A 72,089-nucleotide genomic window follows, 5' to 3' on the forward strand; every position below is an offset into this window, starting at 1 on the left:
TGATAGATATTTGAAGTTTTATAGGTCAAAACTGATATTTCGGTTTAGTTTTACTCTGCACGTATCTTAACATGAGAGAACTTGAACACTTTATGTATTTAAGGATCATTTCTAGATCCTTATATATGAAATGTAAATTCATATATTTTGCCTATTGTTCTGTTTGTTGGCATTTTTTTAAGAAATTCTTTACAAGTTAGAGCTATTATTCTTTGTGATGTGAGTTGTAAATACTTTACCTTAGTATCTCATTTGCTTTTTTTACTTTTCTCATTTATCACGCATTTAAAACGTTAATTTTATGTAGTTAACATTATCAATCTTTATCATATTCATGGATTATAAAGAGATTAACTTGTGTTTTCTTTTAATATTCATGTAGTTTTTTTTTTTTTTAAGATTTATGCTTGAATTCATTTAGAAATTGTCCTGGCATATGGCATGAGGAATAGATCCAGTATATCTTTTCCTAACTTTCTATCCAGTTATTCCACCATAACATTAATAGATCCTTCCTAGGGCTGGCCCCATGGTGTAGCGGTTAGGTTCAGCATGCTCCACTTGTTGACCCAGGTTCACAGGTTCGGATCGCAGGCACAGACCTACACCACTCATCAGCCATGCTGTTCCGGTTACTCACATACAAGATAGAGAAAGATTGGCACAGATGCTTGCTCAGGGCAAATCTTCCTAAAGCAAGAAGAGGAAGATTGGCAATGAATGTTATCTCAGGGCAAATCTTCCTCTACAATAACAACAAAAAAAGTAAATCCTTCCTTTCTCCACTCATTTGAGATACTGTCACTATCACACACTAATTTACTTGTGTGTTTTTAATCTACTTATGGAGTTTCTGTTCTCTTCTTTTTTCTGGGATAGTTGTAAATTTTACCCTCTCGTTATTTGACTCTACTTATCTATTAATTCAAGCCACTCTTTGAAAAACTACATTTTTTCTTTACTTAGAATATGTTAGCCTGGTTCAGTGATTCTTGCTGGACAGAGGAGCTACTTATCAGAATCACTTGTCAAGTTTTTTTTCAACCTGTATTTCCCTTTACTTCTATCTTGAATTTTTGGCATGTTTTCCTAGGATGGTAGAGTGTACGTGCATGAGTACATGCTTGTACATAAATATATTCACTTTCATTTATAACTACTATGCCCCAAATGAGCATCTGTTAAGAATGGAATGTGTCGTATCCCTTAAGTATATTGGGATAAAATAAAGCTTGAGCACTTATGGCTTGCTGATATACTGGATTTATATACTAATGATAATAGTGCTTTATGTTTATTCTGGCCTGAAAATACACCACAATATATGCTATTTATCAAATTTATATTTATTGTCTCATTATCCCTCATAATAACCATATGTATAAGAATTATTTTCCTTTTGCACATGTGGAAACTGAAGCTTAGGAAAGTTAAGCAATGAGCCAAAAGTCATGAGTATTAAATGGTTAGTAGAGTTGAACCCATCTATTTTTTACTTTTAAAGGCTATGGTCTTAACAGCCAACCATGGGAAATGACATGGATGAATCCAAATGACGCACTTTGTGAAAACATTTTGAGAGACTTGGATCTCTCTAAATAATTGTTACAGCTTATGAGCTGTTGTCATATACCACAGGATGTCAAGTGCCTACAAGGCAAATTTCATGTTGGCAGACTCACTCTTCCTGTCACTCTTGATAGTGCACTGATGGATTATGGGTTGTTATAGTGATAGGAGATGACCTATAAATTGTTACAAGAGGAGGTTTTTCTTTAAACCTCTTAAAAGTTGACTTACCTATATTCTTATCACTAAGCATATTTTTTGTATGAGGTGTATAGCAGTTGCTTCTTTGATGTTTTTAGGGAAAATGAGCCAAATAAAAATTTTTTAAATTTATAAGCCAGGTTAGTTTTTATCCTTCTCTCTATTACTCTCAGGACCACTCAGGAAGGCACAAGAAGGTACAAATACTAACATACATATGCCTTTCACTTTTCTGTGAATTAGTGAGACAACATTTTCAAAGCTGGATATTAACTTTGCAGCTGTATCCAAAAATATAATGTACAAGATTTTTGAAAGATTAATTGAGTCAGTGTATGTGAGAGTTCTTTGACAATTACTAAGGGCTATTGAAATGGAAGGTACAAATTTCATGAGCAATTTACCAATTTTATTATATTACTATGCCACTATATCAGATTAATCTTACAATTATAAGAGATTTAAGAGTTTACCCTAAAATTCACATTACAGTTTCTCAGACATTTCACTGCAGTCTTCGTGTCTTTGTTCCTCAATGTGTATATAATTCGGTTCAAGAGATGAGTGACCACAGAATAAAACATAGCAAAGAATTTATCTAATGACTTGATGGGGAATGGCCAGGCGTAAATGAAGATACATGGTCCAACGAAGAAAAAAACTACTGTGATGTGAGCAGTCAAAGCGGACAGAGCCTTGGAAGACCTGTCTGAAGGGCGATGCTGTATGGTCACTAGGATGATGGTGTAAGAGACGATTAGGAGAATAAAAGAACAGACCACCACTGTTAGCAATGACCATGATATCCAACCTATGGGAGTCTGTACAGGTGAGTCTGGTGACCCTAGGAAGGTCACAGTAAAAGCTAACAACCTTATTGGGACCACAGAAAGGTAAGTTCTCTGCAAACGCCAATTGGGTCACTGCGTGGAGGAAGCCAGTTCCCCATGCTGAAGCGACAATGCCAACACACACATTGCCACACATAATTGCAGGGTAGTGAAGGCGTTTACAGATTGCTACATATCTGTCAAAGGCTATGGCTATAAGGATCACCAACTCACTCCCACCGAAGAAGTGAAAGAGAAACATCTGAGCAAGGCAGCACTTGAAAGAGATGACTTTGCATTTACTGAAAAAGTGAGCAATCATCTTGGGGGCTGTGACTGAAGACAGACACAGATCAATGAGCGAGAGGCTGACCAGCAGGAAATACATGGGGGAGTGAAAGTGGGAGTCACAAGCCACAGTTATGACAATAAGAAGGTTTCCAAACACAATTCCTACATAGAATACAAAAAAGCACACAAATAGGAAAATCTGGAGTTCCTGAGAATTGGAAAGTCCCAGAAAAATGAACTCAGTCACCATGGAGTAATTTGTTTCACTTATTGATTCATTCCAGGAACTAGCCTCTGTAGTAACCTTGGAGAAGAGAGCAAGAAGGAAGTCAGAATTATCATATTCAAATTCAAAGCCTCATTTTGTTTCATTCTGCTCACTCATCTGACTTTCTATGGCTTATTACATAAAGGCTTTCAAATTGCACACGATCTAAACTCACCATTTCATTCCACACTCCTCCCCTAGCTGTGCCTTATAGTCCAGTTGTCCAAGTCTTCTCAGTGTTTCCACTTATGCTAGGCTTATTGCTAATAAAATACCTTTATTCATGCTATCCTCTCTGCCAGATTAAGTCTGCACCATCATCCTACATTTATCTCCTTTTCCCCTGAACTCCAAAACAGTTTATATTCTGTAGCGCATATCTTAACTCTTAAATACATACAAAATTGTATGATCTTCATATTATAAAGTCCTTTTCTGACATAAATATTTTGAAGACAGTATTCTTAGTAGCCTGGTAGTCCATCACAATAATTTTGTGTACAGTTGTTGGAAACCTTCTCTCTATCAAACTAAAACAAATCCTCATTCATACTTTTCCTATGTGAGGAGTATGGGTTTTGTATGTAGTTTGTAGACTTTGAACACATCCTCTTTAGGACTTATTTCACCATATTTGTAAATGTGAATACTAATTATATTCATTTCTTATGGTGATTATGAATTTCAAATGAAGTAATAAATGTAGTAGATGTTTTATGCAGTTTTTGTATTTACTAAGTACTCAATAGATTTAGATATTTATTGGTAGTAAGATTTACCACACTCTGATTCACAGAGAAACCCTGGTTCCCCCATAATCATTTAAAAAAATTGTACTTGTGTTCTAGAAATAACAATCATAACTATATAATTGAATATCAGTTCCTTGTATTCTTTTGTTTTCCCACCTTTAGAATGAGTGCATTGGATCAAAATTTCTCAAAATTACCACTATTCTAATACTTTATGGGAAGGGGAGAGAGATGCAATTCCAAAATAGTTTTCATAGTCTCTCTCAGAAGTTTGTTTAGAAACATATAAGTTAAGACAGCTGTAGAGATTCAGCCTTAGGGGAGTTTTAAATTTATGAGGATTCTAGTAGAGAAGCTAGAAGTTTTAAGGCCTTATAGAGGATGGAATTTGTACTTATCATTCGGTGATATCAAAATGCTTATAAGAAAAAGAGGTAAGCAAAAATATAATTAAAAATGAAAAACAGAAGAAGAATAAGAGAAATAACAGAAAAATAAGATTTAAAAATGAGAAAGAGGATTAAAGAAAGGGAACTCTGAAGTAGAATTAAAAAACATCAGAAAAATGCAAAACAAATTCCATGAGAGAAAATGTGAAGACGTTTAACAGAAGACACAATTCAAAAAGGATTCTGTAATGCTTACGAAGGAATTTGTGTTTAATTATGAAGAACCATCCAAGAATTATGAGCAATTGTTTAATATATTTCTAACAAATAGTAAGTAGTCAATACATAATAGCCATTGTTAAGGTAGTAACAACAGGATATTTGTCAACAGAATATAGGAGATGGAAAAAGATGATGCCAACGTTTTTATTCTGAGTAATTGTGAGCATTGTCATGGCTTTAATTCTGAAAATAATTATAATAAGCACTAGCATAGCAACATATAATATTCAGATCAATTTTAGGAGCAGGAACAAATTCGGAAGGAGGTAAAGGATAATGACGGTTGTCTAGAAATGTAGAAGTATTGATGCGGCTTCCTTGTAAGTTGCTACCTGCTAGGTAAGAGCTGGAAAAGTGAGTTGCACATAAGTTGAGAAAGCCATTTCACTTGTGCATTGGGGAGAAAAATAAGTACTCTTTCAAGAAGATTTTCAGTAAGTGAAGTAGGAAATGAAATAGTAGCCTGAAAGAGAAGCAAGACCATGAATACTTTCAGGATGAGGTGTAGGAGTTAGGCAAATAAGACATAAAAGAGAGGAGTGGAAAATGATGGGTCCCAGGGGTGACATGAAGTGATAGAAGGTTACTCATCAAATTTCTTGTGGGAGTAGTAATATTTGTTTTCTCTATTTCCTTAATCACAGTTATTCCATTGCCCTCGAGTATTACACTTTTATCTTCATTATCCTGAATCCCTTTCCTCAGCTATGTTCACTAAAGCTCCACATTACTGTGTTCAAAGTCCTATAAAAATTTAGTAGTTCTAATTTTTTCCAAGTATAAATAGAAGTCTAACAGTAAAACAAGTCATAAACACTCATTTTAGCTCTCTTTTGCTTAGCATAGTAATAAATATAATAATACATCACTGACAATAAACAGGATAGGATGCCCATTGTGAGATCATTTCTGACATAAGTGATTGGTTGAGATGTTTCTTTAGAATCAAAGTGTGCAATTTAGAGCTGATCTTAGATATTTACTGATGTGAAACCATTTAATTTCACTGACAGAGGGCAAGCTTGATAGTCATATCTCCATAGGAAACATACCAAGAATGATGATTGACCAAACTGCTTTCATTTGCATCAAAAAGATTTTCTATCATGGTAACAAGTAAGAATTCAGACATACTATTCTTCAGCAAAAGGAATTTTTTGCTAAGTGAGTTAGGACATCTCATTTCGTGAGTATATGCTGCTGAGAAGCGATAATATGGGATCCTCAGTTACAGGAAACTCTTCACCACTATAATTCTTAAAAGCCCATCTCTTACTCTTCAAAAATTATTCAAGAAGTTTTAGAAGAATTATATCGATTCTAAGTTAAACATTAAGTTTAGGTTTATGGAAGAAGTTCTCTAAAATCTTACACATTGGTTGTAGCAACCATTAAGAGCCACTTACAATTGAACAAGAGAATCCTTCTCCATGCACTAGACTAAGCTTAAAATTCAGCCATTAGACTGTTATATGTTTATTTTAAACTTCTTTGACCCTCTTTACAGAAAAACATCTTAAGTCTTTATAAGTTTCACTGAGTTTGAAGTCAGGAGACTTGGGTTGTAGCACAAATTTATTGTATGAACTTGGATATGTCATTCAAATTATCTGGGCCTTTGTTTTCCTGTTTCTAAAATGAGTTCACTGTATCAAAAGCTCTCCAAAAAATTCCTCAAAACTCTGAGTATGATTTGCACCTTTATGTGAAAGAAATGTCCAAGATTTCATTGGGGTTACAGGAAGGAGAGAAAGAAGCAGATAAGAACACTGGCTTTGAGGAGTTATGGAAAAAGGACTATCAAATAGAAGGGAAAGAATAGATTAGCCTGGAAGATTTGGAATAAGAACTCAACATTTTTAACACTTACATAACACTTACCACATTGTATAACACTTACAACAAGGACTATCCTTGCTAATATTATTCATATAACTCTTCTAAGTATTTAAGCCAACCTCACAGGATGCTTCCATTTTTCCTGAAGTTTTACACGTTATTGAATTGTAATGAATGGATTCTTACGAATAGAAGCATCTCATTGTCAGTAAAATGCTACAATTTGGTGAGTCCTGCTAATATATTTCCCTTTCATCATTTTACCTTCCTCCTTCTTAACTGGAAGAGACTACAGCAATTTTCAGAGCAAAGAAGAGTACAGATTTTCCTTGTATTTCACTTTCTCTTGAAGTATAAAATTTCCAAAGAGAATAAAATCTATGTGAATTTTCCTCCTTAATAAAACCACTTGGCTAATTAAGAGCCACTTATGAAAGTGGCTTGAGGCAGGTGAAGAGATCTGGAAAGAGCCAACCTGAACTTTGAGTACTAAGACTAACTCTTATAATCTCACAAGTTTTCCCTCGAGGAAATATAGAATCTTCTTGAATTAAGGGCTATTGTCATAATTTCTTGGTTCAGTGATGTATTTTTACTACCTCACTTAGTTTAAAGGTGATTGTTTTTAAGAATCATAGTAAAACAATTAAATAAGATAAAGTGATGAAATTAAAATACAGATGGGTCATCAAGACAATAAAAAATAATCCTTTAGATTTTATAAAAAAGGGGATAGCTTCTGACGTTGATGACAAGTTTTGGAGAAAATATAGAAAAATTACCTTGACTAATAATAAGAAAGTCTTATTTCTTATCATTTATAATTTTATTAGGCAGCTTTAATTACCATGCAGAAGTTAAAACTCAACTGAGTGACCACAATTAATATTCCTTAAATCAGTTATAGAAATACAGCCAAGTATTCTCAGTTGTGCTGTTGACCACCAGATTTTCCAGGCTTCACCTGAAAGATATCAATCATCTTCTTTGTCCTAAGCACACTAGCTTAAGAACAGGCACATTAAATAAGATGAGATCTGAGTGGGATATCTTCCTCTAGTCAATAAGTACCTTCAAACACATTTAGAATTGTAGATACTTTTTATAAAGTGGATCAAGAAGTGTTTTGAGGAAGATTGCTAGCCAACAGAAATTTTCTCTTGAAAAAAATGGAACATAGGCAAATTTAACATAACACAAAGTACTAGAGTCTATTTCTAAAATAGCATTATACAAAATACATTAACAATCAACTACTGAAAATTGTTCTTAAGAATTGTAACACAGTGTTGCCTTCTTCTTAAAGTACAATTAGGATGAGTATTGTTTCTTCCTCGATTTTAACATCTACAGACTTATATAAACTCCTATTTTATCCATTGGATCCACATACTTTCCATAAGAAATATTAATTGATTTCCAGTGATGTTTACTATCAGTATGAAGATACTGATAAAGTGAAATCATATATATATATATACATGTATGCATTTATATAGAGACATAAAACAACCACATGAAAATTGAATGTAGTCATTGATGGTAATTATAATTTAGGTTTGTAGGTTAGATAGCAATATATAACACTTTATTTTTTATAATTAACAAAAATTGCTGCAACTATCGGAAAATGAAATTCTTTGATTCAATACTTCTTTTTCTGTAGTCTTCTCAGTTTTTTAAAGGCAATGATGAAATTGTGTACATTCCATAGCATTCATGGTGGTCATGAGGCTCCTGATAGTCTATGACATTCATCTAGTGCTCTTATCAATGAAATCTGTTATGCCATCTCCCTAGAGCTTACACCTTGTCTACTCAGCCTTCTCATTGCCACTTGCATATCTCTGTTCCTTAAAGTATAGATGGCAGGATTTAAGACAGGAGTGACAACAAAGTCCACAATGGCAAAAAATGTATCCAATGACTTGGTAGGGAAAGGCCACAAATAGAGAAACAAGCATGGAGTGAAAAACAAAACCACTACAGTGATGTGAGCTGACAAAGTGAAGAATGCTTTGGATAAATCCTTTGAGGAATGTTGTCTGACAGTGACCAGAATAAAGATGTATGATGCAATTAAGAAAAAGAAGGTACCCATAGATATGAATCCACTGTTGGCAATGACCACAAATTCTAGTCTGTAAGTGTCCGCGCATGCAAGTTTAATAACCCTAGGAAAATCACAATAAAAGCTTCCCACATTATTAGGGCCACAGAAAGGTAGATTTATGACAAAAAGAAACTGAGACACAGCATGAATCATCCCAATGATCCAAGCAGCCGCTATCAAAAGCATGCACATTTTGAGATTCATAACAGTTAGATAGTGGAGAGGCTTGCAGACTGCTGTGTACCTGTCATATGCCATGGCTGCGAGCAGCACCATCTCAACTCCTCCCATGACATGAATAAAGAACATCTGTATCATGCAACTGTGAAAGGAAATGATTTTACAGTCACTGAAAAGATCAGATATCATCCTAGGAACTGTGGTAGATGAAAGGCCCAGGTCAACGAGTGACAGGTTGGCAAGCAGAATATACATAGGGGAGTGTAAGTGATAATCAAAAATCACTGTGAACATAATGAAGATGTTTGCCAGGATAATTCCCACATAGAATAGAGAGAAGAAAAGGAAAAGGAAAAACTGCATTCCCAAGGATTGTGCAAGTTCCAGTAACACAAATTCAATTACCACAGAGCCATTTCCTTGGTCCATTGAATCATAAAGATGAGAAGACTCTGAAATGACCTGAAAGAAAAGAAAGAAGGAATCAACTTTGAGACACTGAAAATAGTGTGTTAAATGTTGATAATCTAAAATTGGTTGTTAACTAATCTTTTATTTAATTGATGGTAAACTATTTTCAAAATAATGAGAACTCAGGGTATAAAACATTAATGTGGTATGACCAAAGCTGCACTCAGAGGCAATATATTGCTTTAAAAGCTTTCATTTATTCAAATACATGAACTAATCTGACAACTTAAGAGCTGAGAAATACACAAAATAAACTCAAGGAATTCCAGTGAAATAATTTAATAAAAATTAAAAACAAAAATAAATAAATATTGAATCCCAGAAAATTGGAAGTGTGTATATGAGTATATAAAAATGAGTTTAAAAAATAAAAATAGACAAGCTTTAAAAAATATAATCAAGAATAATAAAATTATATAAATTTAGAAATGAGTATAGAAATGCATAATAACAGTTAAGAGACGTCTGAAAGCTGTTTCCTATATGTGCTTAAAAACAATCTCCCCAAACCAACACATAAATCATACTTGAATTTGAAATGCTGCACAGAGAAAAAAGGTTGATATCTTCATAATATAAAAGAGAGGTCAAACCATACAATAAAACCTCCAAGACCTAATAGATAAATAGACAAGTGATATGAAACAGAATTCAGGAATGTAAACTGCATATGTGTGTGTGTGTGTGTATATTTCTTCCTTAGAAATATATGTATATCTCCTAAGAAAAAAGATACAATGTAATTCTATTATTTTTCTATAAAATTAGAAAAAAGATTTACAATTATTATTACCCAAACTGGGAAAGTCTCAGTGAAATAGGCACCTTCATACATCGCTGGAGGAAATATAGACTGATTCAAACATTAAAGAAAACATTTTGAAATCATATGTCAAGAATCTTGAATCCATACCATTTGGGAAAATAATACTCCTTATAAAATTCTATTTGTACAGAAAAAGTTTTTGGCACAAAAATATTCACCACACTTTAGCAAGATAAAATTTAAACAATTTAAATGCCAAATATTAGACTTAAATGTAAAACATGTACATGATGGAAAGTAATATAGTTATTAAAATAAAAGGAAGAGTTTATCATAGCATTAGGAAGATTTTTCTTCATAATATTAAGTGCAATAAAAGTGAATAAATTGCATAGTCTAAAATTTTAAATAAGGTAGATGATTTTGATTTTTTTAGAGTTAAAAATCTTTCAGAGTTTGAAATATCTTTCGGTACACACATTATATACTTATTAGATTTTTTTTTGATAAAAACATAAAAGGGCATGGATGGTTGAAGGAATGGTTTACTAAGAACATTTGAAAACAAGGATTGACTCATAATTATTAGAAGACAAACCAACTGAGGAAGTAAAGGACTCTAATTCTTCTGTCATCTAATCAGCCATTTTCACGAACTGCCAGTAATTGGTTCCTAGATGAGATTATTAAGAGGGGGGATATAGCTAAATAAGTAAAGGGTCCTGATTAAACTTCTTGGACTTCGTATAAAACGATCATGAAGTTGAAACTTTTTGGGGCATTGCATCCAGGTAATTGACAAAGAATCTCCCCTGCTTCACTTTGACCAGGGTTGCCCATTGGGAATGAATTCTGGTAGCCATGAAATAACTATGAGGAAAATAGAGGTTCTGGTGGTTTTATCCAGTTCAGAGTGAGCAAAATTAGTAATGTTGCAGTGGGAAATATTAAGAGAGACACAATAAATAGTCAAATAAAGAGAGACAATAAAGTGCAATGGGATAGAAGAGATAATACTTTGGGAAGAATACAGCAGATGGAGACAAGTGGGTTTGATTCTTTTCTTATTTCCACAACATGCAATTATTTTTGTTGCCTCTAGATCAATTTTTACATTGTTTTCTACCTTCTCTCACCTAGATGTTCTCCTACATAATCTTTCTAGCATTTTCTCTGAAAAATATGTTTTACCATTTTCAATTCATTCATACTACTATCCCTGGACTTCTCATTCATATTTAAATCATCCATTTCACAGGGAGATAAGTATAAAGGATTTGTGGAGGGGAATTGAATCTGGGGAACACCATAGAGTTTACAATGTCAAACCCTGGAAGATTTCACGGCAATACACTCTACTCTGCTGAGCAGAAAGTGTTTGGTGACTTCTTAAGCTCACCATCCAATTCAGTGTCTTTGGAGAGATAAAGTTGTAGCTGGAGAATCAAGTTGACTGCTTAAGATCAAATGTTTTACCCTATTAAACTAATATGGAACATATAAACTCAATAGTTCAGGACTCTCATCAGGAAAGTAGGTGTTTCATCTTATAAAAGGAATTAAAGTCTCTAAATTAATCTGTCAGATTTGGAAATTCCCATTACTATTAGATTAGTACTGCTGAAATGGTGTTTCTCTTGGAGTTTGAGTGATAATTCGGTTTTCTAAAGAGGAAAATCCCACACTACATGAACCTATTAGCCTAAAGACTCAAAACTTCCATTTATGACATACAATTTAATCTATTTATGATCTTTAATCATTCTAAAATGGGACAATCACAATACAAAATGTGGCACTATGAGTGTAATCAATGTGATGAAGTCAGAGTTAGTAGCATGTCAAAGGAACAGACAGGAAAGAAAACCTAAAGAAAAAGGAAGAATGAAGACGAATCAGAAAGAGAATAGGAGAAAAAAAGGTGGGATAGGAGAAGGAATAAGAAGAATCCTATAGGAGAAATAGGAGGACACAATGATCATCAAAAGAGGCATTGGTGGAACATTTTACATCTTTGCTTAAATTGCCTGTCATGATTTAAGCCAACACACATTGTTACATTATGAACATCTAACAGTGTGAACTTTACATGAGTTATCATTCACTGTTCAGGTATATTTTGACTGGAATGATGGGAAGTAATAGTAAAGCTGTAGGAAAAACTCTCTCTGATATAAAGAAAAGTTAAGACTTTAAGCATATGAATAATGGATGTGGCAGTAGGATTTGGTAGAACGAAACCAGTGGTTGGACATGGTGGTTTAGCTCATTGACAGATGAATCTCTTCTAAAAAATTAGGAAGTAACTGATCAAAAACATCCCTTTAGCTTCCAGGCAGTATTTTACTTACCCCACTTCTAAATACTTATATCTTATCATAAATGCGAAATTAAAGTTTATGATGTAGGGACCCTTTCTGCTTTGTCCAACACTGTATCACCTGCCTAGAACAGTGGCTGCCACATAGAAAAAGCTCAAGAAATATTTGATGAATACATTTTCTAGAAATAGGTACTAAATTCTTCATATAAGAAACAAAATAGTAGCCCTCACAAATACATAGAGAAATTAAATTTAGTAATACCTTCTCCACGAGCTTGTACTTCCTGACGATAACCCAGTTATATCTATAAAAAAGTGAGTATTTAGATAAGTGAAGAAAGTCCCACCCTTTCTGTTACAAACATCTGGAATTAGTACATATCGTTGTTGAAGAAATCCTGATGACTTGAGAGAGCTTGTTTGGAGAAAAAGGCCACGCACTTGGTTTCTCTGCCTTCTTAGAAACACTGGTGAATTTGTGAAGTTCCCAGGAGTTCTTCAGAAGCCCAGTCCCCACAGAGTTTGCCATCTCTCCTATGGGAGATTTAAAATTTATCAGTCATTCAGGGTCTGGGGAGAAATATCTTTAGAGAGGAAATGTAGACACACATTAAACAAAACATTATCAGAATTATGTGTTTGTATAGAAGTGGGAAAGCATTTTGAGATTACCTTGTCCAGTTACTTCACTCTACAGGTAGAGAAACAACCCAGTGGGGTGAAATGGCTAGCCAGTGTGTTTACAGCAATACATTCACAGAGCCAGAACTAGAAGTCAGCTTAACTTCCAGTCCATAGTCTTCCTCAATAATGCTCTACATCTGCTTAATAAAAAAACGTCATGAAAAAAGCTAGAATTATTCATATTTGAGAGAATCACTCTAACCTAATTGGAAAGGCCCAATTCATCCCTGACTTCTTGTTTCATTTAAAATAAAATTAACCTTCCCCTCCTAAAAACTATTTCCTTTTTCACTGGATATTGCTTTTCCCAAACCCTTTTCTTATTTCTTCAAACAACCTAGTCGGTCCTTGAACAGATCTATTTCAATAATTTTATTTCAGAATTTACAGCCACCAGCTCCTCTGTACCACCTCCTGGCATGGGGCCAGATCTTTTTAACTCTGAACGTAGCCTCTCAGACTAGGCATTGGCTGGAGCCTTCAAATGTGGAGGAAAGCGATCCTGAGGGAGAGGAAATCACATCAGAGTCCTGGAGATAGAGGATAGAGATTTACCTCCTCTGGTTTAAAACAGAATTTGGTTCTCAAACAAGGTAGAAATAGCTGAGGCCACATGTCTGTTTTACAGAGTGGAAAGTGAAGTTTACAATGAGTTGGTACAAAAGTCAGAAGCATATGAATCTTGAAAAATCTTCACATTAAGGAGATAAATTGAAAATATCAAAGGGAGTGTGTGTGAGTTTGTGTGTGTGGAAGTAATTTTAAAAAGCTATGCAATTCAATAGTTGAAATTTGAGAATAGGAGAAAGATGGTGTAGAATAAAATGACAAAAATATTTCAGAAAAGACAAAATTTCTGACACAAATACTTTACAGAAGAGCAGAAATTGAAGGGGAGTTAAGCCGGTTAGAGAGAGGGAAGCAACCATGACAGGGACAGACTTGTGATATAAAAGCGTCTTTTCTACCTGCCTGTTTAGTCACAGGATGTGCATTTTTAGGAGAAGAGAAATTCAGAGAGCGTAGTCTTCATTTCTGTAAATAGTCACTGGCCCCTCCCCCCACAAAGAAAAAGCTATATATAAGATTCTTCATAATGGGAAAGAAGCTAATTAGCTGCACAGGAGAGTGACCTACTGCTGCCACAGAAAAGACCAATACCCAGCCCTTTATTAGTTTCTCTTCAGGACTAAATCTCAGTTACATTGGTTTCCCCAAGAGAGACATATTAAAATAATTGCCTGGTGATGAAACAGAGGGGAAGAGGGAAGGTTTTGTGGCAATATGTTGGTTAATATAAAATAATCCCTATTTAAGGTGGATGAGCTAGGGCATATGAACTACTTGGAATAACTGATATAAGGGTGTGAAGATATGTCCTGAGTGTACAGACACACATCCATGCATTGCACCATGAATGAACCTTGAAGAAATAAATCTAAAATCCCTGATAGGTAAAAATAACTCCTATAATTGATAGTAGGGGAATAAAGTGATCATTTTCCTGTTATCAGTTATAGCAAAGGTTTATCTGTGAATGTCTACCTGTGCTCCCAAACTTTGGAGTGTTGGGGATGAAGATCTTCTTGCATGTTTTTGATCTTTATCCTTCCCGAGTTGACTGGATACGATAACATTTGTATTTTACTGGATCAATTTCTTAAGACATCACGGGAAAACATACAAACCAAAAACAAAATGATATATAGGGATTTGTTTTGAGTTGTCTGTTACAGGAGCATGTTTACCTTAGAGAAAGATAATCATTCAAGGGTCCCAAGACAAGCCATGGAGACAAGCCTAGCGTTATCTATCTGGAGAAGCCTGGCTTTATCTTTGATGTGTAGAAACAATGAATCTGATCTCCAGGTTCTCGTGGAGGCCTCAAAGTGTCAAGGCCCTCTCTTGGTTTAGAGGTATATTTGTTTAGAGTTGTATTTCATTTTCTCTTGTTCAGAAATAAGGGAAAATTATATTCTCTAGAATAGCTGCAGAATTATGGTCTCAAATTAATTTTTGAAAAATACTGATGTTCCAAAAATTTATAAGCAAGGGTAAAAACTGGAGAATAATGTAAGCAGAAATATTTAAAAAAATAAATAGACATACATGGTCAGTTACATGAATCATAGCTTATATAAGATGACGTAAAACAATTTAGTTGCTTAGAGGAAGCACAACTGCTCTCAGATTAAAGGAAAATTTCCCCCGTTGCCCCCCAAGAAGGCTCTTCTACAACATAATATGGAGCCCCATAAATCATTCTACCTTGTTGTTCCACCACATGACGAGCTGGGTGAGCAGTGCAAGATAAGTTGCTGAGCAATCACAGAAGAGACCCAGAGACAGTGAAAGAGACATACAGGTTTATTGGGGAGTTACTTAAAGGCAAGCTCCAGTGGTGGCCTACTGGACAGAAATATGTACCTGCTACTGCCCCCTTGAGAGAAGCTTGCTTAAGTAGGCAGAGGAACAAAAGCTGCATGCTTGCCAAGGAGAACTGTCCCTGTATGACTTGCATTCCAAGGATCAGAGGTCCCCTTGCCCCCAGAGGGCCTCCGTGTTACCTCAGACCACCAGAGTCTCTGTGCTAACTCGCCCACAGGAAAACAGCTGGGTTGGCCAACCCCAGGACCATTATCATCATGAGTGCTGGCCCGTAGCCTAGATAAGGAGCTGCAAGGACACATGGTTTAAAGGGGATGTAGGCTAGTGCCCCTACACGTGTCAATATGCTCCTGTCCTGATATGCCTTTGTTCTAAGTGGGAGACTGGGGTACCAGGCAGAACAACATATTAGGATAAATGAGGGAGAATAAGAATTTATGTGTATAATTAATGTTAGGAAAGTAGTAATAGAAAGTGCTATAATAATATACAGTGGAAAGAACTCTCCAGAAGCCAGCTTCTGGGAAATCTTCCCTGGTAAAATGACGTTGAAACTGAGATTTGAAGAATGAATAGATGTTAACTGGCAAAGCAGAAAGGACAAATGTTTCAGACAGAATGATTAGCCAGTGCAAAGCCTCAGAGATGAAAGAGTTTGAAGTTTTCAGGCAAGTAAAAGAAAAACAGACTGGCTTTGGAATTGCAGAGAGGGAGCAGGTTATCCTCTGAGATTGGAGAGGGGGATGAGACTCAGTTCTTGCATGACCTGATAAACTTTGAAAAGGAGTTAGTATTTTAATCTAAGGGCAGTGGCAAGTGTGTGAAGGGTCTTAAGCAATATGATTACATGCTTAGATTTATATTTTTAAAAGTCTCTCTTACTGAAGTGTAGGTATTAAGAATTAAAGCAAATAAGATTTGAAATCGGAAGACCACATAGGTGACTTCACATTTTATTCCAAAAATAATGTGTGAAGCCAGAGAGAAGAATGGTGATGTTGTATAAAAAATAAGGGGACATATTTAAGAGGTTTTTAGAAGGTGGAATTAATAGGATTTGCTGATGTATTAAATATTGAGGATCACTGGTAAGGAGGAGTTCATTATTACTCCCAGATTTTGGGTTGAGCAACTGGGTAAATATTGGTGCCATTTATTGTGACTGGAGACCCTGAAAGAAGAGCAGATTTGAGGAGGAGATGATTAGTTTTAGATTTGTTGAGTGGGAGATGTTTTTGATGTATCACATAAGTAGGCAGTTAGATTTGTGGATTAGGAACTCAAGAATTCGTATCCTAGCTTTGAGAGGCCCTAGCTAAAAGCGAGAGATGGTAATTAAAGCCATGGGAATGGATGCCACCTAGGGACAGAATATAGAGTGAGAACAGGCCAAAGATGCAATTCTGAGAAACATTAAGTTTGATGGTTGAGCAGATGAGGGAAACTCAGCAAACTGATATTGGGAAGGAAATCTCCAAGAGGTAGGAGGAAAACCAGGAGACCGTAATGTTTCAGAAGTCCAGTGGAGTATTTGAAGGAGGGAGTGGTTAGCAATGAAGTAAAGAAGAAATTCCCATCCAGATGCATAACAAAACATGAAAGAAGTATCATTGATTTATTTACACAGAGGAAGCCAGAGATGTTATTGGAAAGGTTTCTGGGGAAACACAGGAAAAAATTAAAATAAAAAACATATGTGTTAGTTTCTTTTAATTGAGCAGATTTTATTTACAGAGTAGTATAAACAAATACATGAAAAAGTTATGTGTAATTTCAGTGAATTTTTTATTCCAAAGATAAAAATCCTCAATTAAATTGAATATGCCTCATCATTTTTGACTTTACATTAATCCAAGACTATAAAACACAGATATATAAACTCTTGAGGGATCTTTTGCCTGACCAGGAAACCATATTCAAGGCAACCAGGACCTCTAAACACATGTCATTGAGTGATTATTCTCCTGTGAAACAACTACCATTTCTATGCAATTTTTTGGAGAATAAACCTGGATGATTGAATATTGGAAGGTCTTCATTTTTAAAATAATAGAGAGGAAGAAAAAAGTGAAAAAAGCTCTGGTTTGTATTTATGTAAAATATTGATAGCATTAAAGAAATTTTCTCTCTGCCTGCAATCACTCATATCTGAACACAAAACTAAAATAGCATCCTAAACTGTGAAAACTCAAGATAAAGTCAGGTGTGAGTCCAGGGCTTAACACAAGTAATAAATCATTGATTTTCTTCCTAATCTAAGTTAAACTAAACTTAAAATAGAGATTAAAGGGGCCAGCCCTGTGGTGTAGTGGTTAAGTGCACATGCTCTGCTGCTGGTGGCCTAGCTACGGATCCTGGGTATGCACCGAGGCCCTGCTTGTCAGGCTATGCTGCGACGGCGTCCCATACAAAGAGGGGGAAGATAGGCACAGATGTTAGGCCAGGGCCAGTCTTCCTCAGCAAAAAGAGGAGGATTGGCATGGATGTTAGCTCAGGGCTGATCTTCCTCGCAAAAAAAAAAAAATAGAAATTAAAAATCATACTTTATTGATTTATGATTTACCCAAGATCGCATTTAATGTGTTGAATCCATAAGCTTACTATGAGATATATTTATCAATTTTTTAGATATTTACTTATAATTCAGAGTAAATACAATTAGCAATACCCAGAAAATATCACCCAGAAAATGGTATGTGAATACTATTAAGTTTATTCTTGGAAATCAGTTTAGTATTTTATTTTCATCTCTCTTCTCAATGGAAGTACATGAATGAAGTAAATTAATTCTCTGTGGTTGGCAAAATAAAGTAACCTCTAACTTGAGAACCAATTTCTATAGGTGCACCTTTGTTAAAGTATCTCCCCAAATAGTAGTTTTTACCATAGTAATGATGACAGTCACGTGACTCTCTGCTCTTGGTGATCCTGAAGCATCTTGTATTCTAGATCTGTTTCATTCATTATGAGATCCCACTAGAGCCCACAATCCGTTTGCCTAGTCTTCTCATGGCCACTCTCATGTCTTTGTTTTTTAATGTATAGATGGCAGGATTCAAGACAGGGGTGATAGCAAAGTCGACAATGAACAAATGCTTGTCCAGTGATGTTGTAGGGAAAGGCCACACATAGAGAAATATGCATGGCAGAAAAAACAAAATCACCACAGTGATGTGAGCTGACAATGTGACAAATGCTTTGGATAAGTTCCCTGAAGAACGTTTCCAGATAGTGATCAAAATGAAGATATAGGAGATAATCAAAGAGAAGTATGTAACCATAGATATAAATCCACTGTTAGTAATGATTACAAACTCTAGTTTGTAAGTGTCTACACAAGCAAGTTTCATGACCCGAGGAAAATCACAGTAAAAACTATCTACTTTATTAGGGCCACAAAAAGGCAAATTTATGACAAAAACAAACTGAAATACAGCATGGATTATCCCCACTATCCAGGCAGCTACTACAAGGGAAACACACATTTTGGGGCTCATGATGGTCAGGTAATGGAGAGGCTTGCAGATTGCAGTGTACCTGTCATATGCCATGGCTATGAGCAGCACCATCTCAGCTCCACCCATGACATGAATGAAAAATATCTGCATCATGCATTTTGGAAAAGAAATGATGCTGCGATCAGTGAAAAGATCAGAGATCATTTTGGGCACTGTGGTAGAGGAAAGACTTAGATCAAAAAAAGAGAGGTTGGCCAATAGGAAGTACATGGGGGAGTGTAAATGAGAGTCAATAATTACCGTGAACACGATGAGGAGGTTTCCCAGGATAATCCCCACATAGACTGCAGAGAAGAACCAAAAGAGAAAAAGATGCATCTCCCACGAATTTGAAAGTCCAATCAATATAAATTCAGATACAACAGAGTCATTTGCTCCATCCATTGACTCAATCAGTAGAGGAGAAGATGAAGTATTCTGAAGGTAGAAAATAAGGAAGAATTGAGAAATTGGATATTAAACATTAATGTGTTGTTTGCCCATCAATGATTTTGTGGAAAAAAATGTTGCAAGTGCCAAAATGTGAAGTTAGAAAACATACAGAGAGAACATGTGAAAGAAAGATAAATGAATAGGATAAATGAGATAATAAAAAGTTAGCCCAGAGAGACAAAGACAGAAATCATGTGGCAACATGGGAGGTAAGGTGGAGGAATTAGGACCAAAAAGTAACATTCTCCTAACACAGAGCTTCTTTACCATGCTTATCGTGCAATAATTCTGGCTTCTTCCATCTTGTCCATATAGTTTCAACAAAATATCTTCCATGTCATGAATAGTCAGCCATTTTTGGAATGTTCAAACTCTTAATCACATTTGTCTATATATACTCTAGGAGAATGTACTCTCTGATTGTTCTTTTACTTCACACCTGAGGAATCTTCAGTATTAATCACATGTAGAATAGTGACCAGCCAATGAGGGAAGCAGTGTTGAATCTAAGTGGATAGTAGCAAAAATGAAAAGGCTTACTCCTTTGATGGACTTGTGATTGCAACCAGTCACTTGGAGAATTAACATACACTTTAAAATGAAACCCAAAACTCCAAAGAAGAGTGTCAGAAGACTCTGAAAGAGCGTTTTCAATGCTTTGCTAAGGTTCAGAGAGATTTTGTGCCTTGGAGAGCTCTGTTCTAAGATTAATGACTGGCAATTCAAACATGAAACTGAGCAATAATGGTATCTTCACTGAAACAAAACATTTAATCATGATACACTAAGAGCATGGAAAATGTTTAGGGCCCCAGAGAGTCATAAAGATAAAGGTCATGATAGCTTGTCTTCAAGTATTTGAAGCTTAGTTCTGCTAAAATGCTATTTTAAGGTGAGTAAAATTGCTAACAACAACTTTTTCAGAGAAAATATCTGCTATTATCATTACAAATAAGTAGAAAATTTGAAGATGTCCATTTATAACATACATTTAGATTGATTCATTATCTAATCTAAAGGGAAAAAATAGAAGTTCATTTAAAAAAGATAATAAGATATAAAAATATATGCAAAAAGGACAAATTGATGATTCATACCAAAATGAATGTGGCCATTATAAATGATGCAAATTTAGATCGACATGTCACCTATGTTATTAAATGACAACAATTGGTTACAAAGGAGTATGTCTTATGTGATGTGCTCTTTATACATATACACTGCAAAAATATGTAAGTATATACATCAACATCTCAAGAAGATCATTTTTGATAATGACATTTTAGATAGTTTTAATATTAAAAAGATAGACCATCTATATTTTGTGTATTTTTCTATATTGGCCATGTATTTGTGATAAAAATTATGAAAAGGAAATGAAAGGACAGTGAAAGGAGAGAAAAAGGGACATGAAAACAAAAAAGTAGAATACCGTGGGATTTACGGAGGTAGTGGAGTATGCGTATATGTGATAGAAGCAGATAATTATTATGATTTTTGGAGGCAGTAGTTTCATAGTTTTAATAGCCCTGGTTACACTAGTATTTCTTGGTCAGTGAATGACAATTACTAGATGTACTGTGAAGAAAACCTGGGTGATTTATGCCAAATTTTAACCAAAACTGTACATTTCCTTGTTTAGAGAAAAATGAATATATGTGAATGAGTTTTGAGTCAAGGAATGTAAATAATTGGTAACTGGGTGGCATTTTATAGAACCTGCTGTGTCTGTCATTTGGAAGAGGCAAGTCATACACTGAAAACCATGGAAAAAGACTAATATAAGCCATCCTTTTAGCTTGCCAGCTGAATTTTATTCTTCCAAATATTCCCTTATATTTTCTAAACCAGAAAGGACTGACTGAAGAAATCTGTCTAAAGAGAAAAACTAAAAATATGTAGTGAAACCAGACTTACTAGCAACTCTGAATACTACTGTGTTGTGATGACTACTCTGTTTAAAGAGGAACCCATCTTTGGTTTAAGACTCATTAGGAATTGGTTCTAATATTTAATTAGTTAATCCTGAAATACTGAGCTTATGCCTGGAGGGTGAAGGAAAAGTGTATTCAAACCAGTTAAAAAATAGTTATTTTGCTTTCTTAGAAAACATTAAAGAATCAGAAATTCTCTGGAGGCAGAGTCCCATAAGAGTTGGTTGCTATCCCTGTTGGATATTTTGGCTTTAACACTCAGAACATGAGGACCTTTTCAGGTAGGTAATGCAGAAAATCAAATTTCAGATCTTCTGACTTTACTGATTGAAAATTTCCCCTCCTCTTAGTGGCCAAAAACAATTGTGACTGTCCTAAGATTTAAAACACCTAAGATTAGAACAACCAAAGCTGTTCAAAACTCATTTTGCCAATGTCCTATTTACTGATGTACCATATTCACTAATTTTTCTTTTAATCTCTACTCTTAACCACCTTAACTCAGTTATAATAGAGGCCCTTTACAGCACTGATGGACACCAGTTCTATTAAGCCATGTTCTGTCTTATCATTCTTCCTTTAATTCTTGACCCAGTCATTGGCTGATGTCATCAAATACTTTATCAAATATGCCAAGTGAGGGGAACTGACTGACCTTAGAATTCCCTATATGAGAGCAGAGAATCATTTCCATTGGTGTAATCTGTTAGGAGCACGGGTGGGAATGGAAATCTCAAGACATGGACATATTCGGTCACCACATTGGGAAATGTGAAGTCTCATATAAGGTGATGAAGAAAGTGGTGAGAGATACAAGATCCTTGAGATACCAACTCACCAAAGAGAGACATCATAAATGTCTGTTCTTTCGGAAATATCTCTTTCTTGAGGCATAATATAATTTAGTCATTAAAATAGTAAGAATAGTGTCCAAAGGATTAGAGTAACTGGAGACAGAAGGAAAGCAGACAAGTGGAAAAGAAAGACATAAAGTGGGAAGAAATATAAAAAGAGAGAGAGTGTTGTGGTATTGCTCAACATTAGGAGCATTTTTCTGACCTACCTGTTCTGTTCTAGGGTGTGAAGCAGAATTTGTAGCAACACAATAATTTTGATTTTTGCTTTGTAGTATAATCACCTCCAACACGAAAATACATGTTTTTTTTTACCAGTGAGAATACAGTTAATTGGTAGCACTAACTAACTAAGGTGTTAGTGACCCCTTGATGCTTCTGAGGTCCCTGATAACCAACCTTCTATTGATTTCTCCTGGGAACTAGGTCTACGAGTCATGTTAATTTTCCCAAGAGAAAAAATATCAGAAAAGTTACTTGGTTATGAGAGATAAGGAAAGAAGGAATATGTAAGAATCTTTCCTGTATACTGAGTGAGATAATGTGCTGGCTGGCTGGAAAACAAATATCATTTAAGACAGGAAATGTGGAACCATGAGCCTACTTAGATTTACTGAGTTGGGGAAGAGTGAGAAGTCATCTACAAGTGTTGCAGATGCCCTCATTCATGGAATGGGAGAGAACAAGCCACATGTATCAATATTTTTTCCAGAAACAAGCAAGAGGCTTTATGCAAGGGGGCTAGTCCCATAAGCATTCTTAAGGTGTTCCTATTCAACACTTTTTTTTTCTATTAACTATTCCAAAATTTATCACATAACACTGAAATGTGTTGAATGAATGAATGAATGAATGTCTTTGTGTAACTATTCTCTCCTTAAAACATATTGAATTCTAACTGGATATAAGGGGTAAGGGACCATGCTAAATTCCTGAACAAAAGAGATAAAATGATATTACTGTAGATCAAGAGTTGGCAAATTATGACCCATGGACCAAATTTGGACCTCTATCTCTGTATCAAATAAAGTTTTATTGGAACACAGCCACAATCATTTGTTTATGTATTGTCTATGGCTGCTTTGTGCTACCACAAGCAGAGTTCAGTAGTTGCAACAGATACCATATGGCCCACGAAGTCTAAAATATTTGCTCTTTGGCTTGTTATTCTTGATCTTTGCTCTTCTTGTTTATAAGGACTTTGATGATCCTACCGTAGATCAAACAAGTTAGGCAGAAGAAGAGGATATGGTAGAAGCATAATCCACATCCATCTTCATCATCTTCACATATCCTTAGGAGCAAAGATGCAGATGAAGGTTGAGAAGTAAGTTTGTTGAAGTCCTGTAGAAGATGCCTCCAGATACAGTGCCTATACTCAGGACTGACTACATAATTGTGGGGTCCAATGCAAAGTGAATATGTAGGAACTTTTGTTAAAAAATATATATATATTAAATGAGGATATCATTCCTTCTCAAACTCTTCCAAAAATTCAAAGAGGAAAGAACATTCCTTAGCTTATTCTATGAGGCCAACATTATCCTAATACCAAAGCCAGATAAGGACACTACTTGAAAAGAAAACTACAGGTCAATAATCCTTATGAATATAGATGCAAAAATTCTCAACAAAATACTAACAAATTGAATTCAGTAGCACATTAAAAAGATCATTTGTCATGATCAAATGAGATTTATAGCCGGGATTTAAGGATATTTCAACGTACACAAATCAATCAATGTGATACATCACATCACAAGAATGAAGGAAAACAATCATATGATATTCTCAATAGATGCAGAAAAAGCATTTGACAAAATTGAGCATCTGTTCCTGACAAAAAACACTTAATTTAGGCATAGAAGGAACATATCTCAACATAATAAAGGCCATGTATGATAAGCCCACAGCTAACATCATACACAGAGGTGAAAGGTTGAAAGCTTTTCCTCTTAGAACAGCAACAAGACAAGGGTGCCCACTCTCACCACTCCTATTCAGCACAATACTGGAAGTCCTAGCTGGAACAATCAGGTAAGAAACAGAAATAAGAGGCATCATAATTAGAAAGGAAGAAGTAAAGTTGTGTCTATTTGCAGATGACATAATTTTATATATAGAAAATCCTAAAGATTCAACCAAAAAATGATCAAAACTAATCAACGAATTCAATAAAGTTGCAGGATACAAAACTAGCATGCAAAAATCAGTAGCATTTCTATATACTAACAACAAATTTTATAAAAAAGAAATAATGAAATTTATCTCATTTGCAAAAACATCAAAGACAATAAAATACTTAGGAATAAATTTAACCAAGGAGGTGAAAGATCTCCATTTTGAAAACTACAAGGTGTGGATGAAAGAAAAAGAGGATACAAATAAATCAAAGATATCCCTTGTTCATGGATTGGAAGAACTAATATTGTTAAAATGTCAATACTATCAAAATCCATCTATAGATTCAATGCAGTCCATATCAAAGTTATATGGCATTTTTTACAGAAATAGAAAAAAAACCCTCCTAAAATTTGTGTGGAACCACAAAAGACCCACGATAGCCAAAGAAATACTGAGAAAGAAGAACAAAACAGGACGCATCACACTTCCTGACTTCAAACTGTGCTATAAAGCTAGAGTAATTAAAACAGTATAGTACTGGCATAAAAGCAAGCAAATAGACCAATGGAACAGAATTGAGAGCCCAGGAATAAAGCCAAGCATATATATTTTTAGTATGTCATAGTATTGGACAAGAGAGCCAAGAATACTCAACGGAAAAAAGACAGTTTCCTCCATGAATGGTGCTGGAAAATTGAATATTCCCATGTATAAAAATGAAACTAGACCCCTACCACTCACAAAAATTAACTCAAAATGGATTAACAACTTAAATGCAAGACCTGAAACCATGAAACTTCTAGAAGAAAATGTAGGATAAAACCTCCCTGACAGTGGTCTTGGATGAATTTTTTGGAAATCACACTTAAACCATAAGCAACAAAATAAAAAAAGAAGTGGGACTATATCAAACTAAAAAGTTTCTGCACTGCAAAAGAAACCATCAGCAAAATGAAAAGACAGCCTATGAAATGGGAAAAAATATTTGTAATTCATATATCTGATAAGGGGTTAATATACAAAATATATAAAGAAGTCATGCAACTCAATAGTAAAAAAACAAATATTCCAATAAAAAACAGGCAAAGGACTTGAGTAGACATTTTCCCAAAGAAGAGATGCAAATGGCCAATAGGTACACGAAAGATATTTAACATCACTAGTCACTAAGGAAAGGAAAATGAAAACCACAACGAGATATCACCTCACACCTGTTAGAATGGCCATCATCAAAAAGACAGGAGATAACAAATGCTGGTGTTGATGTGGAGAAAAGGGAACCCTTGCGCACTGTTGGTGGGTTGTAAATTGGTACAGCCACTTTGGAAAAAAGTATGCAAGTTCCTCAAAAAAATAAAAATAGAACTGTCATATGATCCAGCAATTGCACTTCTGCATTTTGAATATATTCAAAGGAAACAAAAATACTAACTGAAAAAGATATCTGTGCCCCCATGTTTATAGCAGCATTATTTACGATAGCCAAGACTTGGAAACAACCTAAGTGTCCATCAACTGAAGAGTGAATAAAGAAAATGTGGTATATATATGTATAAATATATACATATATACACACACACGCATATATACACACAATGGAATATTATTCAGCCATAAAAAATGAAGAAACCCTACCATTAGTGACAACATTAATAGACCTTGCAGGCATTATGCTAAGGGAAATAAGTCAGACAGAGAAAGACAAATATTGTATGAGCTCACTTATAGGTGGAATCTAAAAAAGAAAAAAAAAAAACCACCAACCAAACTTATAGAAAAAGAGATCAGATTTACAGTTACCAGAGGTGGGGGGGTGTGAGGAGGGGGAACTGGAGGAAAAGGTAAAACTTCAATTATAAGAGAAATAAGTACTAGGGATGTAATGCACAGCATTATGACTATAGTTAACACTGCTGTATGGTACACACGAAAGTTGTTGATAGTAAATCCTAAGAGTTCTCATGGCAAGGAAAATTCTTTTTGTCTTCTTTTTATTGTATCTATATAAGATGATGGATATTAACTAAACCTATTGTGGTAATCATTTAACAGTATATGTAAATCAAACCATCATGCTGCATAACTTAAATTTATACAGTGATCTATGTCAATTATTTCTCAATAAAACTAGGGAAAAAGAAGTTGCTGTTTTGTTGATCTTTTCTGTCGTTTTTCTGGTCTCTATTTTATTATTTCTGATTTGATCTCAGTAATTTTCTTCCTTCTGCTAACTTTGGACTTAGTTTGTTCTTCTTATAGTTCTTCGGGGTATAAAGTTACGTTGTTTATTTGAGATCTTTCTTTTTCCATAATGGAGGCATATAGATACAATAAAGAATTGACCCCTTTATCATTATATAATCCACTCTGACAATATTTATCTTTTAATTGGTACATTTATTTAGACTATTGACATTCAAAGTAATTATTAATATAGTGGATTAATACCTACCATATTCATTACTTTTTTCTATTTTGTGTCCTCTTTCTTTGTTCTTACATTAGTCTTCCACTCTTTTTCTGCCTTCTGTGGTTTTAATTGAGCATTTTATATGATTCCATTTTCTCTTCTTTCTTAATATATCATTTCTTCTTCATTTTTTACTTTTTCAATTGGTATCCTAGATTTTGCAATATATTTACAACTAATCCAAATCCACTTTAAAACAACTCTATAGCACCTCAAAAGCAGTGTGAGTACATATAATAACAAAATAAGCCTAATTCCTTCCTCCCATGCATTGTATAATTACTTTCATTCATTTCACTTACCCGTAAGCATACATAAACATATATATGTATATATATATGCATACGATATAAACATAAGCATACATAATTAATGCTTGCTGCTATTTTATGTTAAACAAAGTTTTATCTGTTAGATCAATTAAGAATAAAGGTTTTTATTTTACCGTCACTTATTCTGTCTTCTATGCTCTTCCTTTCTTTATGTATATCAGAAAGTCTGACATATTTTTTTCCTTCTCTTTCAAAGAATTTTTTTTTCACATTTCTCTCAAGGCAGCTCTACCGGCAACAAATTCCCTCAATTTTTGTTTGTCTGAGAAAGTATATTTCTTTTTCACTTTTGAAGGATAATTTTGCAAGGTACAGAATTCTAGGTGTTTTTTTTTTTTTTCCTCAGTACTTTAAATATTTCACTCTACTCTCTTCTTGTCTGCATGGTTTCTGAGGAAAAATTGGATATAATTCTTATCTTCATTTCTCTATAAATATGATGTTTTTTTTTCCTATGACTTCTTTCAGGATTTTTTTCCTTATCTTTGGTTTTCTGTAATTTGAAAATGATATGCTTTTGGCATTTATCCTGCTTGGTGTTTTCTGAGCTTCTGGACCTGTGGTTTGGTGTTTGACATTAATTTGTGGAAGTCATTATTGTTTCAAGTATTTCTTCTGTTCCTTTCTCTCTTCCTTCTCCTTCTGATATTCCCATTACATATATGTTACACGTTTTTTAGTTGTCCCACAGTCCTTAAATATTCAGTTCTGCTTTTTTTTTTTTCCTTCTTTGTTCTTTTTGCGTTTTGGATTTTGAGGATTCTATTAATATATCTTCTAGTTCAGAGAGACTTTCCTCATCTGTGTCCAATCTACTGAAAAGCCCATCAAAGGCACTCTTCATTTCTGTTACAGTGTTTTTAATCTCTAGCATTTCTTTTTCATTCCTTCTTAGGATTTCCAGCTCTCTGCTTGTATTGTCCATCTGTTCTTGAATGCTGTCTACTTCATCCGTTAGAGCCCTTAGCATATTAATCATAATTGTTTTAAATTGCCAGACTGATAATTCCAACATCCTGCCATGTCTAGTTCTGATGCTTGCTTTGTCTCTTCAAGTTGTGTTTTTTGCCTTTGGTATGCTTTGTAATTTTTTCTTGATAGCTATATATGATGCATTGGCTAAAAGGAACTGCTGTAAATAGACCTTTGGTAATGTGGTGGTGAGGTGTGGGCAGAGGAGAACTGTCCTGTAGTCTTATGATTAAGTCTCAGTATTATGGTAAGCCTATGACTCTAGATTGTGAACTTCACAAGTGTTTCTCAGTTTTTTTCTCCCCTCCCTTAGGTGGGACAGGATGGCTAGAGTGGGCTGGAGTTGGGTATTTCCCTTCCCCAGGTCCGTTACTCTCTGATAATACCTCAGTAGTTTAGGTTCTGGTTAACTAGTTTCCCCTGAGGGCACGGCTTTTGAGGAAGAACAGAGTGCTTTGGTATATTGCAAAACGGTTGCTTTTCCCCTGCTTCTGCTGGAAGCCCAAGGGGATTTTTCTCAGAGATTTACTGTGGGAATCTGGTGAACTCCTGGAAATAAATTTCATGATATTGTTGGGACCTCCTATGGCTGGGTCCCCCTAGACAGTTTTTTAACTCTCAGAGTTGTCCACACAGAGCCTCTGGCAATCATCAATTTGGGTTCAGGTTTTCCTACCCCAGCACTGGTTCCTGTGGCAGTTTCTATTGTTTGTCTTTGCTCCAATAAGCCCTGATGACTTGTAATTGCCCATCTGTCTCTCTAATCTTGGGGGCAGCAGTTTGCCCTGTGTCTTCGCCTCTCTTATGGATCCGAGGAGAGCTGCTGAGTTTTCAGTCTGTTCCACTTTCTAACTTGTTGTTAGGATGGAGTATTGACTTCTGAGCTCCTTATATGCAGAACTAGAAACTGAAAGTCTTTATTTTTGTTTTTGACAAATTTAAAGTCAGTGTAGTATAATACAGTCTTTTCTTATTTTATGTTTTCTATTTGTGTTGCCTTCCTTACACTTGCACATTTTATGCCACAATTATATAAATTTCACCTGCATTTTTAAAAGTTGCTTTATGATGTAATTTTAAAATATTTTGATGCAACTAATTTACCCTGGAATATATGTGTCTAATTTTTTGTGTCTGTGAAAAACACAACTTTTTTGTTTGTTCAAATGCTTGATTATTTGTAATTATATGGATTTATTCACCTCTGTTGTGAGACTCCACATTTATTATAGGATAAAACTTAGATCTCTTCTGTGCTTTCTTTACCGTTGCAATCATTGATTCTCTATTATTATGAGTGTACATTCAACAGCACAGATTTCCTACCTCAACTCTGTCCTAATTGCTAATTTATTAGTTTCTAGAGATGATATTTCATTTATTTCCTCCCTTTCATACCGTATGGGTTAACCTTTCTATTTTCTGTGTTTAAGGAAAGCAAAAATAGAAATAAATCTAGCACTTTATTGGGAATTGTCAAATGACTCTAGTCTATGATATTTGTCCTCACAATGGCTCAGTATTATAACTTCTGCATAACTGTGGGATTGTCACTTAAAATGGATAGTGATTAATTATACATGAGCCATGTTGAGATGTGACAAAATGCTCTGTTAGCCAGAATAAAGCAGGAAGAAGGACATGTATACTTCATATTTATGTTTTATATCTTACTGTAGTATACTGGAGTATCTTCTTACTCCAAGAATAGTGTTAAATAGTAGAGTTGATAACCTGGCCCAGCCACTCCAGTGCTTGCACAATGGGCCCATGAATGAAGTTGTAAATGGCAGGATGAATACTTTCCATGGGTTCTTTCTTGTACAGTGGGCCCAGGAATGAACTAGTTATGAATGGCAAGGATGAAGCCTTTCCACAGGTTCTTTTAGCATGGTCTCTTCTCATTAAGGCAGTTCTAGCTACAGTCACTGTTGAACATTTGACCTTTCAGAAGTATATGTGGATGCTCAACTCTTGACATAGTTTCATCTTTTGAGGCATTTAATCAGCAACTTGAATGCAAGTTGTTTACATTGTATCTCTTCCATGCTTGAAGGACAGCTAATTGTTCTTACTGGGATAAACGTGTTTTCCAGGTATGGCTTTGACTATCTTTACAGCAGTACACTAGACATTAAATGATCCAAAGATACATAGAATGCCTAATGTCCTTCATAACTTTGCTTAGGACAAAGGAATATCTTCATGGCAGAGAAAGTACAACATTGGGCACACTACCAAGTGATCCACTTATGCTGCTTTATACTGTATCAAACAGACTCTGTCAGTCTGATAGAACACGGGAATAGCCTTTTAAAGGTGCAAGTAAAAGTGGAATTAATTGCCAGTTTGGGAATGACACTTTGTGTTTTAACATGTGATATATAGTTTGAAACAATGGACATTATAAAGTATTGTATCCAAAATGCATAGATCTGGAAACCAAAGACAAATAGTGAGAGGGGCTCCATTCACCATCAATTCTTTGGAGAATTTGAGGTTCCTGCACCCAAAACTTTGATCTCTTCTAGGGATAGAGTAAGCATTTCAATAAACCTGAAGTTTTAGTGACCCCCTGGTAGTTTTGGTTTCCTTGTGTTTGTAGATTAGCAGACAAAAAAAGAAGTTACTATGATGTCATGGATAATTAATCTTCATCGTCATGAAAAAAATAGAATTGCTGCTACACTTGCATCAACCATGATTGATGATAACTGTAAATGGGTGGTTGCAGCAATTACAACCTGACAGCAGCATGGTAATCATGGAGTTTGACTGCTCAAGTAGGTGGATGTGGATCTGTGCAAGTGATCTAGATCAGCAGAAGTATTGGATAGATGTGAAGAGAATCTAGAATGGGTTGTAGAGGAGGAATATTATGAATGTCATCCTGGGAATATATGCAATGGCAGGACCCATTAACACTTGTTCCCTTAATGCATGAGAGCTACACCAATATAGAAATATATAGCTTCCTTGCCTCTCAAGTGGGGCAACTGTAAATCACAGAATCTATACAATCTCTTAGAGGGCCACAGCAGGACTGCACCCCAGTTGTCCACAGTAGTTGGATACCAATTAATATACCCTCTGTTGGCATTCTTACCTTCCCTGTCTCACATCCAAACATCTGAACCACAGTCTTCTAGGAGTCTCTTCCAAATAAACTACTTGTACTTAGATATTGTCTCTGCGTCTTTTTTTAAATAATAAGTAAAGCCCTTGGATCTACTTACATAACCATACAATGTGATGATTCTTGACATTGATCACAAACAATTTACAGGTTATTTTTAGACTTTATGAATAGCAGAAATGATGTTATTACATCATTTGTTTGCAAAATAACCAACAATTCAAAATGTAAATGTTCTTTGTCGGACCATGCCATTATCTGTAAGAATATCAATTCTTAGTATGATGGATTTACATTTCCCATAATGGTAATGGTTATGGACTTATACTCCACATGAAGCAGTAGCAGGCTTAGGACAGCAGACAATGACTTTGCTCTGGAAGTGTTAAATTTGAGGTTCCTAAGTGGAGATGGACCAGCATGCAATTGGGTATACAGTTTTTAAGCTCCAAAATAAGATGTAGTCAACAAAATCTAGAATAAGATATCTTTTTGTGCGATCTTTTTATTGATACCTATATGTCTTTGTTCCTTAATGTATAGATGGCAGGATTCAAGACAGAGATGATAGCAAAATCAAGCAGATTTTTATCCAGTGATGGTGGGGAGAAGGCCAGACATAGACAAACATACATGGAATAAAAAAAAACCACAGTCATGTGAGATGACAAAGTAACAAATGCCTTGGATAAATCTCCTGAGGAACGTTTCCAGACGGTGACCAAAACGAAGACATAGGAAAGGATTAGCAGGATGAAGGTGCCCATGCTCATAAAGCCACTACTGGCAATAACAATAAACTCAAGCTTGGCTCCATTTGTGCATGCAAGTTTTATGATCTTAGGCAAATCACAATAAAAGCTGTCTACTTTATTAGGCCCACAAAAAGGCAAGTTTATAACAAATAAAGACTGAGACATAGCATGGATCAGTCCAGTTACCCATCCAGTAATTACAAATGAAACACAGATTTTAGGGTTCATAATGTTCAAGTAGTGAAGAGGCTTACAAATTGCCGTGTACCTGTCAAATGCCATGGCTGTGAGTAACACCATCTCCACTCCTCCTGTGATGTGGATGAAGCATATCTGTGTCATACAACTTTGGAAAGAAATTACTTTGTATTCATATAAATGGTCTGTGATTATCTTGGGGACTGTGGTAGAGGAAAGGCCCATGTCAATGAGGGACAGATTGGCCAGCAGGAAGTACATAGGAGAATGTAAGTGAGAATCAAAAATTACCAAAAACAAAATAAAAAGGTTTCCCAAGATGACCCCTAAATAGAGCAAAAAACATATCAAAATGAGAAAAAGTTTCTTCTCCCAAGGACAAGGCAGGGCCAGTAACACAAACTCAGTGATCACAGAGTCATTTAGTGCACCCATTCACTGGGACAGAAGAGCTGATTTTCAAGTGACCTGAGGATGAAAATTAAAAAGAATAAGTATCACTGGCACAAACATAGATTCCTTATTTGCCTTGCTAATTAAGTTAGATATAACTGAATGACAGGAGAAAAAACGAAGATTTTGGAAAAAATAAGGTTAGTAACAAATTTATTATATAAAAGGAATATCTTAGGGAAAATGTGACTGTAAATTTTGCAGATAAAGTCAAAAGGGGATACTTTAATTTTTATCCCATAGTTAAACCTCTTTTGAATTTTTCTCAAAAATTTCTGGATCATTTTCCTGACCATTAACATAAATGTTCTCACATTGAATGAATGTTATCTCTTCTGTCATACCACTATTACTTACACACAAATTCTACATTATCTTACCCGTATCTTTCTTAGCCATTAATATTCTCTTACATCATTGGGCTTATAGAGATCATCAGGACAAAAGTACTTGAAGATATCCATCATGCTTACCTTGGGCTTTTAGAATTTAAATGGAACTCAGGTGTACAGGACTTAATAATTATAATACGTGGTTCATGACATGATATCATCTTTGGTCCATGACCACTTTTAATAAATATATTAATTAATGACACATTAAGTAAAATATTAAATATCTGAGAGTAAAGATTAGTAATTACAAAAGTGAAATTAATAATCAATTATAATGATCATAGATAACATTTAAGTGAGCATCTCCTACATTCAGGACATTGTGTTAAGTACATGATCTCTTTCAAACCTCCTAATGACTCCATAAGATAGGTTCAGTTTTATCTCTATTTCACAAAGAAACTGAGCCTCAGAAAGGTGAAGTGGCAAAGCCAGAACTTGTATCAAGAGCTGTAGGACTTCAGAATGATGCTCCTAACCTCTGCTCTATGCTCTTCAAGGCCAGCACCTCCAAGTATACTCTAGATTTCCCCAAGAATCTAGAAGCATCTATCAGCTTTTTTCCTTCATCTCAACCTTTCACTTGCCTTGATCTGTTACACGTAGAATCTCTCCTTCAAAAATCAAATCTGTCGAGGATAGGATAGGGGGATTCCTTCTGATTTTCCCTTTCTTTCTCAAACACTTTACAGGTAAATTTATTTTAACTTACACATTTCATTTATTAAGCAAGCCAAAACAAGCTAGCTTTAACTCCAAAAAATCCTTTTAGAGAAATTGCCAGGGATTCAGTACACAATCGTCTACATACAAAATATCACATAGAATAATCACCTTTCAGTCTTTATCTTACTTACACTCCAAATTTGATACTATTTATCATCCATTGTTTTTGAAATTTGTTCTGTCATTGGCTGCTATACATGTTGCCTATCCCAAAGCCTTTCCCAGCCCCATCTCCCCCTAACAGAATATCTATCTGTTTAGGAATTTAGTAGAGACCTCTCAGTTTTGCGAGAGGGTAGGTCCTTATCCTGGTCCCCTAATGAAACATGATAATCCAATGTCACTTGGCCATGGATTGGTTTAAGAGGGGCATGTAACCTAGATTTTGATTAATGAGATATAGAACAATGTGGAAGGTTTTCTTGCCCAGATTAAAACACAAAGCTTAATGTAGAAAACACTCTTTTCCTGGTTCTTTTATTCCTGAATTCAATATTAATATGATGCCTAAAGGTGCAGCAAGCTTTGGAGGTCCACATGTTAAAGATGATAATATGAGCAGAGAGAAAAAGAACCTGGTCTAAAAAGTCTTTAACTGATGTCAGCAAAGGTCTACCTTGTGACATCTTGTAATGTGAAAAAAATAAAACCTAGTTTGTTTAAGAGAGTGTAAATAAGGCATTATTACTTGAAGCTGAATGCATTCCTAATATTTGTATAACAGAGCTCTATTATTTTTTTTCTATATTTCTAACTTTTTTTGTGTGTCTCTCACTGATACATGGATTTTTTTCCATGCATATCTTTATTGACATGACTAAGGAGTCTATCCTAAAATATTTTTTCTTTCCAAACATGCTTCATTGATTTGACTATTCCTCACTTATTGAAGATTTCTGTATCTATAGTTCTAGCCCCGGCCTCCAGCATAATATATCCAAGACTACGCTGTAGTACATAAACAGGCACCCTTCAAGCACGTCCAAGTTAAAATGCCCAAGGCTGAACTCCTGGTTTTTTCATCTTTTAAATACCTTAAGAAATATCATGACCATTCTCTCAGGTGCCCAATCCAGGAATCTATGTGGCACCGTGTTTCCTCTTTCATCTTACATCCCAGATGGAAAACGATACCTCCTGAATACTTCTCAGATTTGTTTCTCCTCTTCTTGTCCACTGTCGATTATTATTTCAGGTCTAAATATTTTCTCATCTTAGCGACTAAAAAGCCTTCAGAATGATCTCGCTGCCTCCAATCTTACCTAAGTTTACCTTTCTATATTCTGCTTTCAGATCTGCCTATCTAAAGATCAAATATGTTCATGTTACTCTCCTATTTAAACATTTGGTTCTATCATTAAGAATATTTCAAATTTGATAGCATATCACATAAGACCTTTTACGAACTGAGCACTTTACTATATTTTTTCACATTTCTCTGCCTTTGCATATGCTTTCGTCTATGTTATTCCTGGTCATTACGAAGTGGAACCATCTTTGGCTCTAAGGCCTGATAGATTGTGGTTGCCATCCCAAACTTGCCACTTATGAGCTATATAATCTAGCGCAGGTTACCAAATGATGCTGATGATATTTATTTGCCCATAAAATGAGAGTTATAACTTGCTTCTCCTAATGTTACGAGGATTTGAGATGATATGGGTAAATCATCTGGCACAAATATTACTTTCCTTTTTCCTTTATCCTTTAAGACATAGATATCAAATGCCATCTACTCTAAAGTATTCATTGAAGACCCTAAGCAAAGTAAATAGCTTCATTCTATGAACTATTATTATGTCTTGTACATTATTTATGATAATTAAAGTATATTATTTTTTTGCATATTAGTTCTTCATTTTCAACTATAATCACTTTGAGAAAAGGAGCTTTTAGCCAACTTTGTATGCCCTAATACTTAGCTCAATTGCTGGCACAATGTAGGTACTATTAAATGATAGCCTTCACTAACATTCATAGTAGAAAGTTCAAAAAGATATGGTAAGCAAAATCAGAGGCCTAGAAGCCCCTGTGGGGGATGTAGTGAAGAGTAAATCTCCACCAAGTGACTTTGGGAATTGAACTCACTGACACCTGCACCCTGATGGGAGAATGGAAACCCATCTGGAAGCCAGAGACTTGCCTGTCATGCGACTGTCCTCCCAGAGTAACCTCAACACCCCATATTTCCAACTAGATCCTAAATCTAATACAATAAAACTAGAAAAAGTACAAACTTTTCCCTTTCTTACTCGCCTCAAACAAAGTGTATATAGGCACCACAGAGTATCTAGCAATTTTCTCAAATTGCAGTGGAGTATTAACATAAAGCATACTATAGAAATATTGAAGAACAGAAAAACATCACCAGATATTTGGAAAAATTCAGTAATTCAAAAGAATCATACAGTTTTCATAATCAAAGCCACTATGAAAAGCAATTTGCTGTGTGAATAAGGAAGAAAACTTTTAAATATACTTGAATTTATGTTCATAAGATTTTTTGATGCACATGAAATAAATTAGAAGTTCAAATAAACTAACCTGAAAAACATAATTTGTCATTAACTTAACAAAAAGATTATAAAACACAAATCACTACATGTAATGAATATATATATAGATGTGGAAATATTTACACTTTATGCCACAATGTGGGATTTTAGGTCATTTTATATTTTCCTAAATATTAACTCTTGTTTTCTATGTTTCTATAGGTAATATGTACCAATTTTATAATTTCTAAAGAAAATTTGAAATTAGTGGAGGGAATAGGAAAAAGGATATAAAAGCAATTTCATAACTAGCGGTATAATGCAGTAACTAAGAGCACGGATTCTGGGGCCATACAGCCTGGTTCGAATGTCCATCCCCTTGTTTTATGAGCTTTGTGTCCTTGGGTGAGTTGCTTCTCTTCTCTGTCCCTCAATTTCCTCATCTGTATAATAGGGATGATAGTAGTACTTATCTTAGAGCGCTATTGTGAGGATTAAAATGCATTAACACATGGAAAAGACCAGAGCATGCTCCATACATAATAAATACTCAAAAAATTTTTATTTTACAATTATAATGATTTTTAAGACTCCATCATTCAAGTCTTTCCAAACATAGACATTGTTTGTTCTGCCAGATTGTGCTTAGTTGGAATGAAAGAGTCAAAACATAACTTTTTATTTCCACAAATCTGACTTCAGAGAGAAAAGTGATGGAAAATTGAAGTCCCTTTACATGTCAACCTAATAAAGATAAGTACTTTTTGAGAGAAATTCACCTCATAATACAATTGAAATTATGAAAATGAGACCAGAAGGATATAAAACAATGTGAGTGAAAATCGTTCAAATAAAGAACATGAGCAAAAGGAGAGAGGAGATAAAAAGAGGAAAGAAGATTTGGGAACAAAAAGGATAAAGGGGGAGGGAGCAATGTAACGAGTTGCTAGGGAATTGGAGAGCAGGTGTGCCATGTACCTGTTACCTGTTCAGGCGCAGGTTTCACTCAGCAGTAGCTTCAAGAGATTGAGACACACAGAAAGTTAACACACTTTTTAAATCATCACCATTTCTTAAGACAGAGAGTTATAAATAGTTCATACCATGAGGAAGAAAGTAAATCCGCAGGACGGGAGAGTAGGACTGAATATGGTCCATAATTACTTCTAATGGAAAAGAGGTCTTCTGCGGTTTTCCCACGGGTAAATTATCACAATTTGCAAAAAGGAGTTGCAGGGAAATTGAGCAGTTCAGTATGATGATCAGTGATTTTGTGTTCTGATAATGTATTCTTTTTTTTTCAAAATTAGAGAATTTTAGGTTCACTTTAGATGTTTACTAAGTTATTGCAAGTTATGTGAGCCATCAATATGTTTGGCATCAATATTAAGTTTAAGAAAACCACCACTTAACACCCTTACCTGATTGTCTCACTTGGAATTTTCAGAAATAATGAATTGATACTTGAACAAATCAGGGGAGTTTCAAAGGTAGTGCCAAACTAGACTGGGACATCTCACTTGGTATTTTTTAACAGCTTTATGGAGGTTTAATATGTATACTGTAAAACTTATCCATTTAAATGCACAATTCAATGATTTTTAGTAAATTTATAGAATTGTATAACGAACATCACAATTGAGGGTTAGAACATTTCTATCACCCCAAAAAGATTTTTTGTACCTATTTGTAGTTAATCCTCACTCCCTCTCCCAGACCCAGGCAACAAGTAATTTGTTTCCTGTGTCTATAGATTTTCCTTTTCTGGATACATCATATAAATGGAGTCATACAGTACGTAGTCTTTTGTGACAGGTTTCTTTCACTTATACTATTTTTGGCATTGATCTATGTTTTAGCATGTACCAGCAGTTTATTTCTTTGTTTTACGGATCATGCTTTTGGTGTCTTATCTAAGAACTCTGCCTAACCCATAGTCAAAAAGCTTTTCTCCCATGTGTTCTTCGAAAAGTTTTAGATGATAGCTCTTATATTTAGATATTTGATCTATTTTGTGTTAACTTTTATTCACGATATTGAGTAATGGTCTAAATTCATATTTGTGTTTATCCTACTTGGAATTCATTGAGCTTCTTGACTTTCGGATCTGAAGATTTATATTTTTCATCCAATTTGAAAGTTTTTGGATATTAATTGTTTAAATAATTTTTTCTGCCTCTTTCTCTCTCTCCTTTCCTTCTGGGACTCCTATTACATATATTGGTGTGCTTGATGGTGTTGCACAAGTCTCTGAGGCTCTATTTATTTATATATTTAAATTCTTTTTTTCTTTCTGTTGTTCAGATTAATAATTTCTGTTAATCTATCTTCAAATTGCTGATCCTTTATTCTGCCATCTCATAGTTGTATTTGAGCCCTTCTAGTGAGTTAAAAAATGTAGTTATTACATCTTTTGATTCCTCAAATTTTTTTGTGTGTGTGTGAGGAAGATCAGCACTGAGCTAACATCCATGCCGATCCTCCTCTTTTTGCTGAGGAAGACTGGCCCCGAGCTAACATCTGGCCAATCTTCCTCCACTTTATGTGGGACACCGCCACAGCATGGCTTGACAAGTGGTGTGATGGCGCGTGCCCGGGATCTGAACCCAGGCCGCCAGCAGCAGAGCACGTGCACTTAACTGCTATGAAATGGGGCCGGCCCCTGATTCCCAAATTTAAATTCAGTTATTTTTATCATTTTTATCTCTGTATTGATATCCTATATTTGCTGAATTGTTGCTTTCATATTTCTTGTGATAGCTTAAACTTGGCTTACTTTAGTTTTTTGTACATGTTAATAATTGATGATTTGAAGTTTTTGTCTGCTAAGTTTAAAATCTGAGCCCCTTCAGAGACAGTTTCTATGGTCTCTTTTCTGAGTGCGGATCTTATTTACTCTTTCTCTGCTTGTCAAATGAATTATTTGTTGAAAAACTAGGCATTTTAGGTAACATGTTGTAGTAACTATGGATCCCAATTCTTATCCATACCTAGGGGTTGTTTTTTGGCTGTTTATTTTATTATATTTCATTATTATTATTTTAGTGCCTTGCCAGAGTTACTACTGCAGGTTCTCTCTCCTCTGCAATACGCCACCACTGTAGTCTCTACTCAGCATTTTTTAAATTATTGTTTTTATTTTTTGAAGTCTGGCATCCTACCGGTCACTCCTCTTTTAGCATGGTGTAATGTTCAGCCAATTATAGGTCAGAGGTTGTACTCAAACTCCTTGAGCCATAGGGCTTCCACCCTTTGCCAGTGGATCTTTATGCCATTGGGAAACATATTTAGAGTTCAGGCAGTTTACAAGTGTGCCCTGACTTTTACTTTTTGCAGAGTTCCTTCTGTCCTTCGTGTTTGTGCAAGACATTGGGTTTAGGAAGGAATGTGTAAAAAGCTGGGGTCATCTCTTGTCTCTCCTGACTATGTGTACAGCCTTGTACGTGTACCGCTTTTAGATCAGTGGGTGTGGTAGGTAGAGTAATGGCCCCAAAGATATACCCACGTCCTAATCTGTGAACCTTGCAAATATGTTACCTCACATAGGAAAAGAGACTTTGTCGATGTGTTTAATTTATGGATTTCAAGGTGAGGCGGTTATCCCAGATTATCTGGGTAAACCCAATGTAATCATGAGGATGCTTATAAGAGAGAGGCAGGAGGGTCAGAGTAAGAGAAGTGACTATGGAAACAGAGGTCAGAGTGGTATTGAGCCATAAGCTAAGGTGTATAGACAGCCTCCAGTAGTGGGAAAAGGAAGGGAAATGGACTATCTCCCGGAGCCTCTGAAAGAAACACAGCCCTGCTGACCCATTTTTGACTTCTGATTTCCAAAAGAGTAAGATAAAATAAATGTGTTGTTTTAAGACACTGAGTTTGTGGTAATTCATTACACCACCAATAAGAGTCTAATACACCAGATATATACTAGAGTGTATCAAAGGTCACTATGGATGTCTCATTCTCTGAATCTCTCCATTAATTTCTGGCTCATCTAAAAGTTGGTTTTTGCTCCTACCAGGATCACAGCCTCTGGCTAGCTACAGTGTTGGCATTCTACATTTGTTTGCCACAAGGATTACTACTATTTCTGGTCACCACCAGAGAGATGTTTTTTTCCACAGTCCAAATCAAGTCAGCCCTCTCTGGTAGTCACAGTGAAACTTCTGATTCTCATGGTTAGTCCTATCTTGGTAGAAGTACCTTGAGGTTGGTGCTGCGGGGGGACAAAGAAAACAGCCCACGGCAAACCTTCGTGACTCCTACTGCTTTCATCTGAAGTTCAGTAGTTGTTCTTGAATAAAAAGTCATCAATTTGCTGTATACCTTTAGTTAATATTCAGAGTCCTGAAATGCTTGTTTTATCAAATTGTCCAGTTTTACTATTGCTAAGAGAGAGGATTTGATGAGCTCCTTACTCGCTATTCTGACTCACTTGGGATTTTAATACCACAAATGGTTCCATATTAAATTAGTTATAGATAAAGTAATTTTTCAAAAAAAATCCAGAGTCTATTTGTTGGTTAAAAGGTTTGATGTGGTATTTGTCAGCCACCACAAACCAGTGAATAAACAGAGTGAACAACCGAGGTCTTCAGTATAGGTTTGCATTGAATTCCATCAGTGTGGCTAAATGCTTTTTGACTTGTTAGTATAAAAAAACCACTCAATTTCTATCTGAGAGAAAGAGAAACTATTTATTAAATATTATTGGAATTAACTATTAGCTTCTAGCTCTCAGTCCTGGGCTTTTAAATGGTAAATATATTAACCAATTCGCTACAATAGTTTATGAATATGAGAAAAAAGATTAGAAAACAATGCAATACATGATGTATACATTACATGGGAGAGAATAATGTATTCAAGAAAACAGAGCAGAAAAAAATGTAAGGAATTAGTAAGACTTTCTTTGCAAAATCAAATCTAAAAATACATATTGTACCCAGCAGATTAAACATGGATAGAGAGAGAATACTTAATAAGTTTTACTCACTCATTCAGCACATATCTATTAATCACCACTATATACCAGGCACTGAGCCTTCTTTGCCAGTAGAAACAGCCCTTCCATCGCTGTCTGATGAAATTAGTCTCTTGCCTGGAGAATATGTAATGGCCTCCCTTGAGGTGGTTGCCTTGCAAAGGATTGCTGATCATCTTCAGGACCCACTTCCATCACGTCTCATTGCTTAGACCAATAACCAGGGATTCAAGTGCAAAGATACTACATAGGGTGATACACAGTATGACCCTTAAGGAAGTGCAATAACGCCAAAATAATTGCATTTTTTCCTTTTTTGACAATCAATATCAACCAGAATCTGGGGAATGTGTGGGACTGAATTCTAAGGATGTGGGTTGAGGATGGAAGCAATATAAAATTACAAGTCAATAATTTTACATCAATTCATTAGGCAGAGACTCTTGAATCAATGTGTTACCTCAAGCGACTGGGGTCAGCTGTAATGATGTGCCTGATTGATTTACTGAAACCTGTTCCCAAAGGCAAGCTACACAAAATTAAGTTGTCATTTTATAATTTCCTTATTATACTGTTGAGGAAGGTGTTGAAATGTTATAAAGATTCTGGAATGGATTTATCATATAAGACACTTACCATTTGTCATGTAAGAACTGTGCAAGCACCCTGAGAGGTCCACGGAACACTCTCTTCATCAAACTTTGAGAAATAGATTCTTGAAGAAGCCCTGATATCCTTGAATAGCTGTGTGATGGCTATTCCCTTTAGGCCAGAAAGACGGTGGGGACCGCTGCCATTGCACTGAGCTCTTTGAATCTGAAAGGATTCCTGGGTGGCAAGTGCCAAATGGTGGCACTTAATTGCAAAGACAAGATAGGTATGGTTATTCAAGTGAGCACTAGAGCCAAAGCAGTAAGTAGAGTGGTCTGAGCCAATGAGATCTTGGCATTGGTTGCATAATCACAGTGTTTCAGGACTGAAAGATGAGCCTATTACTAAAGTCTCACTTGATTTGTATAAGCAGAAATGCTTTATGTGTGGTGAACAGAAATCTTACTTGAATAGCTACCATAGAGAATTGTGGCCCCTCAAACAATTCTTACACTTGATCTACTTTATCAACCTAAAAAGCTCCTTGAGTGAAAGGAAGGCTGGATCCGTTTGAGGAAGGAACCTTCTACACAGCCACTATTTTATAATATAAATATTTTTCCTATCCCTCTCCAAAGAGACTCTAAAATAATCAGAATTTTGGAAAGTTAAATAGACAGTGATTCTAAATTGTCACTAATTTCTGGAGAACCAAAACGCTACTCTGGACCACCATTTGGAAACAGAGGTTCATGGAGGTCAGATGGTCAGTGAAATTTTGACTGTGTTTATCTCACAGTGAGCTCTGTGGTTCTACAAATCCATATTTTGGTTATGTCCATAGTTTGAGGTACAAATTGGCATAGATACACTATCAAATAGGTGGAATTTCCAGATTGATAATCTGAGCCACGGAGTGAAAGCTATTATGGTGGGAAAGGCCAAGTGAAAGCAAATAAGACCTAACCAACCAACCAAAATATTAAACCAAAGCACTGAATTTCGGGACAAATTGTAGAGATTAGTACTAGCCTCAAGGACTTCAAAGACGCAGACTTTTTGAAAATTGTGGTAAAAACACTTACCATGAGATCTACTCTCCTAACAGATTTTTAAGTGTACAATACAATATTGTTAACCATTGCTGCAAGGTTGTTCAGTAGATCTCTAGAACTCATTCATCTTGTGTAACTGAAACTTTATATCTTTTAAACAACAACTCTCCATTTCTTCCTCCTCCCCGGTTAATAAATAGCTAACATATGACCTGAGTTCCATCAGCATGAACTGAGTGAAAATCCATAATGACCCCTTAAAACAGTGATTCTCAACTCAAGATGATTTTGTCCCTCAGGGGACATCTGGCAATGTCTGGAGATATTTTTGGTTGTCACAATGTGGAGGGTGGGCTTTTCTGCCACTGGCATTTGCTGGCAAAATGCCAGGGATACTGCCAAAAATCTCACAAAGTATAGAACAGCTCTCCACATCAGAGGCTTAGACTGCCCAAAATGTCAATGGTGCTGAGGTTGAGATACGCTTCCTTATACCAGTTGGTTCCCTTTCTAGTGTTTTGCAAATCATATAACACTTTTCAATTCAAAACCGTGAGAGTGCTGTATATTCCCTTTCTGTTATATAGTAGATTTCAGCTGGTTTCAAGACTTGTAGTCTGTTTTTTTGAAAATCTTGTGATTTTAGTGCTGCTTTGATAGAAGCTCAGTTTTCTTTGCGTATATCTCTTTGCTTTTAAAACATTATGGATAATAACAACAATAAACAAACACATAGAGACAGAGATGGGATTGGTGGTTACCAGAGGGGAAGGAGGGAGGGAGGAGGGCGAAAAGGATGATTTGACACATGTGTGTGGTGATGGGTTGTAATTAGTATTTGGGTAGTGAACATGATGTAATCTATGCAGAAATACAAGTATAATGATGTACACCTGAAATTTATACAATGTTATATACTAATGTTACTGCAATAAACAGAAACAAAAAAAACTACTAAAAAATAAAAAATAAATAAATAAAAGGGTGAATTACAACAATAAAAAGAAAACATTATGGAAACTACTTTTATACTTTGTTGTATTCCCCAGCAATTCCTGCACTCATGTATTTTACCATCTGTTGAAAGAAACAGAAATGAAACAGACAATAGCATACCAAGTACTATTTTGAAGAGGTAGGATATGTTATAGGAGTCAGTGGGAAAGACAACTAACAAGTATATGATGATGTTGTCTATGAAGAATATCAGTTTTATTTATAACTTTCAATATTTATACATTTTATTTAGTATTCTTGCCTTATTTTACAGATGAGACCCTTCATTAAATCGTAAAATAGAAGTAGTTATAGGAAGAATGTGGATATATTTCTGCTCTCAGGGGGAAAATTCTCAAAATTTCACATTACCTGCAATGTATCCCGTAGTTGTGTAAATACCATTTATCAGAATTAGTTTCCTTCTATTTTAGGTTTCTAGGACTACTCTAATAAATTGCAACAAACAGTGGCGTAAAAAAAACCTGGAATTTTTTCTTTCAAAGTTCTGGAGGCCAGATGTCCAAAACCAAGGTGTTGACAGGGCCACGTTCCCTCTGAAGATTCTAGGAGAGAATTTTTCTTTGCCTCTTCTAGTTCCTGGTATCTTCTGGCATTCCTCGGCTTGTGGCAGTATAACTCCAACCTCTGCCTCTGTCTTCACACAGTCTCCTTTCTTGTGTCTCTGTGCATCCTTTTCTGTCTCTTAATAAGGACATCCATTGGATTTCAAGTCCACTCTAGTTCAGTATAATCTCCTCTTGATCCTTGCCTTAATTACGTCTGTGATGACTGTTTCCAAATACGGTCACATTTTGAGGTTTTGGGTGGACATGAGTTTGGGGGGGGCACTGTTCAACTCAATGCACCTTGTATGCCTAGTTTCCTAAGGTTTTTGCTATGAAATTTATTGAGAATGGGTTTTGGATTTTATCAAATGCTTTTTCTGTATTTATCAAGATGTTTGTATGATTTTTCTCCCTCATATACTTAACATGGTGCATTCTTTTGATTGATTTCCAAATGTTAAAACAACCTGAATTCCTGGAATAAAACTAACTTATCCTGATGTTTCATCCTATTTATATATCACTGGTTTTATTTCGTTATTACTTTTTAGATTTTCACATCTGTGTTGAAGGGATATACAAATTGGTTTATAATATTCCTTTTTAATAATGTTATTGCCCTTTAAAAATATTTCGGTTATTGGAAGGAAAGGATTAATAACTGGTCTGTAATCCATCCTCTGTTTCATGATAATCAAGAGAAAGAGAAAGGAAGTGTGAGAGGGTAGGAAGGAGGGAGGGAGAGGAAAAGAGAGAGAAAGGAGATGCGGGTGGGAGAGGGGGGAAGAGACTGAATGGGAATAACAGCAGGAAATTATTTGATCAAATCTCAATGAAAACATACCAACTGGATCTCCTCCTAGTGGTATTTATTAGAAGATAAGTAATAGAATGTTATTAGCCAATATACCTTGTCCTAGTTTGCTCATGGTAAAGGAACCTGAAGTTTATGCTTAATGGGACTTAACCCGGAGAAAAGTATTAATATTTGCTCTATAATTGCTGGAACATAAAAGCGAGATATTTCATAACCAAAATAACTCCCTTTTGTGAGTGATATCCTTCAGGCCTCTTTGGAGACCTCATATTTTATATCTAGATCAGAGAGCATCTTAGTGCATCAAGAAAGAACCTGGGGAATTCTGTTGGTAGTCTCCGACTCCTGCTTCACTTGTGTCTTGCTGTTACCTGTATCATTTAAATTATTAGAAAAATTTGAAACGGAGTAAGAACTCTGATTCTTGTGTGTTTGATTTGACACGAAGACTCCTTATTTTACCTCAGCCAGATAAACTGTTTCTTCTTTTTTATATACTTCTGAAAGAGTTTCAGAATGCTTTTACTTCTTAAATGTTTGAATAATTCACTAGTGGAACCATTTAAGTATTTATATTTATTTCTCCTTTTTATTGGACTGGAAAATGTTAGCTAGGTTTCAGCCAGGAAAGAGAAATGACACAACTTATTTGAACAGTAAGAATTTAATTTAAAGAATTATTAACTAGGTATAAATTGTTTAACTAGATAATTGAAGGATAAACGGTTGTGCATCTCTCCTCTGCCAAACTACTGCTTGCACAACGGGCCCATGAAAATGAAAAATATATCATGATAGAAAGAAGGCTATGTGTAGGGTCTACAGAGTGGGCTTCTTACACAGTCTATTGCTTCCTGCTGCCACTGTAGAATGTTTGACCTTTCAGCAGCACAGATAGACCCTTAAAATAGTACCATCTTCTGAGGACTGAAATCAATCACTTGAGGGTAGTTACTGACACTGGACCCTTTCTAAAGTGAAGGAGACAGAGATTTACTCTTACTGGTGTTCACATATCTTCTGAGTATAGATTATCTTTCCTACTTCCACTGCTTTGGCCAGCACCACTATCCAAGTGTTCACAGTGTCTGATTTTCAACATCAAATCGTGCTTTATATTTCCTTAGACCGAAGGTACCCACTTTATAGCAAAGAAAGTGCACAAAGCACACATAACTAGGGAACCCATTGATCCTATCATATATTGCACAACTGGGAGCTGTTGATCTGATAGAACACTGGAATAGATGGTTAAAGTTGCAACTGAGGCACCAGCTTGAAGATGACACCCTGCAGAGTTGGGGTCTGTGCTTCAAGGTATATGCTTTGAAACAGTGACCTTGAGATGGTGCTATGTCCCCTATAGATAAAAATACATGGTTCTGCAAATCAAAGAGATAGAGAAAACAGTAGTATCTCTTATCAGGAATCTCAGTGAACTTCTTGTGCAGTTTCTCCTTTCTGTCCCTGAAATTTTAGCATCTGCTAGAGTGGGGAGAATGCTTCTTTTGGGAGACATAGTATAGATTCTAATAACCTAAAAATTTTAGCTACTTTTCTGTCATTTGGGGTTCCTCGTGTTAGAAGACCAGCAGTCAGAAGAATGAGTTATCTCATTTTTATCTTATATTGGATAAAGACAGAGTTGCTGCATCAAAATGAATGGTGCAGGGAAGAATTTATATAAAACTAGGGATCTACCTGAAGTCCCGCTTGGTGGCTCCATGATTGATGATAACAGTAAAAGAACAATTACAGCACCAATAGACTGGCAAGCACATTTTAACCAGGGGCTCAAACTGCTAACAAATGAACTGGGTCACTTCACTGGGCGAGCAACATAGATGAGCAGAAGAACTGCCTGAGGATGAGGGGCATTTAGAATGAGTAATAGAAGAGAATACGACTATCAATTAGAAGCAATAATGCTGCTGTAGTTTGTCCCTCTTGGTTTAAGTTTTTCTTTTGTGAAATTGAAAACGGCCACCACTTTAAAGAATCTATGACAGGATGAAGTGAAGTAGGGATGAAGTGTCCTTAAAAGGTGTAATATACCTTGGCATTTATTGTTTCCAAACAAGGGGATGGTACTCCACTGCTAGCACCTGAATGTCTACCTGATGGCTTGTCTCTGGCTCTCACTCCTTTCCCTTCAGTTGTGACAATTCTAAACCACAGAATTTGTAGAGTTCCCCAGAGGGTCATAATAAGCTTATACCCCAGTTAGGTTTATCAAAATAAGCAACCTTTTCTTCTCTGTTCCACTTTCCCACTCCCCTAATGATGTTTTCAACTACAGCTTCCAAATAAATTACGTGCAATCAAATTTTGTCTTTGGGTCTTCTGAGAGGACACAACCTGAGTAACTAAGTTGAACTACTAGTCCTGCATATATTCCATGTGATAATACCTGCCATTTGACAAAGCAAGCTTGCAGTTCATTTGAGAATCTTATGTGGAGCAGAAGAGATGTAACTATATCCTTTCTATTGTCAAGATGATCACAATTTCAATCATAAATATAATTTAGTTGATAGTGATGCTATTTGCTAAAATAACTCATATCACGGTGAATTCTCATTTCTCATGATAGTAAAGGTAATGAGCAAATGCTCTACAGAAGTAGTAGAAACTGTTCAATGAGGTAGACGATATGTCCAGATCAGGCCATGTTAAATGTCAGATGCCTAAAGGGAGATGTCCAAAAGGATGCTGAATATATAATTTTAGAGCTCCAAAGTCAAATCTAATTGACAAAATCTGCCATAATGTCCCCGTTTGCTCAATATTTTTTATGGCTACCTTTTTGTCTTTGTTCTTTAATGTGTAAATGGCAGGATTCAAGACAGGGGTGATAGCAAAGTCAACAATGATCAGGTATTTATCAATTGTTGATGTGGGGAAAGGCCATACACAAACGAACATGCATGGAGTGAGAAAAAGAACCACCACAGTGATGGGAGCTGACAAAGAGAAAAATGCCTTGGATAAATCTCCTGAAGAACATTTCTAGACAGTGACCAAAATGAAGATATAGGAAAAGTTTAGCAGGAAGAAGGTACCCATAGTCATGAAGCCACTATTGACAGCAACAATAAACTCAAACTTGGCTCCTTCTGTCCATGCAAGTTTTATGATCCTTGGAAAGTCACAATAAAAGCCCTCTACTTTATCAGGACCACAAAAAGGCAAGTTTACAATAAAAGCAAACTGAGACATAGCGTGCATCACTGAAGTTATCCAGCCAGTGATTGCAAACTAAACACATATTTTAGAGTTCCTGATGTTCAAGTAGTGAAGAGGCTTACGGATTGCCATGTACCTCTCAAATGCCACTGCTATGAGTAACACCATCTCCACTCCTTCCATGATCTTGTCGAGGCATGTCTGTGTCATACAACCTTGAAAAGAAATGACCTCGTATTCCTTTGGAAAGTCTGCAATCATCTTGGGGACTGTGGTAGAGGAAAGGCCCACATCAATGAAAAGTAGTTCGGCCAGCTTGAAGTACATAGGAGAATGTAAGTGAGAATAAAAAATTACCAAAAACAAAATGAAGACATTTCCCAGGATGATCCCTAAATAGGTCAAGGAGAATATCAATAAGAGAAAAACTTTAATTTCCCCAGAACTAAAGAGGCTGAGCAACACAAACTCAGAAACCACAAACTCATTTAGTTCATCCATAGACTTGGGCAGAAGAGCTGATTTTTAAATCACCTGAGGATAGAAAACGATGAAATATCAGAATCAGTGGTGCAAAAGTAGATTTCCTTTTATCCCTGCTAATTTGTTCTATGGGCTTATATCCTAGAGTTATAAATCATTTTTGGGTTAAAAAATTAAAAAAATGAATTACAGCAATCAGGAGAGTGATCATATAAAAAGAAAAAAAAACTTGAATATTTTAGATGGAAGTGCTTTTCCTCTAGTGGAGTTACATGCTTTCTTATTCCATTATCAGATGATTATTTTTTTTTGCCTCTTACGGATTTTTAGACATTTTCTCTGACCACTTACCTAGGTGTTCTCCTAGCCAAATTATCTCAGCCATTTCTATCACCTTCACATTAATGTTCTCATATTAACTTGGAAATTATCCTTGGCAGAATTCCTATTTCACTGGTCAATAGAGATCTTTAGGACAAAATTGTTTAATATGTTTTACTTTGCTTCACCTTGTAAGTGTGTTTTGTCTTTCTTTTGTTTGTACAATTTACCATGGAAGTCAGGTGCTCAGATGGAGGTTATTCATAATGTTTTGCTCAAGACACATTATTATCACAGTGTATGCATGGACCCCTATATCAAATAAAATACTGGATATAAGAGAATAAATAGCAGTTAGCAAGTAAGAAAATGTTTGTGAAACAAAGGTACTATTAATAGACAACATTTACTAAGTGATTCCTCCATGCAAGACACAGCACTAAGCACATAATCTCATTTTAACTTTATACAATTCCTAAACTCGGATACTTTTTATTAGATTTGTTTTACCAATGGAGTAACTGAGTCTTAGAAGGATCAAATATCAGAGGCAAAACTTGTATCTATAGCTGTAGGACACCATAATCCATGCTCTAAACCATGGCACTATGCTCTTCAAGGCCATTCCCTTCAAGTATACCTTGGATCTTCCCCAAGAATTAATCAGTTAATTTTCTTCTACTTTCTGTTTTCCTTAACCTATTAGCAGAGTGAACTCTTTAAGAAAAATTGAATCTCTGAATCTTGTGTCCCCTTTGAATTACTCCTTTCTCTCTCCAACTCTTCATTGGCAAACTTATCTTCACTTTTTGTTCATTCATGAGCTAAAACTGGTTTCCACAGATTTATGGTTTATATAAAGAAATTCTGGATTCTGGATACATCATATAATAATCACTTTTCAATTGTCAGTCATTATTTACCTTGATCTCCCTGCAGGATTTGATGCTGTTTATTATTCCCTTGATTCTGCACTCCCTCTGTCCTTGGCTTCTTGCCTTCTATAAAGCCATTTCCTTCCCTCTTCTTGCCAATAGAAAGGCTATTTGTTCAGGTAGTATCCTGAAATCTCTCACATTTGGAGAGAGTAATCTTGTCTCAGCCTGAGAACATGTTATACGATTTTTCTAAACCAATTTCTACAATCCCATTTTCCTTGACCATGAATTGGTGTAACACGGGTCGTGTAACCTACAATTGTTCAATGACATGTGCCAATGTCACCTGTGGAGGGATTTCTTTTCCAAATATAAGGACAAATCTTCATGTGGAGATGGATTTTCCTTGTCCAGTTTTTCCTGCATTTAATGCTAATGCTATACTTAAAGGTGAAGCAATTATGAATTTTTAAAGCCCGTATACTAAAAGTAATAGTGAAAAGTTAGAAATGACCTAGGATGCAAAATACATGTTGTGTCACCTAATCAAAGCCAAAAATGGTCTCCCTTCTTGTGCCTTCTATTACCTATATGTTCACTTCTATATATGTAGATTATCACTGGACTCCAGAGTAATATACTCAAAGCTGTATGTGGTGTACACAAATGGACCTCCCACATCCACCTTCAAGTTAACATGTCAAAATTGAATTAGTACTATTATAATCCACTCTAATGCCTTAATAAATATGATTACCATTCCCCAGGTGCCCAGTATAGTTACCTATGTGGCACTCTTGTCTGTACTTCACTTTGCATCTCTAGTTGCACAATTTGTGCTCTCAAATATGTCTCAATATACTTCCCTCCTCTTCATTTCTGTTGCTCCTTTTTTTTCCTTCTAGTCTACATATTTTCTCATATTGATAGCTGAAAAGTCTCCTGAATCATCTCTCTGCTCCGTTCTTCTGAAAGTCCAGCTCGTTCTATAGTCTGATTCCAGATACTTCTATCAAAAGTCACATATGATCATGTGGCTTTCCTATTTAAAACCTTTGATGGCTCTATCAAGAGAAAGTTCTTGAAATCCCACAGCATATCACATAATACTCTGAGAGGAGATGAGCTATATTTGATTTCAGAGGATATTTCCATGAAAATTTTAAGGAATGAATATACAAAAAAAATTACTGAATAAACTTCAAAATTGGTTCATGATAAAAACTCTTAGTAAAATAAGGAGGATTAAGAAATATTTTAAATATAATGCTTTTAATAGAATTTTTAACCCAACACTCAACGTCTGATTATAGATGAAGCATTAAAATCAAGAGCATAAGGAAGAAAGCCTACAGCACTATGTTTCAATAATGTGCTATAGACAAGAAGATTAAATCAAGAAATACTATTGAAGAGAAGGTAGCAGAACTATATTCATTTGCAAATCAAAAACTTATGAGAAATATTAAGAAAAAGTTAAATCTCATAAGATCATTTAATAAATATAGTATCAATAATAACCTTGTTAAAATATGAGACAGATCTCATTTATAAATAAAACAAGCCTACAATGTATGCATTCTATTGAAAGATCACAAACTTTTCCAAAGTATTTGAAACACTGAAAGAAATGGAAATGAAACCATGCTAACAGAGAAAAGAAGACTCAAGGTTATAAAAATGTCAATTCTCACTGAAATAATCTGTGCAATTACTGTGCTGCTCAGTAAAAGTCCAGTAGAAATCATTTGGAACATTGCAAAGTGATCCAAAAGTCTATTTTGAAGTCCAGGGAAATTTTGAAAATTAAACAAAGTGGCAGGTGGGGGAGAAAAGAGAATACTTTTTATTAAAGATATTGGAATGTATCATAAACCTATACTAGTTTAACTGATTAATTTAACTAAAGTTGAACATATAAATGTAACAAAATACACCTAAGAATTAGATAAAAATTAAGGAATTTAGTATATGATAAAAAGACATTGCAAATGTGTAGGAAAACGGAGAGTTATTCAATAATTGTTAAACACAAGTCCAATATAGGAAACATAAATTTTATGTTACCATACATCGTACAGGAAAATAAGTTCTGGATGGTTAAAAGGCTTAAATGTAAAAGTAAAATTATAAAATTTAAATAAAATATGTATGAATTAATTTTTTAAATTTGGGATTGAGGAGATCTTTCCACAATTACTCCAAATTCAGAAACTACATTCCATTTTTATATTTTTTCCTCAACAGAATGAATAAACCTGTTGTTGCTGTAGGATTGGAAAAGCAGTGCTTCTCATTTCCAGCTGCTGGGAATGTAAAGTGGTACAGTCATTCCAGAGGGCAATTGATTAAGAGAAATAAAAAATCTCTTAACTGTAACAGGGTAATCCTATTGGAATTACTTTGAAAGAAAATAAATAGGCAAATGCACAATTGTATTTGTAATGTCATTTACTTTGCTTATTAGCATTTCATATAATATGAACTAATTGTAAACATATTAACCATTTAAAAATAAGGGGCTAAGTGGATATATTCATAGAAAGTAGGCTTAAAAATGATTATTAAATCTATGTTAACTACCTTGGAAAGATATCAATAAGTTAAGGAAGTATTTACAGAGAAAAAATATTTTTATTTTTGGGGGGCTCAAATGTCAATTTGCATGAGTAAATTTTAGGATTTGCTTAAAATTTTGACAGGTAGTGGGATTTCAAATAATTTTGTCATTGTTTCTCCATTTCCAACTTGATTTGCTGTATTTGTAGAGGTAATATTTGTTTCTTTAATTTAAAAACAAATGTATCAAAGTTGATTAAAGGAATAGGAACATTATGTTAGGAGCCATTTCCAATACACAGTGTAATGATGTGTTTAAGGACACAGACGCAGCATTCAAACTGTTTGCATCCCCAGACCCTCCATTTACCAGCTGTGTGTTCTGAATGAGTTACTGTACTGCCTGGTGGGTCAGTTTCTTCATCTGTTAGCAATAGATACTGAAGGTCAATACCTCAAATGATTGTATTGAGGACTAAATGAGTTGAATCAAGAAAACACCAGAAAATGCTAAGGCATATAGTAAGTGCTAAATAACTGTTATCTGTTATGATAATTTTAATGATTTTCAGGAAACAAACATCGAGTTTTTCAAATTGGTAATGGTGGTTGAATAAATCTGGCAGAAAGAAGGCTAGCATATTTTTTCGTGTTGTATCAGTAGGAAAGAAATAGCAGAGACACAGACATTGCTTTTTATGGTTATGATTCTAATGTTCAGAGAGAAAGGGAGACGGGAGATCCAATATATTTCACCCACCACTTTAACCAGGATATTAGAGCTTGACAAATATTTTATTCATCTCCTAATACAATTTTAACTATGAGAATAAGACCAGAGGATATAAAACAACATGAGTGAAAATCATCCAAATAAAGTGAGTTAACAAAGGAAATAGCTGACAGAGAAATAACTCGTGGGAGCCAAAAAAGAGAGTGATAATTATGGAAACAAATGTTGCAAAATTAAAGAGTGGCTTTCCACCTACCTGCACAGGCTTAGATTTCACTCTCAGTGGCTTCAAATGATTGAGAAACACAGAGAGATTAACTCCTTTTTAGATTCATCATGATAGTTTTAGATATATAGTTATAAATAGTTCTTACCATTTGGAATAAAACCAGTTAGCAGGAGTGGGTATTAAAAACTAATATCTATTTCATTATTGGCTTTCTAAAGGAACTAGGTCTTTCATGAACACTGGCTTTTCCCAAGAGTCAAGCGTCATGAGACGTAAAACAGAGTATTAGGGAAATTCAGCAATTTGGCGTGATGAGCAGTAATCACATGGTTTTGACAATATTTTTTCAAATTTGAGATTATAGATGTTTATTGAATTATTGGATGTTATCAGAATCACTGATTTTGTCTCTTTGACATCAATATCATGTTAAAGACCAAATACTGCTACACATCGTTAATTGCTAATCTCAGAGTTTTGAGAAATAATGAATTGGTATTTGAAAAATATGGGTGCTTCAAGGATAGTGCAAATAAAACTTAAAAACTTCACTTGGAGTTTTAATACCTAAAATTATTCTATAGGGAATTCTAGAGACAAAGGAATTTTTGTTCTTTGGAAAAAAGGAGGCATATGTTCATGAGTTAAATATACTTAATGTGTTTTTCACAGTCTTCACAAACCACTTTCTGAGGAAACTGAGTATAACACCTAGGGCTTCCTTGCACAATTGCTTTGATTTCCATCTGTGCAGCTGTTTCTTGGGATCCCCTTTGTGAAGAAATGATTCAAATCCTGTTTAAAGGAAAGAGAAGCTATTTAATTAAGGTGAATCTATTTTCTGGAGGTATTAGCTCCACGGTATTGTCGTTTTAGCCACAACGGCAGTTTTTTATGGCAAATATATTGGCCAAGTCCCTATACATAGAGATAGAAAAATAGTGGATTATAAAATAATGAGGATATAATGAGTCTGAGAATAATGAGAATGTAGTACAGTGTATGAAGTGTGAATTGTGTAGAAGAGGAAAAATCAAGACAAGAAAACAGTGCAGAAACAACTCACAAGATGTTGAGGATCTTTTCTTTGCAAAATCGAATCCATTCACATTTATTGTTTCTAGCCAGATCTAATTATAGAGTGGGAAGGCAATAGGTTCAGAATTAAATAATTAAGGGTCTGGTCTCTATTGACTACTTGTTCTCCTCCTCATCTTAGCAATATAGACTACAAGGAAAGGTGAGGCAATGTGAATATGCAATTACATGATATATTATCTTTACTTACCTGACCAAAGCCAGATGGAAAATTACCAGTTTTCTGTGGCCAATAGTTTAGAAACATGAATATTTCAATTCATATATTATTGCTATATTTAGAAAAACAATCTATCATTTGTCCCTAATTTTATGGTATTGATTTTCGCAGGATAATAAATGACTCATACTTGCAAAACGTTCTACCATCATATTATTATAGTGGGGGTTGCAGAGGTGATTTGGTGTCTGAAGCAAACTTATTTGCTGCTTGATCAGACAATTTTTGGTGGTAACCCTTACACTCTGGTACTCCTCTTAGTATTTTGATACAAATACTTTAGTGCTCAAAAGCATGTGGTAGTGTCAGTTAATTTAGGTTAATTTTCTTGAGATGGATACTCGGATCATAGATTTGCATCTTTTCTTTTTTAAAAATATGTGCATATATAATAAAGTCCCTGCAAGCATTGATGTAGCTGCATTCCATATGTTCTTATGTATGTATTGAATTGTTTATTATTATTCAGTTCAAGATGTTTTTTAAAAGATTCCCATTGTGATTCTTTTTGAAACATGGGTCACTTAGAAGTGAATTGTATGAATTTCTGGTGAATTAAATGAAATCCATATGCTTAGAAACCAGGTGGACAGTAGGACCTCATTTTGTAGTCTACCAGAACTAATTACATAGTCTATTAGGACGCAATTTGGATTCAGTGTTGTTAAATTTCTTCCATATAGAGATGTGAAAGGAAGTTACGTCCAGGCTCCTAAAAGTAAAGATTTGTATCAATGAGCATAACTGAGATAATTTCATCTTAAAATAGTCCAAGAAGACATCATATGTCCCCAAGCATATCTGTAGGCAGACCTGAGTGATGCTTCCATGACCATCTTCTTCAAGGAAACATCTCTTGATGTAGTTTGTACTTCTTGATTTTTGTATTTCAGGAAATTAAAAATTATAACTATAATTATGTATATATCTTTGTTAGATCAGTTATGTTATCATGAGCTCTTTAATTTATTGGCATAGAGATAAAGGTTGATATGTCATTATTAAATTTTTAGGTATTGGTGTAGGGTTCGGACCCAAGAAATCGTGACTGTCTTCTTTTGTACACAGAAATAAATTAGAAATTAAGATATTGTAATGGTGTGTCAGTATAATTTTATTCAGCAAATGACATACATCATCCATAGGTATAAAATATACGGTATCACACAGGCAATTTCCTTTAAAAAGGTCGTATGATGCTGACATCACTGGTCTCCCCCAGTGTAACTCTACTAACAACACCACCAAACTGCGTGCATTTTCCTTCTGTGTATATTTTACTATCTATTTATGAGATACGATTGAATATACATACACATTTTGGGGGGAGGTGTGAGCTGAGGCCTTCCCTAGAAAACAGAAATTGGTTAGGTATATAGCCCAGAACCACACAGCCTCTCTGGAACCTTCAGTAAATGAATGGGTAGTTGTATTGTGTTTTGCAAATTTATTTGTTTATTTATTTTTTATTTGTAGAAGGCCAAACAGAAGGTCTTTCCTTTATTTTTCCTTAACTTTGCATTATACAATATTGGAAGTGTACAAAACAATATAAATAAGTTACGAAGAAAAATGCACAAATGACCCATGGTGCAATGGTAAATAGAACATTATCAATCCATTTTTGTTGTCTGGGCTCCTTCTGGAATCCATCCATCTCCTGGCTGGAGCATTGGCTCTACTCTCCTCAACATGTACCTTCCATTACTGAGTCCAAAGCAGCTGCTCCAGTTGTTCTGTGTCCCAGCCACTGGGACAGGGGGAAGAGAATCAGGAGCTGACATCTTTAAAGAGATGGCTTGGAAGTTGCACAAATCACTTCTCACATTCTGTTGCCAGGCTTATTCATTTAGCCACACCTATCTGTAGAGACTAGGAAATCTACTCTGTAGCTGGGTGGCCATCTGTCCAACTAAAACTTGGGGTGTTCTCTCAGAAAAAGTAAGAATAGGCATATGGACACTGGGGAAGAGTTAGTGCCTGTTACTGACATATTCACATGTTTAGCTTTACAAGACAATGCCAAATAGTTAAATCAATTTACAGCCACCAGCAGGGCATACGTTTTCATTAATACACCTTCTCAACTATAATTGTTATTATCATATGTCATATTTTTTAAACCAATTCATCAGGTGTAAAATGGTGTTTTACTATGATCTTAAGTTTCATTTCCCTTATTACTAAGGAGGTGGAGTGTCTAGTGTCTATTAATGTTTTCTCTTCAGTGAAATAAATACCTCTTCAAAGCTTTTGCCCATTTCCCTTCCTGTTGGCTTGTTTATCTTTTTAAATTCAATTTGGAGGAGGTTTTTAGAGATTTGTACAAAATTATTGTGTTGTTTTTATTGATTGTTTCTCTTGGCTGTCTTCTCATCACTCTAAATTTCTTTTGCTTTGAAACAACACATTCTTCTCCTTCACCATCCTCACAGCTCTCCTTTGTTATTTCTTTCATATAAGCTAAAATTATAATCATAAAAATCATTTATTAACTTGATAAAAGAAACAATGCCTCAAGAGATGGCAAACACCTCTTCCTGTGTATTTAAGAAAAAATTTTCAAGGGGATCTCTACCTTTAAATGAACAAGTAGGACTTAAAAACTTGAACGATAAGGATTACACTGTGAAGTACAAGGGCAATAGCATGAGGTACTTTTTGTTAATCTTTTACTTTTCTAAGTGAATTTGAGACCACTCAAATATATTTAGTATCTTTTCTAAGTTAGAGTTGATAAATTATGTATTTTTAGAAATGAGATTAGTGATAACTAACTCAAAGTTATTTTGTAAGTAATATATAACTAGGTAAAATGCTTAGGTAGCAAGGTGTTGGGAAGAGAGGTAGTGCTTAAGTTTAATACCTGGTAGCAATTATTAATATTTTTATAATTATCATTATCATTATTGTTATGATCTGGTAATCTTTGAAGATATACAAAGTAATATTTATGCAAATTATTATTCTATCCAGATGGTAAGAATGTAAATGTTGGAGTTTTGAACATATTTTCCTAATGGATTAACCACAAACCATACACTTGGGAATACTCATAGATTACAGATATAAACAGGTCATATTTCCAGTTCTGTTTACAGGTCAAATGTGACCAAATTGGTGTGTACATAGTGCATTTTCTGATTTCATGAGAGATCTAAATATTATCCCTTGGACCCACATGCTGGTTTACCAGTATCTTTATGGCATTCTTAATCTCTTTATTTCTCAGTGTATAGATGGCTGGATTCAGGAGAGGCGTGATCACTGTGTAAAACACAGCAAGAAATTTGTCCACCCAAGTGATGCTGAGTGGCCACAAATTGATGAAGATGCAGGGTCCAAAGAAGAGCACCACCACTGTGATGTGGGAAGTACAGGTGGAGAGAGCCTTAGACGCCCCATGCTTAGAGTGAAGGCGGACAGTTACTAGGATATAGGTGTAGGAGACCAGCAAGAGAATGAAGCAACTTGTTGCCAAGACCCCACTGTTGGCATTTATCAATATTCCCAGTGTATGAGTATCTATGCAGGCTAGTTTGATCACCAAAGGGATATCACAGAAAAAGCTGTCCACTATTCCGGGTCCACAGAAGGGCAGCTCTAAAATCATAGCCAGTTGACTCATGGCATGCACAAAGCCAATGATGCATGATAGCGAAACTAAAAGGATGCACTTTTGTCTGTTCATGATGCTGAAGTAATGGAGTGGCTTGCAAATGGCCACATAACGGTCATAGGCCATTGCCACAAGCAGCACCATCTCACCCCCTGCAAAGACATGCACACAGAGGATCTGGCTCATGCAGCCACCAAAGGAGATGGTCTTATTATCCTTTAGGAAGTCTATGGTCAGTTTAGGGGTAGTTACTGAGGAAAGGCAGAAGTCAACAAAGGAGAGATTGGCTAAGAGGAAGTACATTGGGGAATGGAGATGAGGGTCAGCGATGATTAAGGACACGACAAGGAGGTTGCCCACAATAGTCATCAGGTAAAATATAGAAAATGGCAGGAAGAGGAAGGTCTGGAGCTCCCTTGAATTACACAGTCCACGAAAAATAAACTCAGACACCACAGATTGGTTTGCTTCCTCCATTTAGTACAGTATGTTCTAACGTGGCCCGAAAGAGATGAACTAAGAATTTCTAGAATGGAAAGAAGAACTTAATATTCAGGTACCAGAGGGCAGATAAATACTACTCATGTGCGAAATTGAAATCTTGGCATTGTACTAAGCTTCAAAAAAGAACTTCAATTTACAGGTGGGCACAGCCTTGTGGTTAAAAAAGGGAGCTAAGAGTAGAAGTGCAGATCAAAAACATTAGTCATCAGGGCCCAGCCCAGCGGCGTAGCTGCTAAGTTCCAGCATACCAATTCAGCGGCTCAGGGTTCGCAGTTCAGATCCATGGCGCCGACCAAGGCACTGCTTGTCAAGCCATGCTGTGACGGCATCTCATATAAAGTAGAGGAAGATGAGCGTGGATGTTAGCCCAGGGCAATCTTCCTCAGCAAAAAGAGGAGGATTGGCATTGGAAGTTAGCTCGGGGCTAATCTTCCTCACAAAATTAAATAAATAAATAAACAAACAAACAAACATTAGTCATCAGAAGAATAGTTCTTCTGGGTTTCAAAAATGAATATTCTGATTAAAAATGGCAGTAGTAATGTATTCCATAAACAATTTCTCCAAGGCTTGAATCTACCTCTTCTACATGGAGAATGCATAGCTCTAAAATATATTCAGAGGTTTTTTACTTTACCAGGCTGTATCCAGGGCGATAATCTAATGCTACATTTCTGATACTAAACATGCTTCTCAGAGTTAAATCTATTGCTAAGTGGATATGTATGAGCAGAGTGAATTGAACCAGTCTTTTACAAACTCTGGGAAAAACTTTTAATGAAATGACTTGAGAAAAAATGTCTGTGTTCCAAAAGAGACTCCAGATGCTGACTACACATTTGTAGTATTATATATTTCCCTGCATTTTGAATCTCCTCATGAGAGGATATTTCCACAAAATCATGTATTCCTTGGTCTGAGTAATGCCACATATTAACCCACATTGACTGGTCCTTGGTCTTCACTGGTAACAGAAATTTCTTTTTTTGAGGTTAGCTTAAATGAGAGACATATGAAAGCTACTTTTATTCCTGACAGTCCTTGATGAGAGAAAATGTAAACTGTTAAGTTCACTTGCTCTCAAACTATTTATCTATATTATTTATATTGATTTCTGTGGAAAACATTTTTGTTCACTAAACAAGAAAGTTAAGTTCTTCCTTCCTCCCTACTTTTCTTGCTCCTTTCTTTCTTCCTTAGTCTTTCTTAATCTCTCCATCTTTCTATTTTTCCTTTACCTTTTTCTGGCTAGAAACTGGATGATTAATGTTGACTAACTAGCCCTTATTACATAACAATATCTGTGCTAAGCACTTTACAAATACTATTTTAATAATCACAATGCTTATTGCCATTTTATAGATGCAGAAGCTTGATTTTTCCAAGTCATAACTAGAAAGTAACAGAACTAGAATATAAACCGAGGTCTGACTCCCAAGTCTCCAAAATACTTCTTTACTAGAGATGGCTTCTGATTTTGACAAGTCTAAGAAAATAAAAAAAGCTTCTAAAATAAGACATTTTGTTCCATGTACAGGTAAACCAGACACAAACAAATGTAAAAGGTCAATAACAATAGGAAAAAATGTTCATGTTTATCTTAAAATCATTTTAATTTCATTGCTTGTCTTCACTGGATTGCACTTAGGCTATTAACATTAATGACTGAGGTTTTCTGTATTTACTACTTCGATCAAATGGTAGAACAAGCAAAATCCAAAAACAATTAGAAAATATCAGGATAAGTTGAACAGTCTATGAAAACCAATCTTCCCCAACCTAAGCATCTGGGAAATTCTAAGATTATAGAAAGGCAGTGCCTTTTTGTCATTGTGTGAAACTGCTGTTAAGAATCTAGAAATCCCAAGGATTAGTTAGGAGAAAACCCATAAACTTCCTCTAAGCATATTAACTAAATAATACATTCAGAACTCAGAGCTCCAAAGGTGATATTAAAAAAATGCTATAGAAAAAGCAAACAATTTTGTCTTAAAATAGGGGAGAGACATTAAAAGTGAAAGTTGGAAAATCAGTTATCTGGGATATACTTACACTATAGAGATCACCTCTCAAACCAGATCTTTCTTTCACTGACTGAGAGGGCTTACTCTAAATCTGAAATGAAGTCCAATTAAATATTCTGCCATGACCAGTGTTGGAGGGAGTGCATCCTCCTCATTGTGGTAAATATACACTGTAAAGAGTAGCCTCTGGGCTTGGAAACTTTCCATCTCTGTGTTTTAAATAGAGCTGAGTGTTTGGAAAGACTTTCTCTGTCTGGATCCTCAGGGATCCTCGGCTTTCTCTTTTCCCTGGATTGAGTACGTCATGTAATAATCCACCCTTTTCTAAGTTACACCAGTTAAATACAACTAAAAGCTTACTAAATGTAAGAGAACGAAGTTTAAAATATTTAATTATTCTGTTTGTTAGGAGGATAACTCTCTTCCTTTTGCGTTGTATCTATCATGTCGTAAAGTGAACTAAGAAGTCAGTTATAGTCCCAGCAGAAGTTAGATGAGTTATGTAGAAGGGCAGGTGACACACCCTCTGCCCCCTGGGATTTCAGAGGAACATTAGGTCTCAACATTTTCAGTGCTTCCTTGAGCAGAACACAGAAAATAAATAGTTTGATTATAAACAATATTTTAGGCAGTTTTCTTCATGATAAGAAGATAATGGAAAGATTGTTTTTAATTCTCCAATTTATTAAATAAATAATATATGGATAGAGTCTAATTTAACAAGATTCAAACAATTCATTAGATATATTTGAGGCAAATATTGAAGGCCTCCTTTATCTGTCCTCTCCCAATCTTATCCACTCTTGGAGGTAACAACTATCGGTCTTGTAGTGCATCCTTCCATTACTATTCCTATCAACAGTGGAAAATGTACATATCAACATAAGGAGAATTTTTTTCTTTCTTTCTTTATCTTTCTTTCTAGTTATTTTTTGTATTTATTTATATATTTTATTGAAGTTTAATTGACATGTAACTTTATATTAGTTTCATGTGTACAACATAATAATTTGATATTTTTATACACTGTGAAATATTCACAACAATAAGTCTAGTTACTATCTGTCATCATACAAAGTTACAAACTTTTTTTCTTGTGATGAGAACTTTTAAGATTTACTCTCTTATCTACTTTCGAATATGCAGTACAACATTACTGACTATAGTCACCATGTTGTACATTACATCCCCATGACATTTATTTTATAACTGGAACTTTGTACCTCTTGATCCCCTTCACCAATTTTGCCCTCTCTTCCCCTCTGGCAACCACCAATCTGTTCTTTGTATCTATGAATTTTGTTTTGTTTCTTGGTTTTTTTTTTTAGATTCCACATATAGGTGAAATCATGTGATATTTGTCTTTCTCTGCCTGACTTATTTCACTAAGCATAACATTATCAAAGTCCATCCATGTCGTTGCAAATGGCAAGATTTCATTCTTTTTTATGGTTGAGTAGTATTTCATTGTACATATGCCATGTCTTCTTTATCCATTCATCTGTCTATGGGCACTTATGTTGTTTCTATCTCTTGGCCATTGTTAATAATGCTGCAAAGAACATAGTAGTGCACATATCTTTTCAAATTAGTGTTTCTATTTTCTTTGCGTAAATACCCAGATGTGGATTGCTGTATCATATGATCGTTCTATTTTTAATTTTTTGAGCAACCTCCATAATCTTTTCCATAGTGGCTGCACCTATTGCCATTCTCATCAACTGTACACAAGGGTTCCCTTTTCTCCACATACTTGCCAACACCTGTTATTTCTTGTCTTTTTGATAATAGCTATTCTGAAGGTGTGAGGTGATATCTCACTGTAGTTTTGATCTACGTTTCCCTGATGATGAGCGATGTTGAGCATCATTTCATGTGCCTGTTGGCTATCTATATGTCTTCTTCGGAAAAATGTCTATTCAGATGCTCTACTCGTTTTCTAATCACATTTTTTTTTTTATTGAGTTGTATGCATTCTTCATATGTTTTGGATATTAACCTCTTATCAGATATAAGGTTTGCAAACATCTTCACCAGTCAGTAGATTGCCTTTTAATTTTGTTGAAGGTTTCCCTCATTGTGCAGAAACCTTTTAGTCTGATGTAGTCTCATTTGTTTATTTATGCTTTTGTTGTCCAGCCTTTGGAGTCAGATCCAAAAAGTCATTGCCAAAACCGATGTTTAGGAGCTCACTACCCATGTTTTCTCCTAGGAGTTTTATGGTTTCATGTCTTATATTCAAGCCTTTCATCCATTTTGAGTTAATTTTCATGTATGATATAAGATAATGGTCCGCTTTTATTCTTTTGCACATGACTGTCCAGTTTTCCCAACACCATTTATTGAAAAGTCTGTCTTTTCCCCATTGTATATTGTATATGTGTAAATGGGATACCAGAGGGAGAAGAAAAAGAGAACAGAGAGAAAGAAATATTTGAAGTAATAATGGCTGAGAACTGTAAAAAAAAATAATGAAAGAAGCTAGATTCAGGGAGCACAGAGAAGACCAAGAATGATAAATACAATACACAAGAAAAACCCCACATTTAGGCATATCAAATACAAACAGCAGAAATCAAAAGACAAAGAGAGAATCTTGAAAGAAACCAAAGGTAGGGGGATACCTTATGGATAGAGGAACAGAATAAAAGTTACAGTGGGCTTCTTGTTAGAAGAAAGAACAGTGGAGTGAAATATCTAATGGATTGAAAGAAAAAAATCCCATTGATCTAGAATTCTATATCCAGTGAAATTAGTCCTTCAAAAGTAAAGGAGAAATAACAAGTTTACAGACATATAACATAGGAATCCACAGCTGGCAAAGCTACTTTGCATGTTAAAAATTGTTAAATGTTAAAAAAATTTCTTCAGGTAGCAAGAAAATAATATAGGCCAGAAACTTGGATCAACATAAAGAAATGAAGAGTGTTGGAGAAGGAATAAATGATAGAATAAAATGTCTTTCCTTATTCTTAATTGATTTAAAAGGTAACTCCTTCTTTAAAGCAGTAACAATAATAATGTATTGTGTGGTTATAACATATAGATAAATGAATGAATGATAATGTCACAAAGGGACAGAAGGGAGGAATTGAGAATTTTCTGTTATAAGGTAATTGTGCTACATGTGAAGCAGTATGGTGTTCTCTGAAAGTGGATTTAGATTAGTTAAAAATGTATATTGTTGGAGTCGGCCCATTGGCATACTGGTTAAGTTCTCGCACTCTGCTTTGGTGGCCCCAGGGTTGAAGGCCCAGATCCTGGGTGCGGACCTACGCAGCACTTATCAAGCGATGCTGTGGCAGGTGTCCGACATATAAAGTAGTGGAAGATGGGCATGGATGTTAGCCCAGGGCCAACATTCCTCAGCAAAAAGAGGAGGACGGGCAACAGATGTTAGCTCAGGGCTAATCTTCCTCATCAAAAAAAAAAAATATATATATATATATTGTTAACCTAGGGCAAATACTAACAATCTTTTAAAAAGTATAATCAATATGGTAAGGGAAGAGATAAAGTAAAATCAACAATAAAAATAAAATATTCTTCTACAACTTTTTTGTTCTTTTTTTCGTGAGGAAGATCAGCCCTGAGCTAACATCCGATGCCAATCCTCCTCTTTTTGCTGAGGAAGACTGGCCCTGGGCTAACATCCGTGCCCATCTTCCTCTACTTTATATGGGATGCTGCCACAGCATGGCCTGGCAAGTTGTGCATTGGTGCACACCCGGGATCTGAATCCCGGGGCCATTGCAACAGAGCAGGAGAACTTAACTGCTACGCCACCACGACGACTCCTCTTCTACAACTTTTAGTGAAGTAAAATGCAATTTAAAATTTTAAGTAATCTGGATATAATAATAATGATAATAGTAGTCATCAGAACCTTTAGATAGATAAGTAGCTAAAACATTGCTCAGAGAAAATTTTATAGCTCTTAAACTTTTAACATAAAATAAAGATAAACAAAATATTATAACTGTTTTTCAACTTTAGAATTTATGTGATGAATAATACAGTAAATCCAATCATAGTGGCACAAAATAATATATAGAAGGGTAAATATTAATGAATTAAAAATCAGATACATAGAATCAAATAATTCCAAGATAATTTCTTTGAGGCCAATGGTAATTGAAATCTTAAAAATGTTAACTAATATTTTTAAATAAATAAAACACAATTTCACAGTATTTTAATTGAGGATGAAGAATTCACCACAGGCACAGAGGAAATTTCAAAAGAATTTTATATTTCCAAAACTGAACTTGAAATACAAAATAAAATTGACCAATTTTAAGGAAAATATTACCAAAATTGGCTCTCGAAATTATTCTTGAAAAATTAAACAGACTAATTACCCTAGAAAAAAACATTAACAAGCCAATTCTCAAATAAGCAGAGTAACTCTGTGAAGTCAAGACATTCCTGAAGTGTTTGAAGACCACTCTTCCAAGTGGAACAGTGGTTCTTTGATCTGGAGGACAGAAAGACTGTCTGAAAATCTTGTAAGAGGGTATGGTGTAACTTTATTTCTGTCTTTCTTGATAATTCATAGTCCTGTCTGTCCAAGTTTACAGCTAGATTGCTAGCAATCTTTCACTTACGTCTTCTATCTCTATCACTGCATAACTACTTGAAATGGTGTTTGCTTGGGCTTTAACCTTTCCCCTGTAGCCTTTACATTTAAAAATTGTTTATACACATTCTACAGGTCCAACTCTGATTTGGAAGTCCATCCAAACATGCAGTGTTTCACATTACGTTTTGTACAAATTTTAGAGATTAATGTTTCACTTCACTGGTTTCCCAAATTGACAATGTTTAGCTCTTAGTAAAATTTCTTAAAATAAATTCCACAGTATATATAGTGTGATTCCTTTTGTATTTAAAAAAGGATATACTATATATGCATAGAAAACTTTTCAAAACATGGAAAATAAAATATTTAACAGTGATTATTTCTGGGAAGCTGAGAAAGGAGAGAGGAACTTAATTCTTTCATACTTATTGAAATTCTTTTACCATATATGTGTTAATATTGAATAAGTTAGATAGATATATAAAAATATTTTAAAGTAACATATTTACATCATAACTTGTGAGTCTGCATATCATAGTGTACAGAAGTCACTTTTCTAATACAAATTTCAGGCATCTTTTCAGTTCAATAGGCAATAGAATTTTGAGCAGGCAAATTGTCAAAATCTCATATTATGAAAGGACAGATTTGGTCTCCACAGAGAATATTCTTTTAAAGTCAGGAATGAAGTCTTAAAATTCAAAAACATTTTGTTCTTATTAAACAAGCAGAAGGTAGTCAATTAATTACTAAAACATACAAAACATTAATCACTAAAACAAGGAATCCATGCTGCCCACTCCCACATTGATCATGTTTGGTAGGAATCATCCCTGTGACATTTCTGGCTCTAAAAGGCATGGGCATGCAAGGAGCATGATATTTAGGGCTGCTTTCACAGTCCAATACCAATTGATTTACTCAGTCAAAATATCTGTTTAATGTGGAAATCAAATAATTAGTTACCTGTCAGATTTTCCACTTCCCCTTTGTTTCCTGTAGGATTGAATGGGTGGATTATAAGACTGTTCCAAATCAGTTAATTTGACAATTTTAATGTAATATTTAAATCAGTGGTTGTTGAAATGTATTTTGTAGCTCAACAATAATGGATAATGAGTAAATTATTTTACTTTTCAACTATTGTTTTATCATTTAATGTATATTCCAAATTAGACTTTAAAAGAAGTAATGTTGGGGCCGGCCCGGTGGCGCAAGCGGTTAAGTGCGCGCGCTCCGCTGCGGCGGCCCGGGGTTCGCTGGTTCGGATCCCGGGCGCGCACCGACGCACTGCTTGGTGAGCCATGCTGTGGCGGCGTCCCATATAAAGTGGAGGAAGATGGGCACGGATGTTAGCCCAGGGCCGTCTTCCTCAGCAAAAAAAGAGGAGGATTGGTGGATGTTAGCTCAGGGCTGATCTCCTCACAAAAAAAAAAAAAAAAAAAAAAAAAAAAAGAAGTAATATTAATAACTCATAAACCCTTCGGTATGAAAACACTTTAGAAATTATCTAATATAAATGTTCCTATGGCAATTCTGTCAGATGATTATTCATTTTTGCTTTAATTCTTCCAGTGACAGAAAGTTCACTCCTCAACCATAATAATAGCTTCCTGAAAGCTGATATATGTACACACTGTTCTTTCATTCATCACAATTTAATTATAATTAAGTTTTTTAGACAGATTTCAACCATTTTTGAGAGACTAATTTCTATTATTAATTACTTATTTGGTCCTTTACTTTGGATAAGCATGATTTTAAAAATCACACTTAACTTGTAACCTCTCTGCGCCTGTGAAGTTTTTAAATAATTAAGTGACAAAATTTCTCAGCTACTTTTAAGTTCCCTGGATTAAGTTTTTTGAAGAACTTGGCATAATATTTAGTAAACAGGAAATGATTAACAGCAATTTCATTAACAACAATTAAGTTTGCGTATTTATTTCAACTGAAACCATGTGTTTAAAAGGAATTCATATTATAGCTTTGAACGTCTTTGATTAAGGTTTGTCAGACTGAATTTTGTATTTGTTTGGTTTTCTTTTCTGAGCAGCATTTCAGGCATTTAGTATGTCTGGGATTCTGCCCCAGGATTATGTGATTTCTTGTCTCTGTCCTGCTAACAACCTCAAGTGAATCATGTATAAGATCTCATTTTTAATCCATTAAGACAAAAGGACATTGCTCTTTTACATCATAGCCTTACTATAATTGTGACATGAGATATTTGTCATATTGATTATGAAATTTAAAAGCTTCCTAAACCTGTGAACCCCTGTTGATGTGCTACAACAAAGACATAAAGGGGAGACAGTACGGTATAGTGGTGAATTACACGGTCTCTGAAATCAGACAGATCTGGATTTGAGTCTTGGCTCCATAGTCAGCAGGGCAACACTGGTCAAGTTACTTATTTTGCCTGAGACTTAACTTCATTAAAATGAGAATACAGGTGCAGGGCTTCTCACTTAATTTTTTTTCATTGCGAATATGCTTCACAATAGAATTTTAAATTATGCTTGTTTAATGTGTTAATAGCTATTCTCTGTTCACTGATATTAGTTTTAGAGGTAACTTAAAGACATTCTACTGCCAGGAAATATCGATTCTCCTTTAAAGAATTCCTCAGGTGTACTTGGTTACATAAATATTTCTTTGTTTTCCTTTAATTTTACTGTGTAGCAAACTTCTAATATTCCATTTTTCTTCAGGCCATGGGGATTCCAAGGCAGAATTCCTGAGATGAATGTACTGAAGACTATTAGGTCGCCAAAGTATCAAGTGGTCACTGAGAGCTGGTATTTGTGCTGGAGCAGCTCTAACTTACTCTAGTTATGTCCCAATAATAGCCACAGAGCATCAAAATGGAAAGATTTTAAAACAAAACAGGCATTATCTGAAGATATTGCATTCTGAGATCTGTTTTTTCTTCATTTTTTTGTTCAGATAAGTGCATAAAATAAAATTCAAGTTGATAGTCTTCCTGAATTTCAGAATTACAAGGATTTTCTCTCTCTTTTTCAATTCAACATTTATTGACTACCTCCTGGGTGCTAACTCTTAGCAGGGGAAAATTAAAACTTTTGTTTCAGGCTACGTGAGTTGTTCTATATGTACAGATTATATCCTGATTTATTGGACGATTTTCTTGTGTCTAGATCGTAGCATATTCCAGAAGGAACTAGAACAACTTGGACAGTTCATTATTAGGTGCAGTGCTTTGGACAGTGCCTTGAAGGTTTTTGAAAACTCATTAAAGCTAGAGCTGTTTCTTTCCTTCTATATCCCATACTTTTGGGTCAGATGAATCCTGCTGGTTGTTCATATTTATTCAAGGATATTTCACAGTGTACTGAATTTTCTACTCCAGACTCGATACTGTATGGCCCTTGAAACTATAGGAAAATCTATGTGACATAGATGTATTCTGGGTTTCACGTTTGTGGACGAGCAGGTGCAGGAGTGGAGAAGGAGGGAAGACGGGTAATATTCTACCAGTCACGTCAGGTTTAGTGAACACTCCTCTGGAAGTAAAAACGTGTTGTAGGCATGAGTCTCACGTGATGGAAATATACTTTTTAGATGAGTTAATTATACTTCAGTGCCTTAGAAGCTTCATTATTCAGATGTAAAGTCATTTGAAGGTCACAAATGAGTGGATTAAAAATTGTTAGAGAAACATCTATACTTTAACAGAAGGATTGGTTTATAGAAGGCATCAAAACTTGTCTGGTGGGTCACCGAATCTTATTGGACACAAGGCAGGGCCAGGGAGAATGGAGTCAGTCAGGGAAGCTGAAGAAAACAGAAATGAGAGAGGCTTTCAGTGATTCTGCTTCCTTACTGCCAGTATCACACTGTGCTCCTTTGTAATATTGTGCTGTATTCCTTCTTGTTCTCACATAATTAATTGAAAAAATGAACAGGAACTTTGGTTTGTCTGGTCAAAAACATAAATTCGAAACACAAATTTACTATAGAATTTTCAGAGGTTGATTATTTTTTGCATTGGACAGACATTAGAGATATTGATAAGTATTTATTTGTTTAATACTTGTACCATTTATTCGAGGGCATGAACAATATATTTGGATATTATTGGATAGATCATAGACTTTTTAGTAATAAGGAATATATTCAAAAAGAATATCTTTACAAAGACTTCTACAAATACACAAAGAAAGTCATCAGATAAAAATCCCTAAGAGTATATTCTACAAGGACTTCAAAGTTTTTGAAGGGGGATACAAAATAAATAGGTAAAACAACATTTAAAAAAAGAATTTTCCAAGAGACTATTTCAATTGGTCAGATGTCATGAATATCAGTTAATAAGAGCATGCCCAAGTTAGTTTTAGAAATTTTGGTGGGAGTGCAGAGTTTAAAAATATTATACTTGTGTCAATTATTTCTAACCTGTATTAAAAAGACAAAGGAATAATTATCAAGGGAAGACTCATCTGAGGAATTAGAGAAAGACAAAAATTTGTGTATAACTTCATAAACATTTTTAGCTAATCAAGATTAGTAGAAAAAAAGTGATGAATAGTATAAAATAGCTGGATAGTGACAATTTTCTACTTAACTTTTTGACTATTTCATTTTTTATTGGAAAGGGGCAATTTTCACATGTAGAAGTGGCCAACAATATAAATAATTTACAAGAGAAGTATGCACTGAGATAATTGTAGGTATCACTAGAAGGACGTAGTAGGTGAATCCACAGTTCAGGTTACAGATGGTTTAAAAGATGAAGGAAAGTACTTTGTATGTTGATGATGAGTGAGGAACATCACCACGTCATTGCTTGCACATTGCCAACAATGCTCAGAGTTTCTGTTGCTGCTGCCATTTGTAGCTCCTGCTTCATTTAATGAGAATCAAAGGATTCATGAAAAGGTAGTAATGTAGCTCTGAGAAGTGCTACTAAGGTAGCTGCAGTGAGAAGTGCTGTAGGATGTGAGGGCTGGGAAGTTCCCTGAACTGAGGATTCAGAGATGAATGGACAAATAGGAATTAAAGTTGTTGTGGAGGAATCTGAAACATAATGCAGTATGCATCCTAAGAAAAAAAAATAGGACACAATATTTAGTTAGACAAGTATTTAGTCAATAAATAATAAAGTACAACTCACCTGGACAGTGAGGGCCTGGAGGGAATGTCAACACCAAGGGAGAAGAGCCAGCCCCATTGCCTGTGCATCCCAACCTCTCAAAGACGTGGGTTTAGACAGTGGACACTGAGGAAACCTCCTTAGCACAGCTAGTGTTTCAACAGGGCTGCACACCTGTTAGTCTCTATTTTTTCTGACTTGCTGCTGCATGTTATTCTATGAGATGTGGCGCTAGCTGAACTCTCACCTATAAATTCTTTTTTATTAAAATTAATATGATACACATGTGGGCTTCAAAAGTCAATTTGGATTGTCATTATCCTTTGAGTGAACCTCTCTTAAACTTGTTGATTTCACTTTCTTGACTTATGATAAAGTGACAGGCAGGTTGTGAGAGAGTAATTCACGTTGTCAGATGCTTAAAACAATTTTTTGATTGACAATGTAGTTAGCCTTTCTATGGAAGGGGTCAAAAATATAGGATAAAATATTACATACCAAGAAACTATTATCATCAGACCATTCATAAATCTGTCCATGCACTCATAAACATTTACTGAACACTTACTATGGGCCAGAATTTGTTAATATGAGACTACCTGTTCTTTGGGAGCTCACAGGTATAGTAGGAGTGATGTACAAGATAGTCCAATGTCGATTATAAAGCAGTATCATAAAATTGTGCTTGTGCTACATGACATGAGAGCATAAAGGAAAAGGTCAGCGGCAGCTGGAAGAAAGAGGAAGCTGTCTTTCGGGAAGCGTTGCACGGATTATCCTTACAGGTGAGAAGAGGTCGGTAGAACTCGGAGCGTGCACGTATTAGTTCAGTCATGAGAAGCAACAAGCCAGCAAGCAGGCAAACTAACATTAACAACAAAACAGGGTTATCCAAGCAGTTCAAGACAATTGGAGAGGACTTTGTGGAGTTAGGGGAGAATTATGATGTGAGGCTGGGGATAGAGAGTATAGATTGCCTGTGTGAAGGAGTCTAAACGTCTGTGAAGGAGTAAAAGTCCTTGAAAAGTTTAGGCAGGACTGTAATCGGACGACTCACAGAGACCACCTTCTCTCTTTTCTTTTGCTCTCTCAATTGCTTACTTCTAGTTCTCTTTTCTCCTCTTTTTTATTCTACCTGTCACTTCCCTCCCTTTTCCTCTCTTTTTTTTCCAACATCTCCACCCTTAATCAATCAAGAAATGTATCAATTAACACAAACACACACAAAATCTCCAGAAGAAGATAGTGTTTACAATATAAAAATTAAAGTTTGCACCTCAAGATGGACCCTTGCTGAGAATTTTTGTTATACTGATAGATCTGATTTTTGATGAGAAAAGAGTTGATCACTTACTAGTAAAGTTTTATTTCACTTTTTTTTTCAA

General features: G+C 35.2%; 4 protein-coding genes and 2 pseudogenes across 4 annotated transcripts; all 6 read right to left on the reverse strand.

Annotated features, from left to right (window-relative positions):
- Positions 1-2,231: 2,231 nt before the first annotated feature.
- On the reverse strand, positions 2,232-3,192 carry LOC131405538 (olfactory receptor 4F17-like). The gene is given in 2 exon segments (XM_058540516.1): positions 2,232-2,550; positions 2,552-3,192. Coding segments are annotated over 2 exon segments (909 nt in total). The 5' UTR covers positions 3,142-3,192.
- Positions 3,193-8,204: 5,012 nt separating this feature from the next.
- LOC131405361 (olfactory receptor 4F17-like) lies at positions 8,205-9,143 on the reverse strand. The gene has a single exon (XM_058540420.1). The coding sequence runs from the start codon at positions 9,141-9,143 to the stop codon at positions 8,205-8,207; it is 939 nt and encodes a 312-aa protein (XP_058396403.1).
- A 9,166-nt stretch (positions 9,144-18,309) lies between these two features.
- LOC131405363 (olfactory receptor 4F3/4F16/4F29-like) lies at positions 18,310-19,248 on the reverse strand. Its single transcript, XM_058540421.1, has one exon. The coding sequence runs from the start codon at positions 19,246-19,248 to the stop codon at positions 18,310-18,312; it is 939 nt and encodes a 312-aa protein (XP_058396404.1).
- Positions 19,249-31,582: 12,334 nt separating this feature from the next.
- On the reverse strand, positions 31,583-32,506 carry LOC131405364 (olfactory receptor 4F15-like; annotated as a pseudogene).
- A 15,372-nt stretch (positions 32,507-47,878) lies between these two features.
- Positions 47,879-48,839, reverse strand: LOC131405539 (olfactory receptor 4F15-like; annotated as a pseudogene).
- Positions 48,840-58,016: 9,177 nt separating this feature from the next.
- On the reverse strand, positions 58,017-58,958 carry LOC131405540 (olfactory receptor 4K3-like). Its single transcript, XM_058540517.1, has one exon. It carries the CDS (start codon positions 58,953-58,955, stop codon positions 58,017-58,019), a length of 939 nt encoding a protein of 312 aa, XP_058396500.1. The 5' UTR covers positions 58,956-58,958.
- Between the last annotated feature and the right edge of the window lie 13,131 nt (positions 58,959-72,089).

Source organism: Diceros bicornis, chromosome 5 (genome assembly GCF_020826845.1).
Source record: "Diceros bicornis minor isolate mBicDic1 chromosome 5, mDicBic1.mat.cur, whole genome shotgun sequence".
Classification (NCBI taxonomy): Eukaryota; Metazoa; Chordata; class Mammalia; order Perissodactyla; family Rhinocerotidae; genus Diceros; species Diceros bicornis.

Excerpts from the sequence above, each read along its gene's own strand:
- LOC131405361 (XM_058540420.1), bottom strand. The coding sequence starts at position 9,143 with ATGGACCAAGGAAATGGCTCTGTGGTAATTGAATTTGTGTTACTGGAA.
- LOC131405363 (XM_058540421.1), bottom strand. The coding sequence starts at position 19,248 with ATGGATGGAGCAAATGACTCTGTTGTATCTGAATTTATATTGATTGGA.
- LOC131405540 (XM_058540517.1), bottom strand. The coding sequence starts at position 58,955 with ATGGAGGAAGCAAACCAATCTGTGGTGTCTGAGTTTATTTTTCGTGGA.